This window comes from Solanum stenotomum, chromosome 8 (genome assembly GCF_019186545.1).
Source record: "Solanum stenotomum isolate F172 chromosome 8, ASM1918654v1, whole genome shotgun sequence".
Taxonomy (NCBI): Eukaryota; Viridiplantae; Streptophyta; class Magnoliopsida; order Solanales; family Solanaceae; genus Solanum; species Solanum stenotomum.
In genome coordinates, this window is record NC_064289.1 from 12673197 (window position 1) to 12734144 (window position 60948).

The following is a 60948-nucleotide window of genomic DNA, read 5'->3' on the forward strand; positions in this document are numbered from 1 at the left end:
ATAACTTGATAATCTGATTTGGAATATTTAAATAACTAATTCATGATGATCTATTCAAATTCTAGAAACCCTAGGTTTGTTGATAATCATGGAATCAAGAATCTGACTGAATTCTAGGGACCTAATGGGCGAAAGAAACCCACTAGTGAAATCTCACATACCTGGTGACGAATTCTACGGAGAAATCTTTCGATTTCAGGGCTGGAATTGAAGAAACCTCGCTGCATTCTTGAACTAGGGTTCTTGACCTTTTTCTCCTATCTTGATTCTAATTTTCTAAGTTTTGATTAATAATTTTGACTAAGGTAAGTTCTAGTTATGTTTCTAGGTTTAAACTGACTAAAACCTCATGATTTAGGGTCAAAAAGACGTATCTTAGGGGTTAAACGAAATAGGAAAAGACCAAAAGACCCCTGAATTAGCTGTTGTCGGAGTGATTGACAGACTTGACTGACGGGCCGTCATTCAATCGACGGTCCGTCGATTGGGTGCGTAGGTCGAGTCTGCCCGACAGAGCTTCACTAAAACGAGCATAACTTTTTACTTGGAGGTCGGAATTTAGTAAACTCAGTGGCGTTGGAAAGATAATTCAATTATATATCTAACCATAAGTCATGGGATACATAATTCATTTTGTGCTAAGAGTTATGACCATATGAAGTTGACCCATCAACAATTTTCAGCTAATTGGTTGCTGACCTTCATCTACGGCCAGACCTACGGACCGTGGATCGATTGACGGTCCGTGCTGGTCGACCGTAGTTTGTGTCAGAGGCTGGGTAAGGAAAGTCTCGATCCACGGACATAGACCACGGACCGTGGTCTGATCTATGGACCATGGTCTGATCTACGAACCGTGGGTCTGTCCGTGAGTCGGGACTTAGCCAAATTTTCTGACTGAGTTCTGGGGAAGTTTTCTGTCACGAACCACGGACCTGCAAGACGGACCGTGAGTCCATCTACGGTCCGTGGATGGTGTCCGTGAGTGCCACCTGTAACACCAGAAATCTGAAATCTCTATTTTCGGATACGGGGTGTTACATCACTCTTATACCTCTAGCAGCTGCATAAACCAGGTCCCCCCTTTCATCCCTTGCACAAAAAGCCAACGAGCTCTTCCCCGGATTACCCCTACACGTACCATCAGTGTTGCATTTTACCTTGCCTCTGTCGGGAAACTTCCAAGTAACACTATAATAATGTAATCTTGGTTTGTACTCTTTAAAAAATGTAACAATGTGAGGCCAACTTTCATTGCCTATTTTAATCCAAGGGTACAAAGTTTTGACAAGTTTCCTAATCATTTCCTGCACTTGGTATATCATGTGACTGAGAGTCACCTTTCCTCCATGTTTAGTCTCATTCCCCCTCTTCCATAGAGTCCACATTATGATTGTTGGAATGGCTCTATAAACTGCTTCAAGCTTTGGTGTTGTTTGCATGCTCCACCAAGTATTTATGAGGTATTTCAGAGTCATTTCTTCTATGGCAATTTCTGCACAAATAGCAAACTGCCTCCATAGTTTTTTAGCTATGGGTGCTGTTAGAAATAAATGTGTCATGGTTTCTTCTGCCTTTTTCTCACAACACCAGCATCTGGACATAATATTGATCTTCATTCTCTTCAGATTGTCATCTGTGGCTATCCTCATTTTCCAGACCTTCCATAGGAAGAAATTCATTTTGAAAGGTATCCCTTTTACCTAAATGCTTCTATTCTCCTCCGTTTTTTATTGCTTTTGCCTCACCAGATCCCAGGCTGATGTTATAGTAAAAATGAAAAAAGAAGCGAGTGAAAGGAGCAAGCAAAAAACTTTTTGAAAAAAAGTAAGATAAAACGAATGATGCTGACGAGTTTCAAAATTTTGTCTCGAATGTGTCGAGTGATGACCTTTGTCAGTGGCACTAATCAACATTTCATTACTTTGGATGCCAAACTTAATATATAACGGTTTATTCTACATATATACCTCTATATGCAGAGTTTTAATCAAGGTTCGTGGGTGGCGTGACACCTCCACCGTTGAACATAGATCCGCCCTTGAATTTAGGGAAGCTTCGTTCTTGAGAGCTAAGGGATGACCCAGGGAAATTTCTTGACAGATTTCTACGAATTCTAGTGCTAAAGGTAAGGAAATTACTCCCCTAATCCGTATTTAGATTCTTAGAGCTTAGAATCTTGGGTAATTATCGTTGAGGGAGGGTTTTGGCCTGAAGTTAATGGTGGGGAAAACCCTAGTTGAGTTGGCCTTGGATTGATAGTTTGATTATTATCCTGATAAATTAGGCCTTGTTTATTGATCCTTGTGCTAATTACTTGTTTTAGACCAAGAACAAGTTGAAAGACTCCGAAAAGGAAGGCTCAAGTGTCTTAAGAGTATTCAGGCTTGGTTTCGAGGTAGCTGATGGTTTGATTTCCTGTTGTGTGATATATGCCGGTTAATTGCTTCATTGTATGCATGCATGTATGTGAATAGGGAAATGTGAATTAATCTAATGAAATGATTATGTGTGAACAATTACATGCCATGAACCTATTACTTGGTTGTATGACTATGAGCATTGTTCAATATGGGTGTGATTGTGATTGTGGTTGTGCTGACTCGATCGGGTGTCACGTTCCGACACATATATTGGATCGGGTGTCACGTTTCGACACATATATTGGATCAGGTGTCACGTTTCGACATATATATTGGATCGAGTGTCACGTTCCGACACATGTATATTGGTTCGGGTGTCACGTTCCGACACATGTATATTGGTTCAGGTGTCACATTTCGATACACTAACAGTTTGGGTGTGGATTCCATGAAAGGAACACTTGTGATTATTACGTTCATATCTGATTGTCATTGATATTGGGAAATTGTATGTTGCTCCTAAAATGATAACTGAATTATGCATTATGTATATATGTGTTGTAATTGCTTGCGTATATTGTGCTTACTGGAGTAGCCGCGTGATCCTACCAGTACACTGTGATTTCGTGTAGTGATATTACACTTGCTCTTTGTTTGTTGAGTACATGGCATCTTCAGGCGGCTACTGACAGACCTCAGTTAGGAGATCACTGACCGAGATCAGATTCAAGAGTGAGCCAGTTCTTTCAGGCTGCCATGGATCCCTCATTAGTTTAGTTCAATCTTTTCGAACTCAGACTATTTATTCATTCAGACATTTTGCTTATGTTAGTTTCGGGGTTGCATCCCCTTTTTCCTTAGACTTGTTGATTGGTAGAGTTTTGGTACAATGACTTTCAGGTTCTAGGAGTTGAACTTCCGCGATAATTATGTTAGTTGTTTTGTTTAAACCTTTAGAGTTTATGAGAACTCCATATTTAGTTCTTCATTTAAACCTGCTTCTATATCTTTAAATGGTGTAGTTTCTATAAATTCCTTAGTTGGGTTGTAGTAATGGTTCTCCCACAAAAGGGTTGGTGTGAGTGTCAATCACGGCGGTCTGGATTGTGACATGTGTTGATGGGAGATAGCATATACCCAATGAATTGAGCTACATGCAATCTGACACCGTCATTTTCAAAAAAAAAAAAAAGAAGAGAGAGAGAACAAGTGTTGTGTAAAATAGATGTGGTTTCATTCTTAATAAGTGATGGATTCTTCGGACATTCCTACATGTATTGCAAGGTGAAAGAAATTCCGCCTCTCATTACTTCTGTATTTCTAACTCAGAAACAAAACTCCTAACCTTTGGCATTGGCTGGAGTAATAGTGTAAGTTTGATTGCACTTTCATTACCATACCATCTTGCTTTTCGTGGCCTGCCATGAGAGCTTAAATATTCATTCCACGTTTATGAATGTTCTATTATATGATATCCTAACGTGAAATGTTAATTAGTACACCTTGAATTGTTTTGCAACTCTCATAACATTCGGCTAACAACTTGTTATTTGGCAATTCCCCAGTGGACATTATGGAAGCAGTCAATAGTGAAAATAAATATCGATAATAATATCATTTGGACGACCCATGATGCATCTATATAACGTGAAGTGTAAGAAAGTTAATTCAATAATTTCTTCCCTTTAATCTCATCTTTCAAATCATCGTACGTTAGACAATGTCCATAGTGTATTTGGGTTTGAAAGTGATTAAGGCGTCATGCGGAAGCTTATAATTGTAAAGCAAGGCTGATAAATTAGATGACAAAAACTTATACTAAAATTATAATATTATTATATGGTTTAGCCAATCGGCCTACATATGAAAAACTAATAATAAAGAAAATAGTAAAACTGTTGAGAGAAAAATCTTCCCATAAACTAAACTCTTAAACGTCTACATTGTGGATGATATTGTGTTATTCTATGAGAATATGAATCTTCAATTTATAGATCTCCAAATTTTTTCTCTAAGGAAAAAATAAGCCAAATATGAAAGAAAATTTCTTCTAGAAAAAGTAAAAACATTTATGATAATTGAAAATCAGGGCAAAACCTAACACATAGGACCTATATTTCCTAGTATTTATTTTACATGTGGAGAAAATAAAGTCCTCACCTGTGCTAGCTAACATTTATTTTTGGTTTAGAAAAGTTAGATTAAAATTAAAATTGGTGTGCTGAAGCTGACTTTTTGTGGTAACAAATTGGTTTTGAAAGTGAAATTTTATACCTGTCGTTTTTTTAAAATTTGTTCCATATATTAAAAATATTTTTTATTTGTTCATTTTAGCAAATTATAAATATTGATTCTTTTCGTCCAATATTACCAATATCGTTAAGTAATTATAAAAATAAAAAATTACTAGTAGTCAAACTTAAATTTTTAAAACATAATAAATAAAAATAATTTAGTAAAATAAACTCATAACGAATAGTTTCTGGAGATGAATGTAGTATTAATTGGTCCATGGCATACGCAATATATACTTTCTGTTTCTATTTAACTGTTGTGCTTATTAAAAAATAAATATTTTTTAATACTTGTCATTCACAAAATCAATTCATAAATAATATTATTCTTCTTATTTTATCCTCGAGAGTTATTTGTCTTAAAAATATGTATTTAACCAACATAGGAAAATTAAGTAATTAATTAATGTTCATTGGTCAAATTAATTGTAATCAAAATAAACCAATTCATGTTCATTTATTGAAAACTTGACTTTAAAGAACACTAAACTAGGATATAATGATAAAGTTACCTAGTTTCTCAAGGGATATGAACTAAAAATGATGACAACTAAATAAGAACGGGGAGTATCGAATTACCTATCACAAGCTTATAAGTGAATGAAATATCATAAGCATTCATGTGATTGTTCTCCAACAGTGTGGGAAGCAACATTATTTTTTCTCACTAACTCAATTTGGTGAATCCATATTAGTGTTTAAATTAATATTTTTTGGTCTTAATATCTACAGATCTTGCTTTCTAAATTTCATTAAGCATATGGAGAAGGGAACTGTGAGGAGATTACAAATTGAAGAATCGATTTTCCGTCAACAAGGTAAAAGTTGAAGTAGATAGTGAATCCAATTGATTTATCATGATTTACACAATCACAATTATACTCTTTTTTTTTTTTTTTACTAAAGGGGAATTTCTTTTTGGTTCAGTAAGTGATTCAAAGGACAAAAAAGATATTAGTAGTACTATTTTGTCGATAAATAGGACATTTAATTTGTTTATGATTACCATTTGTTTGTACTTTAATATACTTGTCCAGATTTGTTTCACACTTACTATTTGACGAGTTAAATTATTTATTTTTTAACTAGAACTTTTATTCAAACAATTACTACATAGTTATGTAGTCTTTAACTAGGGCCCCTTTAACTATTACAAATTTTTTTTAGGGGCAAACACGTCGTTGAATTATGTTACTCGTGTTCTATTTTGTGGACCTCACTTTCCAGATTCTCAGAATTTTACAAGAGAATACTTGAAAGACTATCCAATGGTTCAGGTACTGTAAAATTTATCTGTCGTTAGTGCATGTTTTTAAGTAGCGAATTAATTAGTATTTGTCACTTTAATTTGTAGATTGATGATATTCCACTTGAGAATGTGTCCGCTATGATTGGTGACTATGATATTTGTGTGGTTAAAAACTTCGAAATGAACTCTGATGTCATCTCTCGTGCCAAGAACATGAAGCTCATAATGCAATTTGGAGTTGGGCTCGATGGTCAACTTTCTTTAAATTTTCTCCCTATTTTTCCCTTCTAGTTTAGTTATTACCCAAATTTATTTTGTTTGATTAAATTTTTCATTGTTATAATTATTTTAATATAGGTGTTGACATAAATGCTGCGACAAAACAAGGAATAAAGGTGGCTAAAATTCCAAGTGGCGAAACTGGAAATGCTGCTTCATGTGCTGAAATGGCCATATATCTAATTTTGGCTCTTTTGCGTAAACAACATCAAATGGAAATTGCTGTGAAGCTTAAAAGGCTTGGGGAGCCAATTGGTGACACCTTGTTAGGGAAAATTGTGAGCTTCACATTCTAATTTTTTACTAGGGATGTAAATAGAACGGGACAAATCAAGTTTTGACCCGCCTACAAATTAATAGTAGTTATACATCTGTACAACTAAACTAATGCACATTCTCACCTTAATTTTTGACTTAGTATGGTCTATCGAATTAAAAATGAGTAAAATTAATTTATTCAAGCAAGAATTAATACATTAATTATACATATATTTTCCATGATCTGCTTAATTAATTGATTAATTAGGTGTTTATCATGGGCTTTGGAAACATTGGAGTGCATCTGGCAAAACGTTTGCGTCCATTTGATGTGAAAATAATTGCTACCAAAAGGAGCTGGAGAGGTAATTAATCAAGAGAGTATTAATTATTGTGAATTACTAGAGCATTATTTAACATTTAATAATATTTAAATTATGAATCCATGGATGCTAATTTAATTTCCAGGATTATGCATTGGGATTAATGGTACTAATTATAATTATGATGACCTGGTTGATGAGAGAGGAAGCCATGATGATATTTTAAAGTTTGCAAGCAAAGCTGATATTGTTGTCTCTTGTTTACCTATGACTACTGAAACTGTGAGACTCTTACTTCTTATTTATTTTTATTAAGATTTTTTAAGATAATAACTAGTGTTAATTGAGTGATCATATGATAATCCAACTCGATATATGTTGATCACATGCAGATTGGCATAGTGAATAATGATTTCATATCTGCGATGAAAAAGGTATGTTTTCTCCGCCATGATACTACAAGATCAAATTTCATTTCCACCTTTTAACAAGACAAAAATTTCTAAGTAATGTCATGAAAATAAAATTATTAGATGCGCGCTTGAGATAAACAAATAAAAAGAATATATCATTACACTGTTGTTTGTACTTGTAATATTTGTAAGCATATTTAACCTTCGATTAACTAGTGATGTTTTTGGTTCCTTTAATAGAAAATATATTTTGCAAGTGTGATTAATGAGTTTCTTTATTGATTAATGCAGGGTGCCCTTCTAATTAATATAGGTCGAGGTGGTGTTTTAGATTATGATGTTGTTTATAATAATCTTAAACTAGGACATTTGGGAGGATTAGGAATTGATGTTGCTTGGACTGAACCATTTGATCCTCTTAATCCAATTCTTCAACTTCCTAATGTTATAATTACACCTCATGTTGCTGGTGTCACTCAATCCTCCGTTAGATACATGGCCAAAGTATGTCTCATTCCATCAGCTATATCTACTTTCATCTGTCTCAAATTATCTGTCGTGATTTTTCTCAAATTATTTGTCAATTTTAGGAGTCCAACACAAAATGACTTATTTTTCCCTACTTTAATTGTTCCTGAAAATCACACACCTCGAATAAATATTTAACAAAGAGAGATTATATTTTAAAACATAAATAAAGGTAAAATAATTTTTTTAAAAAAAAAACCTCTCCTGATTAATATTTTCTTACGGAGTGTGTTAGTTAAAAATAAACACGACAGGTAATTTGAGGCGAAGAAAATATATATGTATATTCTTGTATCTTATACATGAAATTCTTAAATTATAGGTTGTTGGGGACGTTGCTCTTCAACTCCATGCAGGAAAAATGTCTTATATTGGAATAGAAATCGTCAACTAAAGCAGTATACTAAAGAAGTACTCTTTATATGATGTACATTGAAATATAGACATATCATCTACTAATTGCAATTGTTATAAAGTTTTATGTATTGATGTTGTAATTAGTATGTAAATAATCATATCAGTTATGAGGTAGTTAATTTGAAGTAAATAAATGTCTCATCAACAATTTTTGAACATTTACTAATTAGTTTGCTCTAACAAACATATCTTGTATTGAAATAGTACTCCGACCATACATGGTATTGAACAATGTCTAACACGACTATAAAGTCTACAAATTAACTATATGTTTGTGACCATTTGATGATATTTTGAAGTTCTTTCAAGCCAATTCTTTTCACGTAGTTTGCTATGGAGAAAGACTGTTTTTACATTCTCTTAATGTAATTATAGTTTATAGATATCCAGCAATAATAGTCAAAATTGAGGTAATTTCATGTCACATGTGAGAGTCTTGTCAATTGTCATAGTCAATCCCTTCCTATTGTCAATAAGTCGAGTTTTATATTTCTCATCTGTGTCTTAAGTCATATGCTTGATTATGTTTATTCGACTCATATAACTCTAAAATATGTGAATTTTGTGTGGCTGTGTGGTAATTTATATTATACCAACACTCAGGCTAGCAATATTGCACCAATTACGTAATCTAGGCAAATGTTTTGTCATGAATTTGTAACTGGAACAAGAGAGTTTGAAAACTGGAAACTCATTAAAGAGAATTGCAAGTAGAAAATCATTAGTCAAATAATAAGAGAAATAATGAGAGTTCTCATCGAGAGATATGTAAAGAAAATCGTTCTCGTTCTCATTCACAGGAAAAAAAAACAGATTTAGGAGCAACACAATCTCTGCAAAAGAGGACAGAAAAAAGGTTTTGTATTTAGCAAGGGATGCTGAATTGTTCCTCTATGAGTATCCTGATGCAAGACAACATCTGAAAAATGCACTCCTTTGGGACCAAAATGGAATGCTTAGATGTTATCATGGAGATTCAGCTCCCAGCCAATTCTCTATAGAAATTTTAACTAATAGGTAAAGAGCTATTACATTTTTTTTCCAGCTGCTTACAACTTGTCTTGCTGTACAAAATAGTGCATTCTAATACTAAAAAAACAACATTATCCTATGTTGAGAATTCCTTTCAATAGCACATTTATACCCGTTAGAATTATCTAGACCACTACATAACAGCTTTGTAACTTGGCCCCCACACTTCTACACCAGCATGCTTGGATCATTCTTGTCTTCCTCCTGCACCTTCATCATCTGATCCTGTCACTATTGGAAAAAAAAAAAATCAACTAATAATTTTTTTTTCCCTAGTATAAAGTTGCTAGGGTCATCATGACACACTTACTTGTTGTATCAAATATGAGGTGTGCTTGGGGAGCCACCCTCATCAACATATTTTGTATTTCATTAATGTCGATTTGTGTCAGTTGGCGTCCACTATAAATCATTTTTAGGCACTCTTCCCTTTCCTTCTTCTGATAATCAATAACTCTGATTTGTCCGTTGGTATTGTTGCGAAAGCAGGCCCTCCGACAAAATGTATAGAGTGTTTAAACGGTCCACAATCTGTTGTAACAACACTATAGCCGGTAGTCCAATTTACTGAACATCCGTCAGCTTAGGTGCCATGACCATAATCCGGTGTCTTACGTATGTAGGTGACCAATGCCTAATTCTTAGAATTTTCAGTTTCGGAAAATGTATTATGACATCTTTAAATTTCCATACACTACCTATGCAGCACTCATTCAAAACCAACTCTTAGTTTGGGGCAGTCAACAAAGTGCGTTTCCTCATTGAGTTCGAATCCTTCAAGTCTCAAGCATCTCAACTCAGGAAGCCTACAACTTTCTGGAAGTTGAGCGTTGCTATCTGACCTGCATGCTAGGACTAATGTCATGTCAAGCCATTTTACTGTTCAAATTCGGCACCGGTATATGGGAAAAGAATCTAGAGTTGTAGAGAGGCTTATGGAGAACTCTAGAAACCCCTAGATATTTTCAAGAAGCTTTAGAATTTCCTAAAAAATGTAGAGAAATTCTAGAATGTGGACCAAAGTGTAAATATAGAGGGACTTGTATTGTAAATATTATTTACACAAAGGCTCCCTAGGGAGTACTATAAATAGAGGCCCTCGCATTTGCAATCTCATCACTCAAATTATTATTCCAAGCAATACAAAGCCTTATTTCAAAGCTCTCGTCTTTTTTTTCCAGATTAGTGAGCAAGTGTTCCTCACTGTTCTGATTTGCTTTGATACTAAAGAGTTATATGTTGCTCATGGTTCTGAATAATTGAAGCAGCGCAGTTATCCCTCCAAAAAAATCATATTTGTCTGTTGGAGCTGGGCAGTGCATTGATTAAATCACAAGTATCTCTTATAACCTTCCACTTTATTCACATTAACCATAGGCTCTGAGATAGTAACCAAGTATATTTATTCATAGAACTGAAGAAAACGAAACAATAATTGAGAAAAGTATGAATCAAAAGTAAAGTCATTCAATTAATACTTACAGACTCTCTTAGAACTAAAGAAAAATGAAGTTTTTAATCTTCTGGGACCTCTTCCTCTGACCTCTTCTGGTAATCAATAACTCTGATTTGTCCGTTGGTATTGTTGCAAAATCAGGCCCTCCGACAATATCTCAATCCAATGTTTAGAGTGTTTAAACAGTCCACATTCTGCTGTAACAACACTGTAGCCGGTGGTCCAATATACTGAACATCTGTCAGTTTAGGTGTCATGACCAAAATTTGATGTCTTCCATGTGCAGGTGACCAATGCCTACTTTTTAGAATTTTCAGTTTTGGGGAAAATGTATTATGACATCTTTAACTTTCCATATACTACCTATGCAACACTCATTCAAAATCAACTCTTCTAGTTTGGACAGTCAACAAAGTGGGTTTCCTCATTGAGTTTGAATCCTTCAAGTCTCAAGCATCTCAACTCTGGAAGCCTCAAACTTCCCAGTAGTTGAGCGCGTTGCTATCTGGTCTGCATGCTAGGACTAATGTCATGTCCCACCAATTCATTGTTCAAATTCGGCACCGAAATAGGGGAGGAGAATCTAGAGTTGTAAAGAGGCTTATGGAGAACTCTAGAACCCCTAGATATTTTTAGGACTTTAGAATTCCCTAAAAAGTGTAGAGAATTCTAAAATGTGGACCAAAGTATAAATATAGAGGGACTTGTATTGTAATATTATTTACACAAAGGCCCATAAAAAGTATATTAGTATAAATAGAAGGCCTCTCATTTGCAAACTCATCGCTCAAATTGTAAGCAATCTTCCAAACAATACAAAGCCTTCTTTCAAAACTCTCATTTTTTTTTCTTTTTCATTCTCTTAACGATCTTAAGTCAAAAGGCTTACTTGAGCTTACAAGATCTTGAAAGATATTCTGATTTGCTTTGAAATTATCCCTCCAAAAAAACCATATCTGTCCATTGGAGTTGGCACTGCCAACTCTGATACCAATATTTTATATGATACTGATTTAGAACAATTATGTGAAATTAGTTGGGGATATATAGTGTAATTATTTAGTGGGGTATGGATGTAAAGGGGTATATGTGCAAGAGAAACGTTGTAAATGAAATACTAAAATATGTTATCGTTTTGTTATTTTTAAAGGTTAAATCAAATTTCAAAGTCTATTCAATACGTCATTAATCATGGGAAAAATATAAATATACTCGTGAACTATCGAAAATAATATACGAAACCTCTTTATTATAATATTTTGACACTAGAGTCTCTGTCATCCAAAAAGTAGAGCATTTGTGTCATTCACTCTAACAGGGGAACACGTGTCTCAATCCTAAAGCCTACCCGATATTTATTTAATTTTTACCCATACTTAAAAGACTCATCTAGCTAATTAAAAACCACCCAAATTATAGCCCAAAATCAATTATACCATGTAAATCCCAGTTCAACCATCTAAATCCCTAAATGTGTATATAACTTGTTCATCAATCGTTATACATTATCCCCAAATTAATTATCGGTGGAGTGTATATTATATTATTTTTATCCTATATTAAAAAGGGAAAATTTTCAAAACGTCAATATTTTGACATTTAATAGGATCCTTTAGCCATATTTTCAATATTTATTTAAAATGTCAATATTTGTTTGTTATGTATCTGATTTATGTATTTTCTCATTTGTTTGATTTGCAAGAATACAATTATTTAATAACAGAAAAAAGAAAATCAGGGGAGATAATATTTTAAAAAAGGAACATATCACTTAAAATTTTCTCATCAGTTATAATTTCAAAGAAATCAACTTTCTTTTTTATTATGTTTTCATCGTAATTGTATACTAATAATTTTTACATTTTATGTGATGACTTTACCATTAAAATTAAAATTGATATTTTACTTTCATAGTGAAAACTACAGATTATATCCCAGTGATCAAAATTGTATTACATGATTGCCAAATATATTTTTCTTTTATTTGTATTATAAAATATTATTGATTGTATCCCAATATAATCTAATCATTACATATGAATATGATTTATGAAATGATACAAGATTCTGAAAAAAAAAAAAAAAACATACATGGTGAAAATAATGCATATGTTAAGGAAGGATACAATATTCTAAAAAAACTATAAATTGACTGTGAAAAAAAATAGAGATACAAGATTCTGAAAAAGAAAATACATAGTGGAACTAATACAATTTGTTGAGGAAAGATACAATATTCTTAAAAAAATACAAATTGGCTGTGAAAAAAAATAGAATATATCTATGCTTAAGAAATTTAAATCAATTTGACATACCTTAGCTTTTGAATGACTACAAACTAAAAATGAAATACAATGTTCTTAATAAAAATACAAATGTTGAGTAAAAGAAAAACAATTGACAAACAAAAATTAATATGAATACAATCCTGGTATGAATACAATTCAACTTTCTTCTCTCACTCTTAATGTCTTCTTCGTCTGTTATGCTCTTTTTTCTGATTTTTTTAATTTTTTGGGAAAATTTTCAAAACAGCAATATTTTAGAATCTAATAGGACTCCTTGTCAACACTTTCAATATTTATTGAAAATGTCAATATTTTGATTTGTTATAATGTTGACTGTATTTATTTAATTTATGTAATTTGAAAGAATACAATTTTTTAATAACAGAAGGGAGAGAATCATGGGAGAAAAAATATTTCAAAAAAGGTAAAAATATTTCCCTTAGTTTTTTATCATTACTTGTTTAAACTTTTCTAAACATGATTTTATCTTAAATGTATTCGGGTGGACTTCTTTAAATATGATTTTATGTGTCATTATTTTAAAATGTAATTGAAATATAAATTGCGAGTGATATTGAAAATACAAAATGAGCCAAATAAAATACAAATCTATTTACTAATGCAAATAGTATGAATACGTATATAATGAATACATAAATAAATTGTATTTTGGTTATTTAGAATTGAAAATGAATACAAATCAACTATAAGTACAAATTATCTGGTATACAAAGTGATATTGAAAATACAAAATGAGCAAAATAAAATACAAAATTTGTTTTATTGATGCAATTATGATGAATACCTATATAAAATAAATAAACTGTATTTTGGTTATTTAGAATTGAGAATGAATACGAAATCAAATATAAATACAAAACTTGATGGTATACCATTAGAACGAATACAAAATCAAATCTAAATACAAACTATTTTGTATACAAAGTGATATTGTAAATACAAAATAAGCAAAATAAGATAAAAACTTTGTTTTACATACGCAATTAGGATGAATACATAAAAAATTGAAAAAAATTGTTTAAAAGAATAAAAATCTGAAATACATAAATATTTGATGAATATCTAAACAAAATCACATAAAAATTGAAAAATTTGACTGAAAATCCGTAATATATAGAATCCAGAATATACACCATAATCGGTGATTTTAAACAGCAAATCAAAAAAAATCTAAATAAATAATGGAAATTACCTTGCCAATCGAGAAATCTGTTGAATTAATAAAGATATTTCGTTTAACAATCAAGAAAATTTCTTGAATTAAAATATATATTTTGATGAACAATTTGTGAGCAACTTGAAGAAAGAGAATCTGAAAACATGAAAGGTGGGGTAGAAATGTGAAGGTGAAGAAGGAAGGTATGGGTATTGGTTTAATTTATTTATTTTTAAACGGTTATTGGTTTAGAATTTGGTCTAATATAAGACTGTTTTCATAAATAAAATTAATTTTAAATAATAAAATCTGAATACATATTATTTTCTAAAATATTGTCATTCTGACATTTTAAATAAATATTTTAAAGTGTTGTTGTTTTGACTAATTATGTTAGATATTATGACTTAAACCAAACCCAAATTCAAATTTGTACACTTGTGCATATATTAGTAACCCTATAAGCAAAAGTCGAAATTATTAATTATGAATGTTTAAAAAATCAAACAATATGATGTATGAATGCTAATGTAGGTTACTAAAATCTATTAAATCTCAACTATGAAAACAAAATTACAAAAAAATCAAACAATAAAGTTTAAAAGACGAAAAATCTGAAATAAATAAAAGAGGGAAATCTCATAAATGCTTGGTGAATATGAAAATCTCACAAAAAAATCAAACAGTACTGTTTAAATATGGAAAATTTGAAATACAAAATACTTGGTGATTATGGTGATTATGAAAACAAAATCACAAGAAATCTCACAAAATACTTGTTGACTTCGAATTTACCTTTATTAATGATTGAAAAATCTTTTGAATTAATTGTGAGATTTCTTGAACAAAGGGTAGGAAATTGGAAGAGTTGATTTTATTGAACAAGGAAAGAATATAACAATGGTGAAAAAGGGAAGAGGGAGAAAGGAGCAATTTGGGGTAAAACCTAGAAAGAGGGGTAAGTGGGTAATGGGGTATCTTTTTTTTATTTTTTACGGGAATATGGAGTCTAATTTGAGCCTGATTTGAGAAATAAAAGGAAAAGAAATTAATTATATTAGGATACAATTCATTTTCTAAAATATTGAATATTGACATTTTTAATAATAATTTTAAGGGATAAAGGTCTGAAAAATATCTGAACTTTGGTCGGATTTGTTGTTGCGATACTAAACTTTCATAAGGACCTATTACATCCCTAGACTATTTAATACCGTATTTTTTACCCCCTGAATTATTTAATAGTGTATTTTAAAGGTATATATGTGCTCACGTGGACACATTACTATTTATAATTTTGCATTATTTTTTATGTCCACATGGGCATATATGTTTAAAATACGGTATTAAATAGTCTAGGGAGGTAATAGGTCCTCATGAAAGTTTAGTATCGCGACAGCAAATCCGATCAAAGTTGGGATATTTTTCAGACCCTTATCCCTAATTTTAAAATGTAGATATTTTTAATATTTATGTTAGGAATTGCGAGAATCATGAAATAATTTATCCAAAAATGACTTGTTCTTTAATAAAACGAACCATTAGTATTTAACCTTTTTGTCGGAGGAAGAGCCACGTTAATTTCTTAAACAAAAAGGACAACAAAATAAATAATTTACACACACAAAGTGTTTAGCTAAGTTCTACCACCAGATTACCTTATCAATTGTTTTCTAAAAATCATCTATGGTATCCTTCCTTTCTTGTGTCACAAATCCAAAGTTTTGACCTAATTTTCTCTTCTCATATAAGTTGAATCAAAATCAAAAGCAGAGGTGTATTCAGGATTTTGAGATGATGGGTGTACGGGTGTACTATTACGAAAAGCTAAGGTCGATCTAAGATATAAATTTGATAGGTTTAACATTTAGGTTTTTATCACTAAAAATAATTAAAATTTTAAAATTATAGGTTCAAATTTATTTGTACCTAGCCAAACCACTTAGAGAGGCGTTACCCAATTTTAGAAAGGAAAATAAAATGAGATAAATAAAAGATTCAAATTTCTTACCTCACTTAAAGAGGTGCACCTAATCATAATCGCACGGTATGATACTTCAACTATGGTTCACATATCTATATTTAATATTTTTAAAAAAAATATAACACTACTCTTTATGATTTCAGGAGGGGAGCATGGGTTCACGTGAACCCGGTGACCCCTCCTGGATACGCCTCTGATTCAAAAGTATAGATCTATAATTGACATGGGACACAGATCTTGAAAATTTGAAGTGCTTAGCACATTCACAATATTTGATCTATTGTAGAAATGTTTTTCACTCTATTCTAGAGATTCACCCATTATCAAAGATTACCTTAGGGTATGCTAGAAATTTGCCCATAATTAGAGATTACATTAGAACTCATTTAGAAATTAAAATTTCTTTTTTTTTAATATAAAAATGATAAATTTGGAAATCAATAGTCCCTTCGAGATCATGAGGTGGTGTAGGCTCTCAGATAGCAACCAAGTCTATTTATTCTTCGAACTGAAGAAAACGAAACAATAATTGAGAAAAGTATGACAACATGAATTGTTCAAAAATTATTATTGAAACTAGAATATATAAAGTATAATCAGAACTGACTAGTTGAAGAATTTGACACAGATGAAAACAATTAATACTCACAGACTCTCTTAGAACTAAAGAAAAATGAAGTTTTTGAAATAGTTGATTGTTGTGTAACAACGACAGAGAATTCGTCAGAAAGAAAGGAAGGAATAATGGAGAATAATTCATACCTACACAATTCTTCAACTACAAAAATGGAATGATAGTGTTCTGTTGATCTTTTTTCACCTTCTTGACGACTTGTGAGCATCAACAAAATCTTTTTTTGCAAATATAGAATACAGAGTTCTTCAGGGAGTAGAAAGGAAGAAATGGAATAGATCTTCATCTGTTTTTCACTTTCTTGAAATCAAGAATTCAGTTTATGTGTAATGACTAAGAAATTTTTTTTCAGTTAGAGAATTTCCGTCATTAACCAACCAATTGTTTAGTTATCATTTATTTAATATGATGTTTCAGCATGATTTTTTTTTTACTCTACTTTCTTTTGGAATTTGTGGTATTTCAGGTGTTTTGATGATTCTCACAAATGCTGGATCTGGTCCCAAGTAAAGTAGCTCTCGTCCAAGTTCACTATGGTGAACAAGGGTAAAGTTGTCCTATCAGTTGGTTGGTGAAAAGGACAACGTACTTTTCCAATGAGAATGGACGAGGTTGTTTGTTCAGCGGATAATAATTCTTGTTGGTAATTGATATATTCAAGTGAACAAACAACAAATTAAAATGATTCATTCATTAAAAAGGTGATTTTTGTCTTTCAAGAACTCAAGCTTTAAGAACACACACGACAAGGGACCTGATAGAGTGAAGAAGAACAATCTTTAAGGAGAAACCTTAATAGGGATGTGGACTAGGACGTTACGTTGATTCGCTGACATATGAAAAAAATGATTGATCTTGTTGCAACTATTTAGAGCAAACTTACGAAAATCACAGCTTTAATGGGGTCGTTTGTGATTGGAAATTGAAGTTTCGCGTTCTCTTTCACCCTTAGGAAAACATCAACCAAATCTTCATATCCAAACTCACATTATAAACTATCCATAATTGACGTTGCAAGTTCTTTCTTTGCCTACTAAAAGGTGTGCGCGAATGGAGGGGGTGGGGTTAGAAGGTGTAATATTTTGTTCAAAGCTTTGTAGAGCCATATAAATAGTGCAAAAATAGTACCATTTTTTATTTTGATTTTTAGGTGTAAAATCATTGCCTTTAGGTTTGATTTTGATTTTGATTTGTTAGGCATATAAGAATTTTTTGAGGTAAAATATAGTGTTTACCGTGGTTAGGATTGAGGAAATGATTGAGGAAAAAAAAAGATTAATGCGCAAAATACATGCGTCAAGTGTGGGTGTCAAAAACTAATAGAATCCCATGAAGTATAAGTATGTAGTTGATAATTTGATAATTAGAATGGTCATTTGGTTATTTTCTCTTTGTACTAAATATGTGTTTTATCAAGTGTTGTATTCCAATGTCAAAAACATACATCAACAAATAAATTCTAGCTTTAAAACTATAATAACAAAACAGAACAGTTTATCAGCTCCCAAAATCAGTAAAAACAAGTAATGTTAAGTCCATTACTAGCTTAAAGAAACATCAAAACAAATAACCAAATTTCAGTACCAACAAAGATGATCGACACCATAATTTCATAAACAGTTGCAAACTTCAACACCATCTTATAAAATGCTTACAGGTTGAGTGTAGTTTTGACGTCAAGTAGTTAACAGTTAAGCTTTGTCTCGTTGTTGGATGAATTTACCAAAATTTTAAGTTTTCCTTTTGTTACAGGCAAGGCTTTTGTTCTCCACTGTGAACCTGTGGCAAGTTCCTTCTCATTTCTTATATTCACAGGTAGAACCTTTTGTTAATATCTTTTCGTTTAAGTATGTTGCAACTGAAATTTCATATTGCAAACTTAACACCTAACATGTCATTCTTTGTACTTTTGTCTTTTTATATTTGTAGACCTTACAATTAACATATCATTTTAAGTACTTGTGTCATTTAATATTTGTAAACCTTACAACTAACAAGTCATTCTAAATACACCTCTATGCACATATTGTGGATTTACTGGGCAATGATTTTCTCTGCTCTGAGGGCAAATGATGAAGTGAGTAACAAACAAAATTCTTGAAATGTTCTAGAGGAGAGAGTGAAATATTTAAATTGGAGACTGCTATGTGGACATGAGTAGAGATGTATTAGGTAATAGTTTGTTTAAAAATGAAAAATCTACTATTCTATCTTTGTGTTTTTTGTAATTTTCATTCTGATATATATTATGAAATCTTGATCCATTGTACTAACATTTTGGTAAATCAGATTTAAACATACGAGGTTATCATACATGTCGGTCTACTTCTACATCTCAAATTTTTATTTTTGTGTTTCATTCTAGAATTACTCGAATACTTTGTGTTATATGAGATTCATATGAAAGATACTCATGTCTACTATACTACATTTTGAACACTAGTGAACTGTGAGCAATAAAATTCAAGATCTCTTGTAGTAGTTTTACTGAATTTCAGTTTTATTTTCTGAAATTCCTACCAGTCTGAATGTTTATATGAAACCTTTAGTTCAATTTGTAAATATAATTTCAAGATTAACAGCTCTCAAACCACATGTCACTATAATACACTTGATCATAGAAATTTATTAGAGATTGCGTATATTTAATATTGACGACTAGGCACATTAACATACAGTGCCACATGGTAGATATTAGAATCTCTTATTCCTTTTTACAAATTTCAACTTTTGATGAAAGATTGGATAAAATACAATCACTTTTTTTACGTGCTTTAAACTAAATTGCTATAACTGTCTAATGGTATAAAATTGGAAATGGTCCAATCAAGGAATAAAAGTTTTTCAAGAATAGCTAGATGCTTAAAAGGAGATAGATTGCATGTTATTTTATCATGGTTACACCTATTTCACTGCCAACATCAATTATTGGCTAGTATTTTTATTATTCTTACTATTTATAAAGGATAAACAAACTAATTATCAGTACAACAAAAGATGAAATCCCCTTTTTCCCATTCAAAAAATAAAGGGAAAAGTCAAATTTATCCTTCTATACTAGGTAAAAAGTTCATCCTACATGACACTGACATTTTGGTGAAGTGGACATCACGTGGCATGCCACCTCACCATTACAAAACAATTTTACACCCTCTTCTTCCACTACCACTATCCCATTCCCCTCTATCACCACTGCCACATAAAAGTACAATTGCATCCTTATTCCACTAGATAATCAAGGTGGTCTAGTCAAGAGAAAACTCATATTACACATGATGTTATTGTTACATTGGACATGTCTTTTGAATGTGCTTGTTAACATACTCTTAATACCTATGATTATTGAAAAGCAAACCTTAAAAGAGTATAATCAAGAGGCACTGTGTAAATTTGGAAAAATTCACTTCCCACCAAAACCTCTACTAGCTAAAACCACAGAACCAAATGAAGGGGAGAGAGATGGTCATGTGTCCAGAGAATAATTAGTGTAAGCACTCAATCGACGTGCTTACAAACAATGCCCACTGCTTAGCACAATGGTAAAAAGGTAGCACTTCTTCTCAGTATTTTGTCTGAGCAAAGTAGCAACACGAATGAGTTGGAAAGTATTTCTCAAGCGAATAATCAATTAAGGTACATTGACATACAGTAGCATCATCAAGCAAAGGTCTTGTAGCAGTTACACTGACTGAAGTATGACATTCCCAGATTCAGACTCAAAACATTCCTCCAGTTCTTGTTTTCCTAGTAGTCTAGTGGAGGGCACAAATTTCGTGTCATCGGGACAGTCAGATGATTCAAGATCTAGAGGAGTTACACAAAACTGGCTGCCAAGTGCAGAAATGGTTCTATTGATGAATTCTTGTCGAGATATATAATCCTTCATGCGGCAAATAAAGTCCGAATGGTCTCTTGCCTGAATAACCAATAGGAACACTCTCTCAGAGACAAGCAAGCAAATTTCTAATGTGCATCGGAAAAGTAACTTGTGCAAACAAAAAGTAGTGAAGAAATTGTCAAGTAGCAAATGAGTTTGCATATAATTGGAACTACTACAGACTTGGACATGAGAATATTTAACTCAACTTCTGTAGAGAAAAAAAGCCACGAGCAATAAACTAGATTGGGAAATGGTAACAAGAACCTCATACCATGTGATAAGAATCATCAACATAATACGAAATATCTCAACAAAAGGTACCACCGTCAACTGTACCAAAACTTCAACATTCACTTACATAAGCATCAAGCATTGGCATCTCATAGCAAATTCCTTCCCATATCCTAACAAACCTAGAAGTTGAATGCTTTCCTAGTTGAACATTGTGCATCTTATACTACAATCCCTCAGGATTCCAGTACTATCATCGATGAGAAAACAACAACAAGCAAATTGCAAAGTCAAATAAAATTAAAACATGTTCTACAATTGTGGGATGGTATAACGCAGCTGTCAAGACATTACCAGAGTAATTATTACTTGTGCAAATGTAATTAAAGATAAGAGAGCAGAGTACAAGAAGGATCAAAGGGTGCAAATGGAGAAGTTACCCATGCTTCATATTTTTACCATGATGTCAGTATCAACTTACAGGCATTGACACCATCAGGCTAAGAATAAGATTCATGCAGTGCAAGAATTACTCTACTATTCCCTATAGAATGTAGTAATGTACCATACGTTGGAGGGAAGAAAAAAACTATTTCTGGCTATGAAAATATTTTATTAATGACTAACTGAACAATATCCTTCTGTTAATAACATAGCTGGCCCATATGACGCAACATACAACAAGAATGAAATTTTGGCATCAATCTTAAACACGGCTGAGATTATTTTGCCAACATCTTAAATTAGAGTGTTTCAAGAAACACAATGTCAAAAAATCAGCTGCATCATCAAGTTCTTTAAGAAAATGCTCACAAGATTATTTAACAAGTAGAACAAGGAACTTGCAAAAGTATTAGCAGACCTGTCGATATTCAGGAGCTCGTTTTGGAAGTTTGAGATAACCCATGTTCATCATCTCATAATCCCACAAAAAGGACGTATGATGAACCCAACGCCTTTTTGTGATAGATTGAGCATTTCCCCCAAACTTGCGGTTACCAAAAGCGTAGTCTGTGATCATGTAGAAGTACAATAAAGTTGGTTATCTATGGAAGTTGATTATCTATGAAAGTTGATAATTCCTCAAGTCATATTAATGTGGGAGCTGGAAAAAAAGACATTCAAGCAGTCAGATGGATAGTGACAGGTGGGGGGTAGTATTCACCATTCTTATAAGGCTAAGTAAGACAGTGTACATAGAAACGGGAACCAACAGCACAGAGAGGAAAGGATATAACATTGCAAACAATAAGAAATAAAATACGGAAAAAGAAGCATCCAAGTGGTCATCCAATGAATGGGATTTTTCTTGTCAGGAAGTTAGCAAGAAAGTTCTTGAACCTTATATTCCAGAAACAATTAAATCTATACAAAAGGAAGCTCCCTTGACAAGTCATGAGTGCGGCGTAAAAGTTTTATCGGAGGACAACCACCATCATAGAATAAGTTCTTACTACAGCATTGTCAAACTGACACTCAACCTTCTAGACCCCAGTATATGCACAAATACATTGTCAGTCAGATGAAACTTCCAGTTTCTTTTTGTCAGTCAAATAAGTTTTACTAATATTGTGCAAACAAAACCATACAGCAAAGCATAAGCAAGTGTTTCCTCCTTAACAAAGTTAAAAGCAAGTGGTTTTTTCTTCTTTGGACAAGTAAAAAGTGAAGTGTTCTTTCTCTCTTTTCTTTTTTGGATCTCGAAGAAGAAAACCTGCAACACTTCCTGCAAATATGCTGGACAGTCAATGATGAGCAATATCCTTGAGCAAAAAAAGTACCATTTTCACGAAGAGAGAAATCCCCAACTCCTTGAAACACTTTGCTATACAGCTGGCCACTCCATGACATGATGGGCCTAGGATATGGCTGTACACTAGGGAGAGCATCTGTGTTGCATATGAAAGTGATGAAAACTGTCCGGTGATCGACAATTACAGTGCCCCCTCCAGAAAACCTCTTAACTACTGGAACCTCGTCTTGTAAAACAGGACCAATTTCAAGAAGTTCAGCTGGTTTTCTGTGAAAATGGTTGATGCTGTTATATAAAATTACACAATCCAAAACATACAGCAGTAAAGTTCTATCATTACAGCTATGGCATTCAAGTACTCATAACTTCTTGCATCAATTAAAAACTGAAAGATCAGAATTTGCACACCAGAAGTGTAGGTAATACTGACCGCTTAGCCCCAACCAATATATGGTCTACATGATATCTGAAAGTGGAAAACTGGCCTTGTTATCAGTGTCTTTATGACACACAAAGGGAGTTATAAGTTGACAATGATAGCTCACTACATAAGAATCTTTACAAATTATTCAGGACATGTGGAACATATTAGATTCATAGAAAATTTATCTCTGATTACTTTTTCTCCAGAAACCACGCAGATGCTAATATTCTGCAAGTTCAATAAGTTAAATCAAACCAGTAAGAATCTTTACAAATTATTCTTGACATGTGGAACATATTTGATTCATATAAGATCTGCTTACTTCTTATTTTCAGAAACCACACAGTTGCAGATATACTGGAATAATGTCATTCATTGATTGCTTATTGAGCTGTTAGAGGTATAATTCCCCCCCACCCCACCCTAAAAATGACTATCAAGTAGATGTAAATGAAAAGTGACACCACACTCATCCTAGCGCATCCATCATCCAGTGTGAGATATAGAAACAAGTTGCCTTTGCCTCTTACTTTTGCAACTTTTAATGGTACCTAGGAACAACTTAAAGATCCTTATTTTTTCTTGTGATAACTAAGAAACCCCCAGTTCCAGTGGCACGCAGGTCGAAATCCAGTGGATAACGAGTCTGGCTCAGGGTACGAATTTGTGACGTGCTCCTAATCCATTTGAAGACTTTTCTTTCAAGCTGTTTTTTTTAATATATATGGAGATGAAGTTGATAGAATAGAGAACATCCTAGAAATTCAGATAGCATCCGAACCAAATCATCCTAATAATTCATTGTAGAGAAACTCTTCAAAATGTATACCCCACTCAAAGTAACTTCTACTATTCAAAGATTTGCAAAACTACAATTATGAAGCGAAAACAAATACTCCTGCTATTCCAATTTATGTGACACACAACCTTTTTTAGCAAGTCCCAAAAAGAATTACAGATTTCTTTATTTAGTAACAATTTAACTTTAAAAGTCTTTAAGATATGATTTATACCCACACAAACATCTATGATTTGTTTTAGAAACAAGTTTCAACCGTCTTTCTTACTTAAACTTCATATCAAGTCAAACAACATCACGTAAATTGGGACAGAGGGAGTAATGTTTCAAACTCCTAAATTTCATTTCCAATCAAGCACAACAACAAACTCAGTATAGATGTATATATATAAGCCACTCATGGCAAAAGACACCAATTACTATCACACATTCTATTAAGAACTATGGATTAGTCTATCATTTAACAAAAAACCCAAAAAGCTATAACAACCCACAAAGAATTGATCTTTGTACAACGAACCCGCCAATCGAAACCATCAAGAAACATTTCTACAAAAAAGTATTTATGGAAAAAAAAGAGTAACATCATCATACCATAACAAAGGGTGAAAATTGATAGCTCACCCTGAAATCCCCATGACAATGGTGGGTTCATTGGTTCCATCATTCACGATACACCAATTATGAGATGAGGTCCTTAGTAGCCGCTCCTCCAATTGCAATTGCTGCAGAATTGGGACTCCATTAAGTCTAACAAGATTCATCAATGGCAGCAGCCCCCGTGAACTCATCGCAAAAAAAATCAAATCTTTACTATTTTCTTCTACTAAATTAACGATCTGTATTTTCACAGCTGAATTGGGTCTTTCCTAATTTCACCAGAAAATCTATAATTTGTCTGTTCTCTCGAGGAATCTCAAGGAGAAATCAAAAGTTTCTTTTTTCCCTCAAAGAATTAAAGCCTAGCGCCTACCATATTTTAGTTTGACATTCAATACAAACGGCTTAACTTCACATTTTTGAATTTTAAATAAGAAAAAAAAAACAAATTATTGTTTAAGATCTTGTTTGTCTTTGTTTAGAAAATTAAATATTATAAAATTTAAAGAAAATATTAAATTAATCTAATATTACAACAATAAAATATTTTAAAAATTTATAACAATCGGTGATAGTGATGACTAATGATGGTGATTTGTTTGATTCGGGATAGTGTTGTTGGCTAATGGTAGTGGTTGTAGGTAGTATATTATGGTTTAGTAATTGGGAGCAATGATTAATCATGGTTGTTGTTGGTGACGATTGATAATTAGTAATGGAATGATATTGATAGCTAATGATAATGACGGTTGACGGTACTAATGTTGATTAATTATTTTTATTATCGATAATGATTAGTGGATGTTATAATGGTTGGTGGTGATGATTGCAAATGATGGCTAATGGTGATGAAAATTGATTTTGGTGATTGATGGTAGTGATGGTTGTGGTTGAGCTAAGGATGGTGGTTGTGGACGGTAGGAGGTGGTGATTGACGATGGTGATAGTAGTTGTGGCTAAAATGATGATTGTAGGGTGAGTGAAAATAGATGGAGTAACAATGAACTATCATTTTTATAGACATCTTAAATGATATTAGCCAATTGAACCTTCTCGAATTGTTGTTTTTTAAGAACCAAAAAGATTTGCGCCAAAATAACAGATGCCACAAAAGTTCTTGGACACGTAATGGATCTTGAAGTACTATTTCTGCATCTCCCTGACCAAACCCACCTACATTAGGATTACTCGTTAATTGTTGATCAAATTTGATAGATTCGCCCTCGGAAACAATAAGTTATGGTCCGAGAGGGATAATATCAACCACTTGACATCCCTCCGACGCATCTGTTATGGTTATCTCATACCCCTTTTTTTCTTTTCGTATGATTTTGCTTACTATACCTATTGTTGTAACATTATAAACTGTATTGTTACTCTTGTTGCCATTGGAATAAACCTGACCCCTTCCCTTGTTCTCGCCTACATATATAGGATATTTTAAGAAGTGAACATCTTTCTTAGTAGCAGCGTTCATGGAAAGAATAGGGAAGGTTAATTCTCTATATTTTTCACCAGGGACAGAGCCTACTACAAGAATATTTCTAAATGATTAAAATTTAGAAAAATATAAACAAACGAAACTTGAACTCTATATTTTTTCATACCTTTTTTTTTATGTTATGTTCAATTTCAAATGTCTATTTGAAATAATATTAATAATTTAATGAATCGTTATTCCAAATGTCTATTTGAAATAATATTAATAACTTAATGAATCGTTATTCAAAAAGCAATTTATGATTCGGTTATGTAGAAGTGAAAATCTAATAATTTGGTTATATAAAAGTGAAAATCTAATCAAATTAGAGGTAGTCTTTGGTTTCTTAAAACAAAAATATTACTTAAACTCACATATATTATTTATTGGTGATGGCATATCTACAAATAGATCATTACTTTATGTAAAATATTTTTTAATTATTTCTTCAATTTTAAATTCCCGAATTCTAACTTCAAATTGAAATATTGACCAAACTGTTAAATTAACCATTAACAATTTCAAATATATAAGGTCAAATTAGAATTGATGCAAAATTTACTTTGAAAATCCATATTTTCTTGTAGTAGTAATTATATTTTTTTTTAAAACATTTGAACACACCTAAATTCTCATAGACAATCAAGTAGCAACACAATTCATAAAAGAAGAAAAAAAGAAGTCCAAAATGTTCCAAGTCTTTAGATAGATCCATCATTCATTCATTGTTATTCAACTACTATGATGAAAAATAATACTATGTCGTTTCTCTTCATCTTCCTCCTCTTAGTTTTGGTTTCACGGCCATTCATCACGGCGGCGGAGACGGAACAGCAGAAGCAACAGTTCGCCGTGGAGAGTGGAAAAGTATTGGAACTTGATGAATCTAACTTTGATGCTGCAATTTCCAATTTCGATTATATTTTGGTTGATTTCTACGCTCCTTGGTGTGGCCACTGCAAACGACTTGCTCCTCAGGTCTATTTCCTTTACTTAGTGTTGTTTATTTTTTTATTAGAGACCTCTCCTTTAATAGATCTTACTCGAATGAATGTTGTAGTAATTCGTAGGTGCAAATCACTTAACTTACTAAGCTACGATTGTAAGTGGATAACTGCAATAGATACGATTGGTTTTCTTTACTTCCAGTGTGATAATTGACCCAAATTACTAAGAAGAAAAGCCAAATGAGTTGAATGAATTAAGATCTAAAAAAATTAGAATAAGCTTATACCTAGTTTTATGATACGTTTGCTGGGATTTGTGATGCCAGCTTGTATGTACCGGACTATACACCGGGTAGTGTCATATCCACCAGCACAACTACTGAGTAATTTTGGCCACCAACACTTACGTGAAGGTAGAAATCTAATCTTCTTTTGTCTCCGTTGGACTTTGAACTCTGGTCTTTGAGATTTGCATCCAGTTCATCAACCACTAGGCCAATACACTTAGGTGCGAAATTAGACTAAAAAGTATAGACGGGCTAATTGCGCTAGTAGCCTAGTGGTTGATGAAGTAGATTGAGAACCATGAGGTTTCATGTTCTAATCCCATCGGAAGTAAAAAACACAAGGTGATTTATTGTCGTGTGTCCAAACCTTTGGTGGACAAAGAAATAACAACCAACAAGGTTGCGTTTCTACCTTAATTGATAAAGGTCTTCAATTAACTTCAAAAATGTTGATTGCTTCTCCAATGAAAAGTTATCTGGACTCAAGAATGATTATGTCATTTGGGCAATACGTAGATTTGGATTTCCAATACATTTTGTGAAAGTAATTTTTACTATTAATGCTTCATAAGTATGTTGCGTGTTACCATTGTTATCAGTTGATCTTTCCTCTGAGAGGTAGCTGGTTGGCTGCATTAGCAAATTAATCTCCGTATAAAGTCCGCATACCCATATGACCAATGCAGTGTCTGTTTGGACTCATAAGAACAAATAATCTCCGATTAAGTAATGGACTATTTGATTGATGGTATTAAGCTTAAGATCGCATATTTTATGTGAGAATCTATGCTTTATCTTATCTCTCTGTTGGATGGCTCCCCACCCACCCCCACCCCCACCCACGCTCCAATTCATTTAATATGCACATTTCTCTTCTCAAGAATTGAATTCTATGTGATGCGTGATTTCATGTAATTTTCTGAATTTCGACCTCTAAATCAATCTGATGAATTTAAGTTCATTGCAGTTGGACAAAGCTGCTAGCATTCTTGCTGATTTGAAGCAGCCCATAAGTATTGCAAAAATAGATGCTGACAAGTACAAGCGTGTTGGTTCAAAATATGGCATCGAGTATGTGTGCTTTTTGCCTTATCACTAAATCGTTTTTCTGATATTAGTTTTACAATGTATGATCTGCATCTGTTTAATAAAGTTTTCAAGAACTCAAAAGAAAGGTAGGTATTCATTAGTTTGATAAGACATCTTTCATACTTCCTCCATTTCAACATGTTCATCTTACTTTCCTTTTTAGTCTATTTCAACAAGAATGGTTGTTTTGGAAACTCTCTAATTTCAACTTTACACATGGTATGTTAAAGATCACAATATTAAAGGGCATATTGGTGCATTTCACATATCGTTAGTTTAAGACCACAAGATTCAAAAGTCTTTGTTACTTTCTTATACTTTGTGTTGAGTCAAAACTAGAAGTACCATTCGTCAACGACTATCATTTAATTATAAATCTATGAGTCTTCTTATAGATCAATTAAGATGTCAAACTGGGGAATGCAGTGCCGCCACAGATCTAAGAGGCAGATTCCGAATTTCCAGCCCATTAATCATTCCTTCCGGAAGTGATAGTGATCACAACAGTTTGCTTTAAAATTGGATTCATTTTTACACTCTTAGGTACACCATATAGGCAATTTGATTCGTATTCACCTGTGTAAAAGAAGATGATGTGTTTGAAAGTAAAGGAGTTACAACAGAAGTTGAAAAGCAAAAAATCTAGATGCTGATAGGTTGTTGAGGGCCCAGCCACATCCATCTTTCTGTGTCAGTACATCTGCCACGTCCTCTTTCTCCTTTCCTTTCCCTTGAACCTCCATTATTTCTACCTCTAATTATAATCTGATCTCCTTTGTTCCTTTCCTCTCTCAATCTTGGATCTCTCCTTCATCAATATTGTTCCTTCCCTATCTTTGTCTAGGATCTCTCTTGTGCTTATATAGTGCTGATACTTCTGCGTATGTGCTGGAGTAGGAAGTAAGTATCTTTAGCTGAGTCTGTTGGAGAGGTAGAGTAGCCAGGTGACATAGACGGAGAGAGTGTAATCGGGATAGTTGAAATTGATGGACAAAAGAGATGACTAGCTGGACGGGGATTGAGCTTTTTAAGTGGGAAGACTTGAATTTGGGTTCTGATCTACTTTCTGCACCGTCTCTATTTCTAATGAGGCTGGATTACCCCAAGAGTTCAGCTGTCGTGTAATTCAATATGTTACTTTTTTTCTGCAAGAGAGCACTGAAAAGCATCAAAGTGAAGATTTATTAGATGTTGTTTACTCTCCCTAAAAAAAAAAACAAATATAATGCTGAGCTGCAGGAACACATGCTTTATGGAAATTAGATTACTTCTCTCCTTGACCTTTGTTTATGAAATTAAAGACACTGACCATTATTATTTTATTAGAAGATATTGAATTTCTTTTTCTGATCTCAATGCAGTGGATATCCAACTTTAAAGATATTTATGCATGGTGTTCCAACAGAATATTATGGACCAAGAAAAGCAGATTTACTTGTACGATTCTTGAAGAAGTTTGTCGCTGCTGATGTGGCCATACTCAATTCTGACTCAGCCATTAGTGAATTTGTTGAAGCAGCTGGCACTAGTTTTCCTATATTCATAGGCTTTGGTTTGAATGAATCTGCTATATCACATTTTGCAGTAAAATATAAGAAGAGAGCATGGTTTTCTGTGGCAAAAGATTTCTCGGATAAAACCATGGAATTCTATGATTTTGACAAAGTACCTGCTTTGGTAGCTCGTCATCCAAATTATGATGAACAAAGCATCTTCTATGGCCCCTTTGAAGGTTAGCTTATCATCATCTGTCATCTTAGGCTTTGGAAGTAATTAAAATCTCACCCAGCTTATCAAAAAAATATTCATCCCTTCCTAGAAACTAATAAGAGTTGATACTTTTTCATCGACTAGGAAGCTCTTGAGCAAACCAGAATCTTGTGATATTTAATATAATAGCAATACCACCTGCTCTGTGTTTAAAAACTTGCTTTCATTCAACTTTTGTCCCTTTATCCATATTGTGTCACTTCAAAGCAGAAGTCAACAACTCCAGATTCTGATGTGCTTAAATAATAGGGATCAATCATATAGCTAGCCTGGACAAATTGATAGAAGAAGGCAGTAAGATCGGAAATTTCAGTGTGCACAAACCTGCTGCTAGTTGTACTGCCTTCGAAAAGGAAGCATTCAAAAACATCAGTTGACTCTTTTGATGAATTCTGAGATGGTTTTGATTAGGTGGTTAAGTAATTGATTTGATTGCATGACTATAACCTTATATTATACTTTTCAGTTGATTAAAGTGTTTAAAGCTTATTTATGAAAAAAGTTAAATTGCTTTAACTTCCAACCTGCCAACATTTGCTGTATTTTCTGTACTACATAAAAAACAAACTGATTTAAGAATTGAGCTGAAGTTGTGTCTTGGGGACTTCTGTGAAAAATTGGTGAATGTCTGAACCTTCTTCCTGCTATGGATCACAGAAAAAATTGTTGAGGATTATATCAAGCAGAGTTTGCTCCCACTGACTTTGCCCATTACTGAAGAAACTCTGAGATTGCTGAAAGATGATGAGAGAAAAGTTATTCTAACAATTTTGGAAGATGAAAGTGATGATAGGTCTAAGAAATTAGTGAAGCTCCTGAAAGCTGCTGCATCTGCAAACCGCGACTTCGTGTTTGTTTTTGTCGGGTTCAAGCAATGGCAAGGGTTTGCTGAATCATTTGAAGTTTCTAAGAAAACTAAACTGCCAAAAATGGTTGTTTGGGATGGCGATGAGGAGTACTTTTCAGTAAGTTCTTTTACTTCTTTTTCTCTCCCTTTCCAGGTCCACGCTAGGGATTGCATGTTTGTCGACCCTTATCAAGTGTAGGAAATACACTTTATGCTTTATTGTTTGAAGTATGAACTTTTTGCTTGTGTAACATGGCTAAAATATAGTCCCTTCAACTTATCGACTAAAGTGAACAATGAACTTTTCATTTTTGCTTAATGTTCTGACTAAAATAAACAACAGGGATAAACTGTACTTAACCATACATTATAAATGGTATCATTTCACTGCATGAAACTTAATTATGTTGTTTCTCCAAATCGGTAAGATGCCTTTTGTGAATAATATCTACCAGGCTAGATACTTCTGGTAATTTTCAGTGGTTGATTAAAAGAGAGACAATTATTTACACATAATCTAATTCTAGGAGAAGTGTCTTTTGACTAAATCACTATAAATTTTACATACTGATTACCATTTTTTTACTCGTGCAACAGGTTGTTGGCTCGGACAGCATTGAAGATGAAGATCAGGGGTCCCAAATTACACAATTCATTCAAGGATACAAAGACGGAAATATTATACAGAAACGTATTAGCTCTGGTTCTTTCATGGGTTTCATAAACTCAATGATAGGGATTGGAACAGTGACCATCATAGTGTTTGTGGTTACGGTGGTGATGATTATCCAGTCTTTGAAAGAGGAACCCTTAACTGTTGGTACAAGGGACGAGGGAGATCATCCAAGCAGCTCCACCTCTCAGAAGGAAGCCAGACAACCACTTCATTCTGGAGAGAAACAAGACAAGGAAGATTAAGTTTTACACCAGTCAGACCTCAAATAGTTAGCTTGAGAAATCCTCGACAGGAAAACCAAACTACACGTAGGTCTAAGAGTGCTGTTAAGTTTCATTCTCACCGTGATCACAGCCCCTGTTATCTTATGAAAGTTACTTGAACGACATACTTGTAGGATTACTGTAACCTGAAGTGTGGAGGGAAGAGTTTGTGCTTCAATCTGTGTTATTGAAATTAACAATTTGTATTAACAATTATGGAGGCAAATTTAGTTTTACCACTGTATAAAAATGTGTTTAAAACTAGAAACCATGCTGCTGCTAGTTTTATTCTGCATTCTTTTCTTAGCTAATACCACTGCTTGTTAATGTTAGTCCATGTGCTCTCACTTGGCAGTTGGCACCAATGATTGAGGACTTAGCATACAGATGGGAGCTCCCAACCTGTGTACTCTGAATTGGATGTAGAAACACACAAAGCAATATCACAAGGTGTTGCTGATTAAACAAACTTCCTCAACCACATATGTGCAATATTTTGAAATCAGTGGATATTTCAAAAACTAAAACAAGTAAAAGACTAGACTTAGTCACCTCAAGGACATTCATATTTACATGCAACTACAGGCCTCAACCATCTATCAGGTGGACATGGCTAAAAACATCACTATCACTAGAGAATCGAGGGTAAGAAAAAAAAAAAAAAAGGAAGGCGCAATGCGTACAGTAAGACACCCATCTTTAAGAATGTACACTCGGTAAAAACCTCAAAATATTAAACCTATCCAACTGCTAAACCAATATTACAGAAGTGTTGAGCAATGAAGCTAGCTGTTGTATTCCTCTGTCCAGATGTCACAGCAACCAATACGAATCAGCTATATTGTCTTCAGGTGAAATTTGAGGTCAGAATAACTCGACCTGAGTTCCCTGTAAGGGACTTCAACAATTCGATTAATGTTTTCCATGATCAATTAAATCATGACTCACATCCAGGAAGAGAGTTAGCTGAAGCAAATGGTGAAAAGCTTGTAATTGATTCACTGTGATGCAGTGGGTTAGGCTGCCGACTTGTTGATCCCATATAGCTCGACGAGGGATTGCTAGGACTAGGAATGTATGCAGACCCATATCTTGAATTAAGAGGTGATAGACAAGGATAACCCAATGAGTTGGATGAAATTAAGTAAGCTGCACGAGATCTTTGAGAAGATGCATTTTGAAGGTCCACTGAACTTCGGCTTATAGTAAGATGTGGTGACTGGTACGACCAAAGTGAATGCTGGTTATGAGAGCTAGAGATTGATTGAGGACGAGAAACTGAAGGTGATTGAGATTCTCCTGTGCCTATATGTATCACTGCTGATGATGCTAATGATGACCTCAGAGATGACATTGAAGATACAGATCGCAGACTGGAAGAAAGCAATGGTGTAGACTCTGATGCTGGTGGTTCACCAGTGCTAGTTCTTGCATCCCGTTTGCAGACAGGGCAAAAGGTTCTCCATGATGTCAGCCAAGCATCAACACACATAGTGTGAAATTCTGAGAAGTTTCCACAAGACAAGTTAATAACTGAAAAATGCCAAGTGATCCAGCAGAAATAAATTCTGAATGTGAACATACATCTATGAAACGTATCAACAAATACTGCATTTATAACAAGATAGAGCAGCTGGGGACAAGGGAAATATTCCAACAATATGATACTTGGAACCATAACTTCTAGTTTTCACATAGTTCACCCCCAAGGAGACTTCAGAAAATGAAATAATTTCAAAAATCAGGTATGAACTCTATTTATAACTATTCTGCTACTTTGGAAAGGGTAAAAGTCAAGATGGTAGAAGAATATGCACACAGTGATGAATGATCTTCTCTGCATCATGCTACCAAGTTGGAGCTACACAACTATGATGACAGGCTTGTGGGACTCGGCAAACAGAAACCAAAAATTAGTAGTTGGAATCTTCATCATATCCCTGGAATAACAGACCTTAGAGTTTTGAACAAGGCACTACTGGGGAAGTGATTATGGAGATTTGGGTTTGAAGAGCAGGCATTGTGGAGGGAGGTGATAGCACAAAAATATGGAGTCGTGGAAGGGGAATGGAGGTCTAGAAAAGTATTATCAAAGGTTAGCTAGATTTCAACGGCTTAGTTACCTATGAGTAGGGAATGGAAGAAGAGTCAACGTTTGGGACCAACAGGGGTGTGTAGAAGTAAAGGAGGACAACCTTTCCCAACTTATTCAGAGTTTTATGCTAGAAAGAGACAATGGTACAACAGATTCGTGTGATTCAAAAGGGGGGAGTTTATTGTCTAGAATTTACAAGTTTGAGAGATGAATGAATTCCAAAGGCTGATGGAAACGCCTTACTCCAGACCCCACTTGTGGGATTTCATTGGGTATGTTATTATTGTTGTTGATGAAAACGCTTTACAAACAGAATACCGCACTAACAGTGAGAACCCATGGAGGTGGGGTGGCAAGAAGTGATGGTCCTGGGTGCTTTTTCAGTAAGGTCACACTGCCATAAACTTTTGGTGGGAGACAAGTCAAGTTTCCTTAGTGATGACACTATAATTGTTTCATGTTTAAGAGGATACATTAGTGCTTATCAACCATGATCAGTGATTAGTCTGTCATGGTACCAAAAATCAAATGGAATGAGTATCCTCCTAATGGAGGAACAACCTTAACAAAATGGTGCATTCATAACCTTCAACATATATAATTAATAAAAGTGAGAACCAACTATGAATGAACTTAATAAGTAAATAAACTCTATAAGAGAGGAATGAGGATAACTTACTGTGCCGGCATGGAAGAATTCTAAGCTTATCTCCAACAGTATAATCTTCAAGGCATATAGCACATGTAACTGATGTAGAATTATCCTCCACAACTGAAGTAAATATCAAACTTGGCATAGCTTTAACCAAACGGCTACTAATCCCATGAAATTCACGAACACGAGAAGCTCGGGGCTGTTCTCTTCGTATATGATGTCGGCGAACAAAGAAACACATTGCAAGTACAGCAGACATAGCAAGTAGTGAAATGAAAGATGTAGCCATGATTGACCAAGCTGAGTTTTCCAAGCTTGGGATTAACCATACTTCCATATCAGGGCCAGCATACTTTGTGAGTGCTTCTCCAGAAGCTTTTGAAATGAACACTGCCAGTATCTTCACACCAGCAGAGGTTCCTGCCACTGTATCATGTGTCTGGTTAAACCTTTGGTTGTCAAAAACAATGATGATCAGACTCTTCAAAAATACTACTGCACCCATGTCGGATCCTCCAAAAATGCATAACTTTTGGAGGATCCAACACGCACCCGGAACCATTTTTGAAGAGTCTGAGCTACTTACTCAAAATCCAACAATTTTTTTGAACTTGGTAACTTTACTCAAAAATCAACAATTATAGAAACTTAAATCATTCAAAAGCAAGAGATGAAGATGGTGTTTGAAGTCTGACAAAAGTTCTATGCGTTATCAGCACAAAAGGTGCACAAAAATATGAAAAAAATGAGTTTGGGGGTAAATAGGACCCTAGTTAAGTTTAGGTGTGTCTCTGGGATTTTGGTCATAGTCAAGGGGGTACTTGTGCCTTATCCCTTTTATTTTCCTAGTGGAAGGGGGTAGGCAAAACTAATCCGCTAGTTTTTTTTTTTTTTTATGACAAGGGAAACCCGCAGCCGCTACCCTTTGAGTGCGCACAGGGTAAAAACCCCGCTCCTATGCAATAAACTAATCTGCTAGTTTGTCAGTTCTATGATATGAACATTTCAGATGCACCATTGTTGGAACATGCTGGCTCAAGCCAATCACAGAAGACAAACAATGTCGTAACGATCATGAGATAAGCTTGGCAAGGATTTAGAGCTTTTTATTTTAGGTTATTTAATTTTCAATCCGAGCATATTTAATTGGCCACATACAAGGTTTGCCAAACCTAGTTTTCCTAAAAATCATCTTAAAGTCGTAAACATGTATTTAGTACAGTGCAGAAGCCATAATGCCAATGGACAAAATTGAATAAGTAAAAAGCTGTGAATTCAAATGTATCACATAATAAAAGACTAAAAGAGATCTTAAGAGCTGGACAATCATTTTTCTGTTACAAATTGGAGTTTGTTATATTTTCTGAAACTTCCTTCACATGGATCAATCTCTCTTCACCAGATTGAACGTCCAATTAACCCTTATGAATAACTAGTTAGCGAAGGAGCATAGTTGGGTTGATCAATTGACAGTTCAGAAGTTTCATCAACATTTTATATGGGATACACAGAATATTAGGTGATTAAAAGCAAAGCAGCAGGTTTGCGTCAAAATTGCATATTGTTGGATAGCTGGCTTGTGCAAAGAGTAAAGAGTTCAATGTCAATTTTAACTAAATCTATTTTGAAGGAATTACTTCTACCCCAATGAACCAAAACTACTATCAGCTGAGAGAATCTGACAACTGTCTGCAAGAGATTTCCCTTGCAATAGTTCATGAAGCCATTTTGCCAGTAAGATAGACACCAATAAAAGCTTTTGTCAAAACTATTTTGCAGACTAAAGTTTCTTATTTTTCCAGATCTAAAATCAGTTAGTAGGACTATTGATACTCAAATGATTAATATTAGAAATCATTCAAGCTTAACCTTATTCTAAAACTTGCAATCAAAGAGTTCAAGAATGCAGCACATGCAGCCATTTTTACGCTAAAGATTATGATTCAACTACTCAGTACAACGATCTATTAGATAGTCTCCTTATGCAATTGTGATGTAATCATATCCCATCTCAATTGGGCATGTATATTCCTAGGCTTTTACAGTTTTTGTTTGCAAGTTCATGATGATACCATGGGCACTTTAGTGCGTCCTCAAGATATGATTTCTGGTACCATTATACCACTTGATACGTTAACTACCATCATGAATAATTGAAATAAAGAAACTTATTTTTTTGATCAAGTGAAATAATTATAGAAACTGTACAATGGAAGAGTTCATTACTTGCAATTATATCACCATATCCACTATCATAGATAATGGCTGCTTTAAAACCTGCAGCTTGTGCTTTTCTAACTTTATCCTCAAAGCTACATCCACCCCTGACTATCAGCACAAATGGTTCTTTTGTGAAGTTATTAGTTGGTTCAATCTTGTTAGTCAAGGTTGAGCAGGCATCCAAAGGCTCCGCAACATACAACCTCCCACATTTTCCTGAACCCTTTGGTGAGGGAGCTGAAATAAGAAGCAAGGTCGAATTAGTACATTAGCACGAACAAAGCCCAGAAAAAAGTCATGCCAACAGAAAATGTATAGATAGACTTTGCTATATCACAACACTCAACATTTCAGCATAAACAGAAACGCCACCATCACTAAACCTCATAAATCAATTACAATGAACCAAACCCATGACAAATAACAACATATTTTCAGCTGTAAATGCAAGTTATTAATACAACATTCATACATGCTCTCATGATCCAAGTAAAGATTCCTTGAAGATTTCAACTGAAAAACAAGAACTTGCAAAATATGACAGGTGACATTTCCAAGATGAAAACTTCTATTCCCCCAGAAAAAGCCCTTAACAACAAATATGATCAAGTCCCCCCACCCCCAAAAACGCATATCAGTTCAAACAGCTTATGAATAACATAAATTAAGCAAAACCCAGTTCCCAAAATTCATCAAAAGCACTAATCACACATTCCATTACACAAAAAATGAATAAGAAAGAAGTCTTGGGAGAAAGCAAGATCAACTCACCAAAATTAGCTTCAATGTCTTCAAAAGACAAAGTACTGTTATTTCCAATCAAAATCACACTACCAGTAGCTCCAGAAGCCGTCAAAGACACCAAACATATCAACAAAAACACCCAGAAATTCACCATCCCACTTCCCAAATCTCAAAAACCCAGCAACCCTTTTCACAATTTTCCAAACCACAAAAAGAAAACTAAAAATTTCACAACAGAAAACTATAAAAACACTCAAAAAATTCACTATTCCCAACCAACCCTACCTCCCAAATCTCAAAACCCACAACACCCTTTTGCCAATTTTCAAGAAAATTCACAAAAAAAAGACACTCTCAGAATGCTGAGAGAATAGAAACATCAGCTTCCATAGAAAATGACTTTCCTTGTATGTGTAGTTAAAGATGACAACTTTTTGGAAGGAATTAGAAATCTAAAAGGGAAGAAAATCAACATTTTGGGTATAATAAATTTGTATATCTTTCTTGTTTATCTAAATCTCTAACAATTTATATTGTTGCATGTTTTTAAGCTAAAAAGGACCAAAAACAAGAAGGAAGAAAACTAACTAAAGGCATATTGGCAAAGAACCTAAAGAAAGGGAATATTTTTGCAAGTTGCAAAAAATTATGTTAAATATTTTCTCAAGTTTTTTAATTACAAATGCCAATATTTTGTTTTAAAGAAATTACTTTTTTAGCAACTTAAATGATACATCTCTTTGCTTCAATTTGTTTGGTTTTTAAATTTTATTTTGAAAAAAAAAATCTTTCATTTTTGAAAAGTATTTTAATTTCAGCTTTTTACCTAACATATTTAAAATCATATCATAAAAAAACATTCAAATACATTTTGCATGTTTTTGGTTTAAAACTTTTAAGTTTTAAAAAGTTTTTTTCATTTTTTCTTTAAATTTCACATCAAGTTGAAATTAAATGAGAGAGTACAAGTATTCTTGGAAGGTATGACTTTATGAAATATTTTTTTCGTTCCCATTGATGCGGCACTATTTGATTTGACATTAAAAAATTTTAAAAAAGATTTGTGAAATTTATAACTTGAGAAAATCTTAGATATTGGTGATTATTTTATTAAAAACAACAAATAAAATTTAAAAGTAATTTATTTTTTATTATACAAAGGAATCCTTATAAGATTGATTAAAAAGAAAAATGTATCACTCGTATATCAGACAAGGAAGTATGAAGAGTTAGGTTTATATTACGAATATTGTTTTCCTTGTAGACCTGATTTTGAATCTAAATAATTTATTTGTTAACTAGCAATGATAACTCACTTGGACAGAGTTGGAAATATTTTAAAGATCAGATTTGTGAGGTGTTAGTATCAAAATGAAAAGATATTTTTTTGTAGATGAAATATTATATATAACAATATTTCAATATAGATATATACAACTATCCTGCACCGCCAAAGGGATACTGGATTACTCCAATCTTTTAAAAAAAAAAAACCTACCTGAACTGTTTTTAGTTTTTTTTATTTATTTTCATGAAATTCGATTATTCTGAATTTGCTTCACGTATAGAGTCTTATTCGGAAAAAGCGCTTCCTATGAAGAATTTTTTTCATATTCAAAACTTGACTTCGAAATCTTTAATTAAGGAAGAAACAATCTTATTCACTGTACGATATTTTTTATGATAAACTGTCTTTAGCAGTGGCGGAGCCACATATAGTTAAAGGGTGTCGACCGACACCCCTTCATTGAAAAACTACTAGAATAAAATATTTGTTTTATGTTTATATATTATATATTAACACTTCTTGACTTCTACACAATTTTACTTCTTTATATTTTAATACCTCTGAAATAAAATTCTTTTTCCGCCACTGATTTTTAGTTTATCTGCATGACAAATAGGAGTAGTTGGTACTATTCATTGTTTATGGACAAGTTGAGGGCTGTTTTAGATGTATAAATAAATTGATAAAATAGGATGAGTTTGGGACAAGTTGATATTGTGGGTCCATTTAAAAATGTACAAAATTCATGCTGATGTTGTGTTTTTGTCAATTTAGGTACAAAGTATACTTTTTTAAATTCTTTTTAAAATAATATCGTATTTTTAATTAAAAATAATTTAATTTTAAAATTTTTATTTTATTATTGTTGAACAAATAATTTAAGAGTTTTTTAAATTTGAACTATTTTAGAAAAAAATATTTATATCAAAAATTAAATGGTATCACATCAACTTATACGAAGAGGGTAATTATTAAGAAGAAAAAAAATAGTCAGCTCAACTTCTTTTTCATAACAAACATATCCAAATAAATTCAATTATTTTTATTGGTAGGACTTCAAATTTTCAAAATGTCAATATTTTAGCATTTAATAGGACTCTTATTCATATTTTTAATATTTATTAAAAGTGTTGATATTTTAGTTTGTTATATATCCGATTTATATATTTTTTTTATTCGTTTAATTTGAAAAAATACAATTATTTATTAACAGAAGGGAGAAAATTAAGGGAGAGAATATTTCAAAAAAAAAGAAGGTAAATATCACTTAATTTCTCTCATCAGTTATATTTTCAAAGAAAACTCAAACGTGTGCCTTTCTCACAATGTATTTTTATTTATTTTTTTCCAAAATTTTGTAACCTTTTTTAAATCGTATTCATTCCAATATGTATACTATTTGTATTCATTCTAATTTTCATGTTGTATTTTGTATAATGAAGCTTGTATTTTTTTTATTAGTTTGTATTTATTTCAGTAGGTATGCCAAATGAATCTGTAGTTATTTAAGAAATACATTTGTATTCATGTATTTCTTTCACTGCGTATTTTTTTTCTTCATAATCTTGTATCCTTTCTTAAGTCGTATTCATTTCAATATGTATTTTATTTGTATTTGTATTCATTCTAGTTTTTATGTAGTATATTGTATAATAGTATATAAAATACAAAAAACAGTATGATGAAAAGTGAGAATGAAATATAAAACTGAAAAGGAATAAGTGAATATTTGTTGCAATCATTCTTAAAGAAAATACATAATTAGGTTGCATACCTTTAAAATGAATACAAACAAATACCAGATTCATAAACTATGCAACATGAATTTTGAATGAATAGGAATTGAGAATTGATACAAAATTCTGCAAAAAAATTATAAAAAAACAAAACAAACTAATAGAAAGTTGTTCTTCCTATAATAAAATGCATATCTAGTTGACATACCTTTGGGGTGAATTCAAATTAGGAACAAATACAAGATTCATAAACTATGCAACATGAGATTTTGAATGAATACAAATATTAATAGCATACATACTGATTTGAATATTAATTGAGAAAAGATAAAAAAAAAAAAAAAAGAACTATAAATACAAAACAAACTAATAGGAAATTGTTCTTCCTCAACTTGGTATTCAACAAGTTTTTCAGCACCCAATTTTTTTCTATTAGTAGAGTCTGTAAAATCTCAAAAGATATTTGGTGACAATGTATTTGGGTGAAAAATATTTTGAAGGAATTGTGAGATTTCTTGAACAATTGGAGGAAAATAGGAGAGGTGATTTTCTTAGACAAGGAAAGGAGAGAACAATGGTGAAAAACTCAAGAGAGAGAAAGGAGGAATTTTGGGTAAAATCCTAGAAAGAGGGGAAAGTGGGTAATGAATTTTTTTTTTCTTCTTTTTCACGTATAGGGGAGTAAAATTAGCCCAATGTGGGGCCTGATTTGAGAAATAAAAGGAAAGAAAATTAATTATATTAGAATACATTTTATTTGCTAAAATATTGACATTTTCAATAATTATGTTAGGGAGTTTGACTAGTTTACTAATTTTCCCATATTGAAATACACAAGAAAACGACGCTCCGCGATGAAATGCATGGAAATAGAATGTAATTAAAAAATATTGATTTTAATACTTGAATGAGAATTTGATTAAAGTCAAGTTTTTCTTAACCCCGAGGGCAACTCACAATTTTTGCCCGCAATCTTTGTTATTCGAATGAGCACTTTATGATAATTTGCTTATTATATAATAGCTCGTAAATTATATAGAAAATATAAATGTCTAATGCAACAAGCTCATAACCGAGTAATAGGTGGTGATTGAATTCAATTCTAATTCTCCCAAATAAGAGGCTCACCTTCCAATCACTCAATCATGTGTGTACGGGCTAAAAAGTCAATTTTATTTTCAATGGTATAAGAACATTTTAAGTAATTGAAGTGACAATCCAATCAAAAAAGAATGACCTAAAATGAATAGAAGATGATATAGTTTGTTAGATTATATTGAGATTTATTTATCTTCAATTTATAAGTGTTTATTCATAAATTCAAAGAGAGGCGTTAACCTCAAGGATATTTATCTTTGATAAAATTTTGATTTGCTATTATATTTTGATTGTGATTTATCTATTATGTTGTCATTGATACATTTTTACCTTTCAAATTATTTTATTAAAAAAAATAAGCTTGACTTGACCCTTCGGGGTGGCCAAGTGATTTAGACTTGGGACTTTTATGTTGGAGGTCTAAAGTTCAAAACCTCTTAAGCAAGGGATCTGCCTTCTGGGTCGAGGCCCAGCGCGAGTTACCTTTCTGTGTGGTTTGTGAGCTATTGCATAAGAGCGAGAGTTTTACCATGTGCGCGCACCTAAAAAATAACGGTCGTGGATTTGCCTTGTCATAAAAATAAATAAAAAATTTGACTTTTTGTATTGTCATTATTTAGACATTAAAATCATGTCTAGTCTCACTATAACTCTATTGAAATAACACCTTATGCATTAATCATAAGATTGACTTTGTCATAAACGTCATGAATTTGTTAACAACTCTTGTTACTTAACCAAATGGCTTATTTATTTTACTAAAAGGACAATTTAATGTATCTACCTCGATATTTTTTATTATAATAAAGCCTAGGAAATAATTTCACCTTAAAGAAGGTAAAACTTAGAAGACAGAAAGAAAGAAATATTCTGACCGGTGTTGCCCAATTCTCATGTTTAAGTATGAGATATTTCTTATTTTCATCGATTTTGTTCGAATTTCACCTTTTTTTCATAAAAAAAAAGGAAGAAAAAGGATCTTCTTTCGTGGATCGTCCGTTGTGCAGCTAAAAATTCCAAAAATCCAATTCAACAAAGAAGGTACCTCATTCTATTGGGCCATCACTACACATTATTATTGGGCCAAAGATGGATACTTCATACTATTGGGCCAATATCAAACATGGCTGAGTCCTTTATCAATAAGTTAGGATAAAGTTCATCTTGTAATTGAAAAATAATTTACTTCCTTTTCTTTTTAGGAAAAATCAAAAACTTTTCAGAAGATTGGTAATTAGCTCATAAATTAGTAGGATTTGTGTTGTTTGCCTTAGTTTATATACTCACAGTCGTCCTTCATTACCTACCAACATATTTTGAATCAATAAAAGAAGGTCCTAAACTAAAAGATTTCAAAAGAAAAATCAAATTAATTAGAATCTTATATTTAAGTTGCGATGAACTTGAGAGTTCAAATTTACATGATATTAACTATATATACATAAATCAACTAAATTAAAGTTATTGGCATATATAATTATCGAATCTTTATAACACATTATACAAAAAATGCTATAAAAATAAGTGAAAAGATTACTTAGCATATAATAGGTACTCATATAACGATAACTATCTACTATCCCCAATTTCAACCAAGTTAAAGTTGACTATATAAATCCTCAGTTCCTCACTAATCATATTTTCCATTTAAGCTAATTTTGAACCAAATATACAAAATAAAAACCAAAAAATCTAAGTGGTGCATTTATAAAGAAAGATCTCTAATTGCTTTAGGAGGAAAAAATAAAAGTAGAAAATTCAAAGTCATTTTCAACATTTAAATTGAATATTGGCTATGGTTATATTGGTAGGAGACAACTTCTTTCATTGACATAACCTACACAACCATTTAAGTAATTTTATGAACATGATCTAACACATTAAATGTATTATAATTCAATTATTGATAATTGATGTACTCTTATTAATGTAGCCATTAATAGGAAAATTTGCAGAAATTTCTTCCCTAATAGTGGTTAGTAATTATAAATGCTTAATTTAAATGTGTACTCACAATTATGTAATTTCATGAAGTAAGGGGATATATAAATTACATGTATACTTACTTAATTTTCAATCAATTATGAAAAAGAAGAAGAAGAGAATTATCAGCGTTTTGAAATCATATAAAGATCAAACAAAATATCATCACTGCACCGACAAACTTGTGATATTTTTTCAAATCAGTATTTTTATTTAATATTTTGGTAGTTGTCAGTTGACAGTACTGCAATTATGAAGAAATGGTGATACAAAGTGAATTCCCAGTTTAAATGTGCAAAAACAAGCTACTTATGTAACGAAAGGCTAAAACTTAAAACATTATGTCACGTTAGTCCTCTTCTATGCAATGTTGGGCTGGGGCCAATTTTGGTACTTTGAGGGCCCAACAGGAAGCATACAAGGGTCGACCACAAGTGTTCACGGTTTGATTTGTATCGGTTTTTTATTAGAATTAATTTAATTTAATTTAATTAATTTTAAAATTATTAAAAATCAAACAAAATCAAATATAATAGATATTATTAATTTGATTGTTATTGATTTTAGTTCAGTTGTTCGATTATTAATTTTTTTAACAATGTTTACATATATACTCATTCCTTTTTTTTCTATTATTATTTCTCGACATTGAACAAACAAATAAAGCTATAAATTTTATTAAATAGACGTAAGTCATTTCATTAAATTATACCCATAACAAATCAAATATATTTATTATGTCATCTCTTAATTAGATTTGGAGGCTTTTAGTATCCATGCATCGAGTATATGATAGTTTTGTGTAAGCTAGAATACTATAAAGCTAAAGATTCTTGAAACTTTATCTTTCTTATGACATGAGAAAGACTGACTAAATCTTATGGAAAAAAATATGTAATTAAACTTCATAAATTTCATGATAATTTTGATATATTTTAAAAATCTACAGATAAGTTAGAGAGCCAGAATAAGACTGCAAAGAAATTTGTATGGATTCAAGAAAAAATAAGAATGACCATCACTACAAATAATAAATCAAATCTACTTAAATATGCTTCAATTCAAAACTGACAATATAAATACAAACCATTTTTTTTTAAAATGAGGAAAGAATTATAAGATTTTTAAAATAGTTCATAAAAATCAATATATTAGATATAATTATAAATATAATTTGCTCGTTTTGTTTGATTTTTTCTTTATTTTTTTTAACTAAACCAAATTCAGTTATCGTCATATTTTCTTAAAAATCAAACTAAACTCAAAAAAGTGATACTTTTGGTTCGATTTTCAATCAAATTATGAACATATCTGATCAGTTATCCTACTAATCGTGACTTTTATCTATTAAACTTGCTAGTATTGCTTAACTAATTAGTCATCTATACATCTATTCTCTCTCTCCAACAATAGTTGTTCACTATTAACTTGACATATCCCTTAAGAAACAATATATAATACTTCCTCTATCCCATTTTATGTGACCTTTTCGTTTTTGGATGAGTCAAACAATTTAAGTTTAATCGAGGTGCGCACAAGATTTTCAATTTTTTTTAAATAAAATTTATATATTCGTAAACTACGTAAAAATTACTATAAGTCACAATAATTAATAATTTAAAATGTTTAAAAGATCTATGAAAAACTTACTGTCAAAGATAAAGTTGTTTGATTCTCAAAATCCGAAAAGTGCCACATAAAATGGGACGGAGGGAGTAGGATAATATTACTATTTTATCCTTCGACTTTATTAAATAATGTTTTGAGAAATGTGTTAGATGATAAATAGTACTTAATAGCAAGTGTAAAATAGAAACAAAAGAAAAATTATCTCTTGATTTTTTAAACTGAATAAGTATTGTTAGATAACTATTTTTAATATAGTGAATAATTATTGTTAGACGGAGGAGGAATAATTTAAATAAATATAGTCACTTCAATAATCATGGAAAGTTGCACCACTTAAATACTGCACTCCCTTGTCGGTGAAGAGTTTAGAATTAATTAAGCAGTGTATAGTTGCTTGTGGCGCAAGCAGGACCACACGTATACGTTTCATGCATCTTACCATCACATCGCAATAAAAACTTTTCACGGCGACTATCGTTGTGTAGCGAATGAGACTGTTCCTTTCTTAACTAGAAATTTTGGGTTTGAGCCTTGTATTTGAAAAAAAATCTTGGACGTTCTCACAAATGGGGTCTTACATGACATGAATTCAAAATAGTGGGATCATGGTGCGATTTCGAAACAGCCGAGGCACGGACGTTGGTTGGAAAAAAAAAAGTTCCCACTATTTTTTGTGGAAAAAATAATTCTATTACTCTCTTTCCCTTTCCTCACAAGAAATCTAAGAGATAAAAATTATATTAATGTTGATTAATTTAATCTCTTTCATATTTATTTTTTTATGAAGGTGTAGTTATCGGAGATTAATTTACTACATAATACAATGAAATACTATATTAGGAAAGTGACGCAAAAAAATATGAATTGTTTATACTTTCGTCTTGTGTTAAGAGTATCTTTTGGTCTATTGTCTTAGTTCAACTTTAGGTGCAACTTAAGTGGCAAGATCGAGGCATTTGAAAAGTTTAAAGTTTTCTCTAGTTTCACTTAAGTAGAATGATAGAGAAATGTAATGTAAATAAATTGAAAGTGGTCGAAGAAAATATTTATATGGGTATTTCTAATCCTACACTTTATTTTATTCTCTATATATAGAGTTCTTTATTTTGTCAGACAACCAATTTCAATCTAATTCTCTATTTTACTCTCTAAAAAAGAATTTTTTTCTCTCTCCTCAATATTATATTATTATATCTATTTTCATTTTTGTCTTATTCCATAATATAAATTTTTTTTTTCCGAATAATCATCCTATATAATTTAATGTAATATAAAATTTAAAATTTTTGAATTTGTTTATTTAATATTAAATTATATTTTATTCTAAAATTCTAAAGAACAACTAGAAATAATTGAAAAAAAAATCAACAATCACAATCGCAATCACAACCACAACTTTTCTAAATTATAAACTAATTCCTTTTTTGAATATCGTTAAATCTAGAAACAACCTACTGGATTACTAAATTATTGCTGTGATTTAAAAATTATTATGTTATGCATTGTATTGTATTGTTATCTTGTATTTAAATTATTATGTTATGTATTATATTTTTAAATTTAAATTTCTATCTTATCATTTAAATTTTGTGCATTCTTCATAGTGAACATCAAATTGTATCACAAAGTGACGAAAATTAAAAAAAATAATTAAAATATTATTAATTCGAGATGAAAGTAGTATATATAAAACAAAATATTTTTAAAAATGTTATATTACATTTAAAAAGAATTGCAAATATTAGATTTAGTTAATAGCCTTATATGAAAAATAATATGTTAATTACAAAATAGTAGAAATAATAATATAATATTCAAAAAGTGAAATAGAGAGTATGAGAACTACTATTCAACTATCTATAATTGGAGAGTAGAGGGTAAAATAGAGAGTGATTGGAGAGGACATTCTCTATTTTACTCTCCAAATATAGAGAATGGAGAGTAAAATAGAATAGGGTCGAAGATGGTCTAAGGATACTATACTCCCTCTTTTCATTTTAGTAATGTGAATATTGTATCATGTGTTGAGGTATTCAACTGAAACAAGTCATAATTTGAGTGTCTAAATAAAATTTACTTGACAAGTTTAAAGATTTGTCGATGTATTATATATAGCCGAAAAAAAAAAACAATATGTTTGGAGATTGTATGCTGCTACATAGAGTTCTCTTTTATGTTTATTGGTAATTAGTCGTTAATTTTTTTTTAGAATATAAAATAGCAACGCAAGTCAAACTGATTGGATATTTCTTTTTTAAAATTTTTTTTTGAGCTAATTAAGAGGTTTGGACGCCAATCTTGTCAAGGTTTCATGAATACATGTCACCATTTAATTTTGTATTGGTTTGTATTAATTACTAATTTAATTTGTTGAGACATTATAAGTGATCAATATTTATATATAATATAACGAATTCAAGTGTAAAAAATATCACCGGAACCCGTGGTCAACCGACAAAATTTGATATATTATTTATATAATTTTTAAAATATAGTAAATATTAAATAAAGGAATCCATTATCACAAATGACTGGATGGTTCATTGGTTCTAGTGTTGGTTTTTGATTGAGTGGTTGAAGGTTCGATTCCCAGATAGGATCTCTTTTTAAAAATTAATTAAAAAGCATCACTGTTTGTTATTTTTTAAAACAAAACAATTTAACAGCTTGAGAGCTCTTAGAACCTCTTATATTTTTTTTGTTGAAAATTTATCATTTTCTTTTTATAAAGTGTACTTTTTAAATTTCTTGAGATGCAAAATTGCACATATTTTTTTTATAAATGATTTTTTTTAATGATTCTTTTTCAATCAATAATTCATATAACCAATGCATTTAATTTTTCTTGTGACATAGTACCCGAGATATATCAAACTTCTAATAATTTTTTCCTTTAATATGGTTTTTTTCCCGCAAATCGTATTTAATAGTTAGTTTATGAAAAACCTATAATCTATTATTGCTTAAATAAATGAGGCCCTTGAATTTGGGAGCCTAAAGTGGTTTTCTTAAAGGGGCAGAGGGCCCCTGACAATGGTGCACCCGTCTTTTTAAAATCCTGAATTCGTCTATGAATATAACTACTTATAGTCGGAGAAATTTGAAGGAGTACTTATGAGTTACGACACTAATCATTGGACTAATAAACAGGGGTGGACCCACGTGTTGAGGTTTGGGTGCTCGAGCACCCATTGACCCCAACAAAAATTTTGTATATGTATATAGAAATTATTGAAAATGTTATATAACGTATTTCTCAGAACCCATTAAACAAAGGGTCCCGCGGGTGCGCTGGTTCCAAACTTGAATTTTAAAGTTGTTATTGCCTTGCATCTAGGGTTTGAATCCTGGTAAAGGGCTTATCTTTTTGTTGAAAAAAGGCAAACAAAAATTCTTCATAGTTTTTAACTTCTTTTTATACCTTTTCACTCCAGAATTTTTGCTTATTTCTTTTATGTTTTTTCACTTTTCTATTTTTTGTATTTCATTTACTAACTAAATTATAAAAATATTAGTAAGCATCTAGAAAGTTTTTTTTTTTTTTTTGGCTAGCAACTTTATGTTAAAGGAATTGAGCACTCACGATCATCAAATCCTGGATCCACCACTACTAATAAATTATTAGAGAAAATAACACAATGCATGACTATAGTGATTAAGAGGAGAGGAAAACGAGATTTAGAAAACTTTATAAAATTAGACTAATATAAGCAGTTAAATATATTCTTAAAGTCAAAATCTCTTATTTCGATGCTTGAAAAAATTATGAATAGTCCGAAAGAAAAAAACACAATTTAGAAAATCATATTTATGAAAATCTTGATGCTTATTAATACTAGGTACAAACTATACTAGAAGAAAAATAATCTATGATCTAATTGATTGACAAAAAAAATAATCAATTAAACCAGTAATTAATATTATACATAAAATCCAGTATTTATTTATATATATATATGTATTTACAATACATCATGATTACCCATGAGTGACGTATACAATATTACTAATTTACTAGGTCCCTTTTTTGTTGTGTTTTTGTTGAAAAAAGGCGTGATAAATTCTTTATACTTTTTTTAGAGTACCTTTTTGAGCTTCAAGACCTCTGGCTAAATGCAGAATTTCTGGAAGAACAAGATGATTATAATCAACTACACAAATAAACTCAATTCAGTCATGATATTATTCGTTCTTGATCTATATCTGCACGATTTTAAAATATGTCACTAGTGAGTAAAACCTTATTTACTTACATATTCAACATCTCTTTGAGACTTCTTATCTTAAATTGGGGTGTTACAAAACTGACCTCCTAAAATAAATTCTTTTGCAAAATACCAACCCACTTTGACATTTTTCTAGTAGGGTTGGCCGTTGGAGACTACACTACTACTATACTCCATCATTTTTTAACAAGTGGTGTTTTATTTCTTTTTTTAGTTTTGTTCTAAAATAAGTGGTGCTTTAGATAATCAAGAAAATATTGATGACGTTTTTTCAATTTTACGCTTTGTTAAATAAAAAAACTTTTACATGACTAAAAAAAAGTACTAAAAAGTTACATCTTTTTCAAGAAATTTATTAACGCTAAGTAGTTTCTTAAAAGGTGTGTTTAAGCTAAAAAAAATATTCCCTCTTTCCTTAATTGCTTGTCTATTTTTGAATTGACACACCTATTTAGAAAATAATTATTGACATAATGGGTTTATCATTTTACCCCTATTAATTATGAAGTGAATGAATTAAAAATTTAAGATTCTCAAGAAGTTCTACATTTTTCAAAGTAATTAACTGAGGGTATAATAGATAAAAGAAAATTGTCCTTTCTTGATTTATCTAAATGGACAAGTAATTAGGGACAACTAAAATAGATAAAATGGACAAGTAATTAGAGACGGTGGAAGTATCATTTATTAATTAGAAACTGAGGGAGAAGGAAACACAGAGCTGATTCTAAGAAAAGTATCTAGGGGTAATTAATTGTAAGATTTAATTTAATAACATATTCTTAAGCTAGTTAATTAATTAGTGATGAGTACCCACCCAGCTGCTAGAAACAGCATATTGTAGTAACTTTCTGCTAAAGATATGCTTAAATCAAAAGCAATTTCATTTCACTTACTTCATTGTTCCCTCTTTCATTAGCAAACTTGCAGACATGTTTCTAAAAAAAGAAAATTTAATTAGTGGACTGGATATCCTATGGACAACATTGAATATAAATCCCAAGAAATTCTCCTTAAATATGGTTAATAAAGAGCTATCAATATATATGAAAAAATGCACTATATCAAGAAGGTGTTCAATGGGCAAACAAAGTTTCATACTGATATAGTTATTAAAAAAAAGGTTGTACATATAAGTATAAGGCTAATTAATTTTAATGGTGTGAAACATTTATAAATTAATTTTGAGGAATATAAGGCAGACATAGTTCAAAGCGAATAATATCACGTAATCTTAAGAGTATTTTAAAGTTGTTTTAGTCCAACAATCACTAAAAGAGAATGATTTCGAGATGTACTGTATGGAAATGCAGAGAATGATGACAAGGGGTTCGATATATTGTGTCTTTGTTGGTCTACGGTTTATTTACCATCTTTATCCGTAACTTGAGACTTGTACACATACAAAAAAAGTCAATAGACTTTAGTGATCATAAATAATTGGATGATTTGGGTGCACACAATTAATTTTCAAATAAACTCATAACGTGATGATTGATGATCAGTCATGTAAAACTTAATTCGAAGAGAAACTTTTAATTGTGCTAACAAAGTCCTATATTGATAGTTTAAAAAGAAAGATACATATTATAAGATGCATAAAAATACTTTTTATATTAATTCAAGACGAACAATATCAAATCATATTAAATGTATCTAAACTTAAAATTTTGAGTTCACTCAAGTAGAAAGATAGAGAGATGCAATGTAAATTGGAAGTATTAAGATAATAAAGACTTTAGGGAGTCATGTATTTTCAGTTTTATTGAATATATATCCACTTGCAAAATGATAAGAATTATAAGCTAAATGTGTTGGATTTTAATAATTAATGACTAATACAGGCACCACATGACATGAACTAATGACTATTTTATGCATTTGTAAGGTATTGGAGATCATTCTAAGCAAGACCATTTAAGTCATTTGGCTTCCCATTTCCAAATAATATTGGATATTTTTGCTCTCCAGCAAGATCCCCAAAATATTAAATGCATGGTTGTCAAGTTTTGTTTTTTCTTAATTAAACAAAAATATATTGATTAGTAAAAGGAAATAAAAAACATTATTGATTATTCAATCAATCAAATCAATAACATCTTAGTCCCAATTGATCAGTGTGCTCTACTTGGAACTTCATAGAAAGTTAAAATAATTTTCTATAAAATTTAACTAAAGTATCATATACAACCTTTTTTTACAAAAAACTTTGTTGACTTATAAATTTGTCAGTACTTTTCTTGACTCGCTTTTATTAGTTCATGCTCATTCATAAGCGTCATATATACACAAATATACCCCCTTAAGAATTCAGCGTCATTGTTGAGACTAATTTATCCTTCATTCCAACGTACATATACAAAATTGACTAGTCATTTTCTTTTCTCTCAATTTTTATATTAATTTGATAAATCAATCAAATTAAAGGTAACATAAGATTATGTTTTTTTAAAAATGTACTAGATTAAAAATAGTAGAAAGAGATATTTATTAGTTGAAAGAAAATGAAACATTTAAAATCCAAAGAGATTTTATGATAGGTCAGCTTACACACCATGGTCCAACCTATCATACATGTGATTTACAATGACCAAAATCAAATTAAATGCTCCCTCATCAGAAGCACAAAGAATCTCATACAACTACTGCCCAACGTACAATATTATTTTATTATGTAGTTCATGTTTTTTTTTCCCCTTACTTTAATAGTTATAATTTCAAGTGGTACGATACAAAAAAGGACTATATACTGTATATATATACGGACGATCCATTATCGTACCTTCCATACGAATTAACTAATATAGATGAAAAATAAAAGATGGGCGTTAATATATATATATATATATATATATATATATATATATATATATATAAAACCTGCATTATTGTTTTTTAAGGCATATGCATGTGTCCTCCAAATTCTTGAAATATAGACTATAGACTATATATATATTTGTAATAGTTCATCCATAAATGCTATATATGTATATCTCTATTATTGGGAAAAGATATGATAAATCGATTTTTTTTAATATAAGTTGATTTGTTAGTTATGGAGGACTTTTGCTCACTTGCACATACTCATCATATATAGCTTTTGTTTGGTAGTAGTAAATAAATGGATTTTCTTTGTTAGGTTGGAGGTTCGGTCAATGTTCAAACAGTAGGATTAATTTAAGGCTTGTTTTCTTATGTACATAAATTTTCTTGATATTTTGATTAATGATATGTGAATTAAGGCAGGCATCACACACACCTCCACTCTTAATTTGAAACTCAACATCCTTATTGATATAGCAGTTGCACACAAGGTGACTCTTAACATTAAATATAACAATTTAACTTTAATTACTAGTGATATTGTTCGCTTTAGCTCATACTTTCATAGATTTAAAACATGCAATTAACTACAGTCTACGGCTTGCCTAGATTAGTGTTGTAAGTTTTACCAAGTTACGATAAAGAGAAAATATTAGGAAAAATCCTTTTGGCCAGACTGGTAAAATAACATATTTCACACTATGTTATTTTACCTTTTTGAACATTTTTATCTTTTTAATTTTAATATCTTTTAATTAAAAAAATCAGTTTATTTTAAAATACAAAGAATATTATAGACTTTTTAAATTTTTGGCCAAATTCTAGCCAAAATTTCTAGCTTTTTAGCATTACCCAAAATATTAACATAATCTTAATACCAACGACATGCAAATGTATAAATATGAGTTAGTAAATAAAATATGGGAAAGCTGTTGGTGCTAGTCTGAATATATCGAAATTCTTTATATTTTTAGTGGATATAAAATAAATAATCATTTAATAATTAATAGATAACACAAAATATAATAAATCCAACTCTTTAATTATCCTTTAGTATGTTTGATTCCCAACGTAAAACATTTTTTTTAATAAAAAAAAAACTGCTGCATTGAACTACATATACCAAAAAAAAGGCTAGTCAATATACTTTCCCTTTGACACAGATGTTTTAATTATCAGTGTTCTTTTTTATGCTAATTATTTCTTAAATAAATGGCTTTTTATTAAATGATATGGATGTGTGAACTGCTGGGTAGGAAGTCCAAAGTGGACCTATTTACGAATCATATAATTGGCTTCTTTTTCAACAATCTTTGTTAGTAGTAGTAAACTAGTAATTGACAAAAATATACCCCACCGAGGCTTTCATCATGTTTTTTTTAAAGGAAGTCTCAATGTGTTCGGATCAATTTGTCTGCGTCTTAAATATATTTATTATCTCTCACTAGAACAATTATCATACTAACTTTATTTATCAATTTTTTAGAATTTCAAAAGTAATTTTTTTTAAAAGAAAGGTATATGATTAACAACTTGCTTACTATATACGATATTAAAAGAGGTCAAAAGAAAAAAGAGGTATAATAGTACAACATGAACTTTGTTTTTTTGTGAAGTGGAGCTGTTTATTCCTAGCTACCATGATGTTTCCATAGTTCCATTTTCGTTTTGTTTGCTCATATATAATGATGGCTACTAATATTTCTTGTTTTTTTATATAGTCATTATTTCTTCTAAATTATTAAAGTTTTTTAAATAAAAAAAATTTAATGATAGCCTAGTATATTAAAAAAGTGAAATTAGGCGCGCATGCATCCATTACCATTGTGACAATATTTAAAGAAAAAGGTTGTCTATTTTAACTTGAATCTCCTAAAAAGATATGGAATAATGATAGAATCCATATATGTATTCTTTCATTTTTAATAATAAGTGGTTTCATATTGGAACCTTCGAGTGAAATCGTTTTTGTTAAAAAACGATTTATCCCAATACTATGACTTCGTATCGCGAATTAGAATTTAGTCAGAGCTCGAATACTGAATATCGGTGGAAACAAAAAAATTATGGAATCTAAGATAGGTAGTTCCAAGTTGTGTTTTTGATCATACATAAAGCTTCATTTGCACATTGCTAATCTTGGTTTTTGGATGCTTTTGTTGCTTAGTGTTTTGTCCTTGTATTGGATGCTATAGAAAATTTTTCTTTCCATCACAAATGGAAATGAAGGAAAAGACATGGAAAAGTACAGTACGAAAGACAAAGTAAATTAAAATTTAGTTAGTGAAACTTTAAGCTTTCACCTTTTTATATATTCTTTAGTACAACCTCAAAGTATCCCAGAAAAGAAAAGGGCATTGTTGTCTTTTAGTTTCCAATTTATGATTCTAATTGACCTAGAAGATAACAATAACACTCCAAAAGTAAAATTGTTCAATTAATTTATTTTTTAGAAAGCACTTTCTCTTTAGTAGACTTTACTCGATGGAAATCTGAATTAATCGATCAGTAAGTTTTGAATATAGATAGAGGAAATACATAATTACCCCATGGAACTTGTACCCTTTTTTTAAGTAGACACCTTAAGTTTGCGGGGGCCCTATTACCCCACGAAACCATCCAAAAGCACAATAAATACATCATTTTGACCCGTTTCAAACCCATCAGTGTTGTCACGCAGGTTGGGCGCGTCAAGGAATAAAAAAACAACATCCAACCAATGTTAAAACGCCATGTGGCATTTCCAATTTGAATTAGCTTCTTCATTAAATAGACCCCTTCCCAAAATTCTCCATTGTTAGCCATTGGAGATCTGCAATTTCTCATTTTAATTACTTTTTTTTTGTTTAAAATCTGTGAAATCAATTTCCTGTGATTAGGTTTTGAGGGAGAGATGTCAAATGCAAGACAAACGAAATACGCATCAAACAATGTAAAATAAACTAACGACTAATCACCACAAAATTCACTTACAATGTAAAATAAACTTTTTTTCAAAGATTTTTCAAATAACTAACCTATGAGCCTTCACTTCTTCATTCCGACACCACTATTCAACAAATTTCAACCAACAATGTTACCAACTAGCTTCACCTCATGAAGTTTCTTAGGGTTTTGGTCGGTCGAAAAGAGAGAGACGAGGGTAGGTGAAAGTGAAATGGGTTGGAAATTTCTTAGGATTTGGGTTATGGGTTAAAAAATGAATGGGTTAGGATAAAACCCGGCCTTTGTTAAATGGGTTGGAGGTGTGGCACACGCTCTTGGATTGAGAGCATTGATGGTGAAAAAATGATGTATTTGTTGTGCTTTTGGATGGTTTCGTGGGATAATAGGACCCCCGTAAAGTTAAGGTGTCTACTTAAAAAAAGGGTACAAGTTCCATGGGGTAATTATGTATTTCCTCATATAGATATAATGATGCATAAAGAAATAAATGTATAACAAAAAGATAGATGCAACATAAAATGGCAACGTTTAAGCAAAATTTGTCTTGATCACAAATGTAAGAATTCATTCATATATATTGATGACAACAAGACATTTTGTATTTTCAATCACTTCTTCTTGGGAATCTCAAACTTTGCTTATACGTAACTAAATTCTTTAGTAGGTGTTTGTCCATGCGATATCATATCACGATATGATGTCGTGAGATGAAATCAGCGTTTGGACATGCGATTTTACGCTGATTTCATCTCATGATTTCATATCATGAGAGGTGATATCATATTCTCCAAAAACCATGATATGAAATCACCATGTGATTTCATATCATGATTTGAGATATTTTAATACAATAATTGATCCATGAGTTTATATTTTGTTAAAACAACCCCACATTTATATCTACTAACCCTTTGTTTCATATGTAAATAAAATTAATAATCACATCATTACTTTTTAAAATTTATTATTCTCACCAATATAAAATTTATTATCACTTTAAATTTGGTGAATATAAATGATAAAGTAGAAATTTATTTGGTGAATATAAATGAGAACAAAGGGAGTAATACTTTTTTGATTTTTCATAATAAAAAAAAACGTCTTAATCTTATGACTAAGCATAATATTGATAAAAGACAATTTTCATTGGTGGTGCCGCACTTTCTTAATCTTAGTATTTGCAAAATGTTCGTTCACATGACTGAAGGATATCAAGTCCAATTGATTGAGGACTTAGGAAAATTTGATCAATTAGTTATTAATATTTAGTCAAGTGGACTAGTTATAATTTTTTTGATTAAATTTTATTAGAAGTGTTTTTGACTCAAACTTGTGGTAACTTTTTAAAATTTCGTTATTCAATAATATTTAACTATTGATTTTTCTTGTAAATAGTTAGAAGTTAGTGATGTTTGTTAATTTTTATCTTAGTGCATTTAACTTCTAAGTTAATATTTACTCACTAATGTATGTTTTTTTTCTACTTTATAGGTTATTTGTAAGAGTAGTTGAGAGATATGAACATATCAAGTACAATTTATGTTCAATTTTTTTTAATTAAATTAAAGTTAGATGAAACAATTATTTAACTGAAGAACAAATAACTTTGTAATAATTTATTATGCGATTTTATAATTTTTGTTTATTTGATAAGATTGAATAAACAATTGGGGCTATTTTAATAGTTTTACAACTTATGGGATTTTTATGTTTATGAGAAAATATACAACACAAAAATTCCATATCGCATGTCCAAACAAACCTTCAATTTCATCTCATGATTCCATATCATGATACCATATCATGATTTCATATCATGATATCATATCGCATGGCCAAACGGGCCCTTAGTAAGTTTTATGTGTCCTCTTATGTATTGTTTTGTTGTGCAAAAATGTTCCAAAATTTTATAAATTTCACATGGGCCTTTTGTGGCTTTTACTCAAATGCCATTTAATCATCACATGGAAATACAGAAGGAAGGGATTTTGTTATGACACATAAGACGAATATGTACAGTTCCTTGTACAATTTTTTTAATAAAAAATATAAATAATAAAAGTGTACATCTTGGAAACACATTTCAACATGATATTAGAGTAGATAAAAGATATTGAATCGGATCTCACACCACTAGCACACAAACGTACCAAAGAAATAAATAAACATACCCATAATTGTACTAGTATTAATTAATTTTGGACAAACACATTGACTTGTCCTCACGTTGCATTACATAAAATCCACAAATGAAAAATTACAATATGAAAAATAAAATAAAAACCGAAAGCATAGGTTACAATTTCATGAAAATAACTATGCATTAATGAAGACGAAATTGTAACACTTACCTAACCTATATGTAGACAGGGCCAGAGCTACAATACTAGTGGCATGTCCGATAAACTCACTAGCTTTTGCTTAGACCCTGTATTTGTACTGGGAAATTCATTAATAATTGTGAACCCCATAACTAAAACGAGCAATAGATTCACTTTAGAACTGATAAACTTCAAATTCTGACTCTGCATCTGCCTGTCTGTCGATCTAGGACTTTATTGACTCATGATCACTAGTACTTCCTACTATAATTATTTCTTGATCTTGGAAGATAAACAATGGATTCAGAGACTGTACAAGTTCTTTTGCAAGAAGTATACATGCTAATGAATCCAAATCTATCACTTAAACTTCTTATTGATGGTACCTTTGAAGAATTTTTCCAAATGTCATCATCATATTGTTGTTGATCATCTTTGGAACACTCCACAAATGCAGCAAAAAATGGATCTTTTCTAAAACTTTTAGCAACATTTTTTCTTGGAGAAAACTCATCAAGAAAACTAGTAATTTTCTTGGATGAATTATTTGGAACATTATTTCCATTTCCACATGGTGGTGGCATTAATGGGAGAAGTTGACCTAGAGTAGTAGTAGTGTTATTTTTCTTGGAAAATATTTGTTTTGGAATTCCAGGAATTTTTTCCCAAGAAAAGGGTACACCTTTTGGGAATTGAAGAGGAGTTGTAGGGCTAATAGGGGAATTATGATCATCAAGAATATCATGGAAAGAGAGTGATGATCCAAAGGAAGAGTTGGAAGAGTGAGATGGAGATGAAGAGAGAGATGATGGAGTACTCCGGCGAGTCGTCGGTGGTGGTGGCCGGAAAAATGGGGTTGAGAATGTGGTGTCATGACTTTGATGATCATCAACATCATTTGTTGGAGTTGGAGTTGGAGTAGTAAGAGTAGAATCCATTGATTCTTGATGAAGGGAGAAAATGAAAAATGGAAGAGGAAGATGTTGCCTAGTCTTTGGTATCTTTACTCTCTCCTTGTTATGCATATACTAGTATATATATATTGAGAACCTTTTGTGTTGTGTTTACTATTTTTTTACTTTCTTCATTAAATAATGCTTGTACGTTGAGAAAAATTTGACATTTATTGACTTTCTCGGATAGAGTTAGTCTGGGAGAATTTTAGTAGCTCATTTAGTTGATTGCCTGAATTTTTCTCTTTATTGGTGTGAGTTCGATTCTCCACCTTGAAAACCCTTCCCCCACCAAAAAAAAAAAGAAGGAAAATATTAGAGCAAGATTATTCCTCATGATTTTCATTTTTAATGTGGGGTCCCCGTATTGAATTGTCTATGCACTAAATGTCTTGTTTTGGATGTGAGGGGTGTAAAGAGTTTCATATTGATCTCTTCAATACGATTTGAACAATTCTCACCTCTTAAACTAATTTTTGAGATTGGTTAAAGTTTAATATTCATTTTTTAACAATTAGTTGTTTTGCACATCAACACAAATAGCCCATTAATTCTATTCACCAAAACATTTTAAGAAGAAATCATCTAGCTACTTTTTGAATATGTCTTTAAAATATTTTACTTCTTGGTGTGTGTGTTTAAGTGATTTATTCTTTAATATTTCGTGTAATGATCAATATCTTTCACTCCTAAATTGATTTTGGTGAATGGGAAATGGAAAAGAGATAGATATTATTAACAAATAAAACGATACGACCCCATTGCATCATGACAAGAATAGAAATTCAGAAGGTAGAAAGAAGGACCGTTAAAAATCGAATCGAATCGAATCGAAAAAAAGGTTATTGGTTTAGCGGTTCAGATAATTGTTTTGATTTTTTTTGTTATTGGGTTATTTGTTCTTAATGGTTTGAGGTTTTTTCTTAATGGATTAACCGATAAACTGATAGTAAATTAAATAATTATATTTATACCATTTTGTATATAAATTCCTTAACTTAGAGTTTAGTTTCCTACTTTTATTTCTGGCTATCTCAAAATCTTGGTTATTCTACAATGTAAATGTGTTTCCTTTTGAGCAAGATGCAACTTATGAACTCATGTACATGATTCATTCGATTTGTCACCTTTTTTCTAAGTGATTTTTATTAATTTATTTTTGTTTCAAATCTTAACGGTTAAACCGATAACCGAACCGATAATGATCAAACCGATAAATCAATAACTGATAAGCCAACATCTTAGTGGTTCTATAACGGTTTAGCATCTCTACAAACTGATAACCAATAAGTCAAATTGATATACTTGAAAACCGAATCGAAACAACCGATACGATAAGGACCTCTTTTTTTAAAAAAAAAAGGAAAAAAATAATTTATATATTGATAATTTATTTATTTTTCTTTTATATCGTATTCAGATCGATGATCAAAATATATTAGAAAATATATAGCTAAACTTTTTAAAGTTGTATTTACCTAGCTAATTTATTCATATTTTACTCACCTACCAAGATAATTCTAAAAGAGGAATTAAAATGTTTTCTTCCCCACATAATTAATAATTATATTCTAGATCAAGGGCCTACATGTGTACGTAGATGTTCTTCAATTTCTTCTGCTTAATCATTATAAAGTTTTAGCAAGCTTTTTGAGTTGCAATTTAGAAGTAATTAACCCCAGAAAAAAGAAAAAGATAATAATTAATCAAATACTTTAAAAATCGAAAAGTTTTTCTGTGTGTGTTTGTCCCAATAAATATCATATCACGTGTAATTCACAAGTAGAATTTGAAGAAATCGAAATTTACGCAAACCTATAGTTATCTCGAATCAATGATAAACAAGCACTTGCAATTATAATTCTAGTATTCTTTCTGATTAGTCTAAATTCCAACGAAGCAATGAAGTAGAATCCAGTAAATTAATATAAGTCATGAACTATACTTTTTTTTCTTCTCATTTTGGTGCCTATAATTTTTAATTAAGAAGAATATTATTTTATTACTATAATTTTGGGAGGGGACAGAGAAATGAAGGTATAAAGAATTATTGGACTCCATCTTCCATGGCCTAATTTTTCACCTACCAAATTTTAGTCAGAGTATCATAGTTGTCTCATGAATTATTGAGAGGCTTAAATAATCATTATTCAAATTTCACCAAGCATGGATCTCGACCTACTTTATGTTGTTCGTCTTGTATTCCCAAGATAATTAGAACAAAACTTTGAAGAACTTGATAAGACACAATATCCTTTAAAAACATTTTCACAACTAGAAAATTAAAACTAGTAGAGAAACTAGAATCAGAAACAAATTAGATAAAATATACGATATTTTTTTTTTCTTAAAGAAGAATTGTTGTCAATCTGTGTTTAAAGAATCTTACTGATTCCAACAAACTTTACAGAAACACGAAGTTACCAAAGTTTAATGAACCAGTGAAGAACAAAAGAACATAAATTAATTCACAAATCTAAAATCTGTAAC

The 60948-nt window shown here is 31.4% G+C and overlaps 5 protein-coding genes across 5 annotated transcripts; 2 read left to right on the forward strand and 3 right to left on the reverse strand.

The window, feature by feature from the left end:
- Window positions 1-5417: 5417 nt before the first annotated feature.
- LOC125873498 (uncharacterized) lies at window positions 5418-8139 on the forward strand. Its single transcript, XM_049554426.1, has 9 exons — window positions 5418-5475; window positions 5825-5934; window positions 6012-6156; window positions 6264-6463; window positions 6712-6808; window positions 6912-7048; window positions 7159-7200; window positions 7471-7683; window positions 8030-8139. The coding sequence occupies exons 1-9, from the start codon at window positions 5418-5420 to the stop codon at window positions 8099-8101; spliced, it is 1074 nt and encodes a 357-aa protein (XP_049410383.1). The 3' UTR covers window positions 8102-8139.
- Window positions 8140-19897: 11758 nt separating this feature from the next.
- On the reverse strand, window positions 19898-24734 carry LOC125872668 (uncharacterized). Its single transcript, XM_049553428.1, has 4 exons — window positions 24407-24734; window positions 22588-22826; window positions 21669-21817; window positions 19898-20611 (listed from the first exon to the last, which is right to left on the reverse strand). The coding sequence occupies exons 1-4, from the start codon at window positions 24571-24573 to the stop codon at window positions 20375-20377; spliced, it is 792 nt and encodes a 263-aa protein (XP_049409385.1). The 5' UTR covers window positions 24574-24734; the 3' UTR covers window positions 19898-20374.
- Window positions 24735-26517: 1783 nt separating this feature from the next.
- On the forward strand, window positions 26518-32009 carry LOC125872653 (protein disulfide isomerase-like 5-2). The gene is made up of 5 exons (XM_049553416.1): window positions 26518-26840; window positions 28064-28167; window positions 29547-29917; window positions 30613-30920; window positions 31400-32009. Exons 1-5 carry the CDS (start codon window positions 26604-26606, stop codon window positions 31718-31720), a joined length of 1341 nt encoding a protein of 446 aa, XP_049409373.1. The 5' UTR covers window positions 26518-26603; the 3' UTR covers window positions 31721-32009.
- Window positions 32010-32263: 254 nt separating this feature from the next.
- On the reverse strand, window positions 32264-38036 carry LOC125872654 (receptor homology region, transmembrane domain- and RING domain-containing protein 2-like). The gene is made up of 4 exons (XM_049553417.1): window positions 37483-38036; window positions 36718-36948; window positions 34516-34917; window positions 32264-33244 (listed from the first exon to the last, which is right to left on the reverse strand). The coding sequence occupies exons 1-4, from the start codon at window positions 37607-37609 to the stop codon at window positions 32679-32681; spliced, it is 1326 nt and encodes a 441-aa protein (XP_049409374.1). The 5' UTR covers window positions 37610-38036; the 3' UTR covers window positions 32264-32678.
- Window positions 38037-57352: 19316 nt separating this feature from the next.
- Window positions 57353-58514, reverse strand: LOC125872671 (uncharacterized). Its single transcript, XM_049553432.1, has one exon. The coding sequence runs from the start codon at window positions 58441-58443 to the stop codon at window positions 57757-57759; it is 687 nt and encodes a 228-aa protein (XP_049409389.1). The 5' UTR covers window positions 58444-58514; the 3' UTR covers window positions 57353-57756.
- Window positions 58515-60948: the final 2434 nt, after the last annotated feature.

What these genes read in the sequence shown, in the direction of transcription:
- LOC125873498 (XM_049554426.1), top strand. Translation starts at nt 5,418, where the DNA reads ATGGAGAAGGGAACTGTGAGGAGATTACAAATTGAAGAATCGATTTTC. An exon ending in ATCGATTTTCCGTCAACAAG is followed by an intron (nt 5,476 to 5,824) that starts GTAAAAGTTGAA and finishes AATTTTTTTTAG; the next exon opens with GGGCAAACACGTCGTTGAAT. An exon ending in CCGTTAGATACATGGCCAAA is followed by an intron (nt 7,684 to 8,029) that starts GTATGTCTCATT and finishes CTTAAATTATAG; the next exon opens with GTTGTTGGGGACGTTGCTCT.
- LOC125872668 (XM_049553428.1), bottom strand. Translation starts at nt 24,573, where the DNA reads ATGAGTTCACGGGGGCTGCTGCCATTGATGAATCTTGTTAGACTTAAT. An exon ending in ATTGTCATGGGGATTTCAGG is followed by an intron (nt 22,827 to 24,406) that starts GTGAGCTATCAA and finishes CCATTTTCACAG; the next exon opens with AAAACCAGCTGAACTTCTTG. An exon ending in GAGCTCCTGAATATCGACAG is followed by an intron (nt 20,612 to 21,668) that starts GTCTGCTAATAC and finishes TTGGTTATTCAG; the next exon opens with GCAAGAGACCATTCGGACTT.
- LOC125872653 (XM_049553416.1), top strand. Translation starts at nt 26,604, where the DNA reads ATGATGAAAAATAATACTATGTCGTTTCTCTTCATCTTCCTCCTCTTA. An exon ending in GGTTCAAAATATGGCATCGA is followed by an intron (nt 28,168 to 29,546) that starts GTATGTGTGCTT and finishes ATCTCAATGCAG; the next exon opens with TGGATATCCAACTTTAAAGA. An exon ending in GCGATGAGGAGTACTTTTCA is followed by an intron (nt 30,921 to 31,399) that starts GTAAGTTCTTTT and finishes CTCGTGCAACAG; the next exon opens with GTTGTTGGCTCGGACAGCAT.
- LOC125872654 (XM_049553417.1), bottom strand. Translation starts at nt 37,609, where the DNA reads ATGGTGAATTTCTGGGTGTTTTTGTTGATATGTTTGGTGTCTTTGACG. An exon ending in AGACATTGAAGCTAATTTTG is followed by an intron (nt 36,949 to 37,482) that starts GTGAGTTGATCT and finishes TTCTTATTTCAG; the next exon opens with CTCCCTCACCAAAGGGTTCA. An exon ending in AATTCTTCCATGCCGGCACA is followed by an intron (nt 33,245 to 34,515) that starts GTAAGTTATCCT and finishes GAAACTTCTCAG; the next exon opens with AATTTCACACTATGTGTGTT.
- LOC125872671 (XM_049553432.1), bottom strand. Translation starts at nt 58,443, where the DNA reads ATGGATTCTACTCTTACTACTCCAACTCCAACTCCAACAAATGATGTT.